We start from the raw sequence: 72,089 nt of genomic DNA on the forward strand, positions 1-72,089 counted from the left end.
CCTGAAACACCAACCACAGCATGACCGCCTACATTGCCCGAACACCGCTGCACTGCCCGAAACCCTGAATCACTAACCCAGCGCGACCCCCTACTCTGCCCGAACACCGCTGCACTGCCCCAATCCCTCAAACACCACCCCAGCATGACCCCTTACACTGCCCAAACACCTCTGCACTGCCCTACACCCTAAAACACCACCCCGCATGACCGTCTACACTGCCCGAACACCACTGCTCTGCCCTAAACCCTGAAACACCACCCCCAGCACAAACCCCAACGCTGCCTGAACACCACTCAACTGCCCTAAACTCTAAAACACCATCCCCAGCATGACCCCATACATTGCCAGAATACCACTTCACTGCCCTAAACCCTAAAACACTACCCCCAGTTCGACACCCTACCCTACTCGAACACCACTGCACTACCCTAAACCCTGAAACACCACCCCAAGCACACACCCCTATACTGCCCTAACACCACTGCACTGCCCTAAACCCTGAAACACCATCCCCAGCACGACCCCCTACACTACCCAAACAGCCCTGCACTACCTGAAACCCTAAAACACTACCCCCAGCATGACCCGCTACACTACACAAACACCACTGCACTACCCTAACCCCTAAAACACTACCCCCTACACTATACAAACACCACTGCACTAACCTAAACCCTAAAATACTACCCCTAGCAGTACCCCTTATAGTACCCTAACACCACTGCAATACACTAAACCCTAAAACACTACCCCCAGCAGTACCCCTACACTACCCAAACACTACTGCACTACCCTAAGCCCTAAAACACTAATTCCAGCACGACCCCCTACACTGCCTAAACACCAATGCACTGCCCTAAACCCTGAAACACCACCCCAGCACAAACCCCTTTCACTGCCCGAACACCACTGCACTACCCTAAACCCTGAAACACCACCCCCAGCATTACGCCCTTAACCCTGAAACACCACCCCCAGCACGACCCCATACACTGCCCGAACACCGCTGCACTGCCCTAAACCCTGAAACACCACCACCAGCACGACCCCCTACACTAACCGAACACAGCTGCACTGCCCTAAACCCTGAAGCACCACCCCCAGCATGACCCGCTACACTGCCCGAACAGTGCAGCACTTCCCTAAACCATGAAGCACCACCCCCAGCACGACCCCCTACACTGACTAAACACCGCTTCACTGCCCTAAACCCTGAAACACCACCCATCAGATTGACCCCCTACACTGAGCAAACACCACTGCACTTCCCGAAACCCTGAAACACCACCCATCAGCACAAACCCCTACACTGCCTGAACACCACTGCACTGCCCTAAACCCTGAAACACCAACCACAGCATGACCCCATACATTGCCCGAACACCGCTGCACTGCCCGAAACCCTGAATCACTAACCCAGCGCGACCCCCTACTCTGCCCGAACACCGCTGCACTGCCCTAATCCCTAAAACAGCACCCCAGCATGACCCCCTACACTGCTCGAACACCTCTGCTCTGCCCCAATCCCTCAAACACCACCCCAGCACGACCCCTTACACTGCCCAAACACCTCTGCACTGCCCTACACCCTAAAACACCACCCCCGCATGACCGTCTACACTGCCCGAACACCACTGCTCTGCCCTAGACCCTGAAACACCACCCCCAGCACAAACCCCAACGCTGCCTGAACACCACTCAACTGCCCTAAACTCTAAAACACCACCCCCAGCATGACCCCATACATTGCCAGAATACCACTTCACTGCCCTAAACCCTAAAACACTACCCCCAGCAGGACCACCTACACTGCCTGAATACCACTGCTCTGTCCTAAACCCTGAAACACCACCCCCAGCACAACCCCACACACTGCCCAAACACCACTGCTCTGCCCTAAACCCTAAAACAGCACCTCAGCACAACCCCCTACACTGCCCGAACACCTTCGCACTAAACCTTAAAACACAAAAACAAACACAACCCCCTACACTGCCCGAACACCACTGCACTGCCCTAAACCATAAAATACCACCCCCAGCATGACCCCTACACTGCACGAACACCACTGCACTGCCCTATTCCCTAAAACACTACCCCCAGCACCACCCCTACACTGCCCGAACACCACTGCACTGCCCTAAACCATTAAACACTACCCCCAGCACCACCGCCTACAGTGCCCGAACACCACTGCACTGCACTAAACCCTAAAACACTACCCTCAGCACAACCCCCTACACTACCCGAACACCACTGCACTGCCCTAAACCCTGAAGCACCGCCCCCAGCACGACCCCCTACACTGACTGAACACCGCTTCACTGCCCTAAACCCTGAAACACCACCCATCAGATTGACCCCCTACACTGAGCAAACACCACTGCACTTCCCTAAACCCTGTAACACCACCCATCAGCACAAACCCCTACACTGCCTGAACACCACTGCACTGCCCTAAACCCTGAAACACCAACCACAGCATGACCCCCTACATTGCCCGAACACCGCTGCACTGCCCAAAACCCTGAATCACTAACCCAGCGCGACCCCCTACTCTGCCCGAACACCGCTGCACTGCCCTAATCCCTAAAACAGCACCCCAGCATGACCCCCTACACTGCTCGAACACCTCTGCTCTGCCCCCAATCCCTCAAACACCACCCCAGCACAACCCCTTACACTGCCCAAACACCTCTGCACTGCCCTAAACCCTAAAACACCACCCCGCATGACCGTCTACACTGCCCAAACACCACTGCTCTGCCCTAAACCCTGAAACACTACCCCCAGCAGGACCACCTAAACTGCCTGAATACCACTGCTCTGTCCTAAACCCTGAAACACCACCCCCAGTACAAACCCCAACACTGCCTGAACACCACTCCACTGCCCTAAACTCTAAAACACTACCCCCAGCATGACCCCATACATTGCCAGAATACCACTTCACTGCCCTAAACCCTAAAACACTACCCCCAGCAGGACCACCTACACTGCCTGAATACCACTGCTCTGTCCTAATCCCTGAAACACCACCCCCAGCACAACCCCACACACTGCCCAAACACCACTGCACTGCCCTAAACCCTAAAACACCACCCCCGCATAACCCTCTACACTGCCCGAACACCACTGCTCTGCCCTAAACCCTAAAACAGCACCCCAGCACAACCCCCTACACTGCCCGAACACCTTCGCACTAAACCTCAAAACACAAAAAAAACACAACCCCCTACACTGCCTGAACACCACTGCACTGCCCTAAACCATAAAATACCACCCCCAGCATGACCCCTACACTGCACGAACACCACTGCACTGCCCTATTCCCTAAAACACTACCCCAGCACCATCCCCTACACTGCCCGAACACCACTGCACTGCCCTAAACCCTAAAACACTACCCCCAGCACCACCCCCTACAGTGCCCGAACACTACTGCACTGCACTGAACCCTAAAACACTACCCCCAGCACAACCCCCTACACTACCCGAACACCACTGCACTGCCCTAAACCCTGAAGCACCACCCCCAGCATGACCCGCTACTCTGCCAGAACAGTGCACCACTTCCCTAAACCCTGAAACACCAACCACAGCATGACCCCCTACATTGCCCGAACACAGCTGCACTGCCTGAAACCCTGAATCACTAACCCAGCGCGACCCCCTACTCTGCCCGAACACCGCTGCACTGCCCTAATCCCTAAAACAGCACCCCAGCATGACCCCCTACACTGCCTGAACACCTCTGCACTGCCCTAATCCCTCAAACACCACCCCCAGCACGACCCCTTACACTGACCAAACACCTCTGCACTGCCCTAAACCCTAAAACACCACCCCCCGCATGACCGTCTACACTGCCCGAACACCACAGCTCTGCCCTAAACCCTGAAACACTACCCCCAGCAGGACCACCTACACTGCCTGAATACCACTGCTCTGTCCTAAACCCTGAAACACCACCCCCAGCACGAACCTCAACGCTGCCTGAACACCACTGCACTGCCCTAAACTCTAAAACACCACCCCCAGCATGACCCCATACACTGTCAGAACACCACTTCACTGCCCTAAACCCTAAAACTCCACCCCCAGCAAAACCCCACACACTGCCCAAACACCACTGCACTGCCCTAAACCCTAAAACACCACCCCCGCATGACCCTCTACACTGCCCGAACACCACTGCTCTGCCCTAAACCCTAAAACACCACCCCAGCACAACCCCCTACACTGCCCGAACACCCCCGCACTAAACCTTAAAACACAAAAACCAGCAAAACCCCCTACACTGCCCGAACACCACTGCACTGCCCTAAACCATAAAATACCACCCCCATCATGACCCCTACACTGCACGAACACAACTGCACTGCACTATTCCCCAAAACACTACCCCAGCACCATCCCCTACACTGCCCGAACACCACTGCACTGCCCTAAACCCTAAAACACTACCCCCAGCACCACCCCCTACACTGCCCGAACACCACTGCACTGCCCTAAACCATTAAACACTACCCCCAGCACCACCGCCTACACTGCCCGAACACCACTGCACTGCACTAGACCCTAAAACACTACCCAGAGCACAACCCCCTACACTACCCGAACACCACTGCACTGCCCAAAACCCTAAAACACTACCCCAGCACGACCTCATACACTACCCAAACACCGCTGCACTGCCCAAAACCCTAAAACACTACCCCTGCATGACCCCCTACAATTCCCAAAGACCACTGTAATATCCTAAATCCTAAAACACTACCCCCAGCATGACCCCTACACTACCCAAAGACCACTGTACTACCCTAAACCCTAAAATACAACCCCCTACAATACACAAACACCACTGCACTACCGTAAACCCTAAAAGACACCCCCAGCACAACTCCCTACACTACTCAAACACTACTGCACTACCCTAAACCCAAAACCCTACCCCAGCATGACCCCCTACACTACCCGAACACCACTGCAATACCTTAACTCTAAAACACTACCTCCAGCACGACTCCCTACACTACCCGAACACCAGTGCACTACCCTAAACCCTACATCTACCCCCAGCACGACCCCCTACACTACCCAAACACCACTACACTACCGTAAACCCTAAAACACTACCCCCAGCACGACACCCTACCCCACTCGAACACCACTGCACTACCCTAAACCCTAAAACACTACCCCAGGCACAACCCACTACACTATCGAAACACAACTGTACTACCCTAAACCCTAAATCTACCCCCAGCACGACCCCCTACACTACCCAACACCACTGCACTACCCTAAACCCTAAAACACTACCCCAACTCAACCCCCTACACTGCCAGAACACTGCTGCTCTGCCTTAAACTCTAAAACACTACCCCTAACAAGACCACCTACACTGTCCGAACACCGCTGCTCTGTTCTCACCCCTAAAACACTACCACCAGCACGACCCCCTACACTCCCCGAACACCACTGCAGTGCCCTAAATTCTAAAACACTATCCCCAGCACAACCCCCTTCACTACCTGAACACCACTGCACTACCCTAAACTCTAAAATACTACCCCCAGTAGTACCCCTTACACTACACAAACACCACTGCACTACCCTAAACCCTAAACCACTACCCCCAGCAGTACCCCATACACTACCCAAACACCACTGCACTACCCTAAAGCACTACTCCCAGCAGTACCCACTACACTACCCAAACACCACGGCACTGCCCTAAACCCTGAAACACCACCCCCAGCACGACCCCCTACACTACCCAAACACCACTGCACTGCAATAAACCCTAAAACACTACCCCAGCACGACCCCCTACACTGACTGAACACCGCTTCACTGCCCTAAACCCTGAAACACCACCCATCAGATTGACCCCCTGCACTGAGCAAACACCACTGCACTTCCCTAAACCCTGAAACACCACCCATCAGCACAAACCCCTACACTGCCTGAACACCACTGCACTGCCCTAAACCCTGAAACACCAACCACAGCATGACCCCCTACATTGCCCGAACACCGCTGCACTGCCCGAAACCCTGAATCACTAACCCAGCGCGACCCCCTACTCTGCCCGAACACCGCTGCACTGCCCTAATCCCTAAAACAGCACCCCAGCATGACCCCCTACACTGCTCGAACACCTCTGCTCTGCCCCAATCCCTCAAACACCACCCCAGCACGACCCCTTACACTGCCCAAACACCTCTGCACTGCCCTACACCCTAAAACACCACCCCCGCATGACCGTCTACACTGCCCGAACACCACTGTTCTGCCCTAAACCCTGAAACACCACCCCCAGCACAAACCCCAACGCTGCCTGAACACCACTCAACTGCCCTAAACTCTAAAACACCACCCCCAGCATGACCCCATACATTGCCAGAATACCACTTCACTGCCCTAAACCCTAAAACACTACCCCCAGCAGGACCACCTACACTGCCTAAATACCACTGCTCTGTCCTAAACCCTGAAACACCACCCCCAGCACAACCCCACACACTGCCCAAACACCACTGCTCTGCCCTAAACCCTAAAACAGCACCTCAGCACAACCCCCTACACTGCCCGAACACCTTCGCACTAAACCTTAAAACACAAAAACAAACACAACCCCCTACACTGCCCGAACACCACTGCACTGCCCTAAACCATAAAATACCACCCCCAGCATGACCCCTACACTGCACGAACACCACTGCACTGCCCTATTCCCTAAAACACTACCCCCAGCACCACCCCCTACACTGCCCGAACACCACTGCACTGCCCTAAACCATTAAACACTACCCCCAGCACCACCGCCTACAGTGCCCGAACACCACTGCACTGCACTAAACCCTAAAACACTACCATCAGCACAACCCCCTACACTACCCGAACACCACTGCACTGCCCTAAACCCTGAAGCACCACCCCCAGCACGACCCCCTACACTGACTGAACACCGCTTCACTGCCCTAAACCCTGAAACACCACCCATCAGATTGACCCCTACACTGAGCAAACACCACTGCACTTCCCTAAACCCTGTAACACCACCCATCAGCACAAACCCCTACACTGCCTGAACACCACTGCACTGCCCTAAACCCTGAAACACCAACCACAGCATGACCCCCTACATTGCCCGAACACCGCTGCACTGCCCGAAACCCTGAATCACTAACCCAGCGCGACCCCCTACTCTGCCCGAACACCGCTGCACTGCCCTAATCCCTAAAACAGCACCCCAGCATGACCCCCTACACTGCTCGAACACCTCTGCTCTGCCCCCAATCCCTCAAACACCACCCCAGCACAACCCCTTACACTGCCCAAACACCTCTGCACTGCCCTAAACCCTAAAACACCACCCCGCATGACCGTCTACACTGCCCGAACACCACTGCTCTGCCCTAAACCCTGAAACACTACCCCCAGCAGGACCACCTACACTGCCTGAATACTACTGCTCTGTCCTAAACCCTGAAACACCACCCCCAATTACAAACCCCAACGCTGCCTGAACACCACTCCACTGCCCTAAACTCTAAAACACCACCCCCAGCATGACCCCATACATTGCCAGAATACCACTTCACTGCCCTAAACCCTAAAACACTACCCCCAGCAGGACCACCTACACTGCCTGAATACCACTGCTCTGTCCTAATCCCTGAAACACCACCCCCAGCACAACCCCACACACTGCCAAAACACCACGGCACTGCCCTAAACCCTAAAACACCACCCCTGCATAACCCTCTACACTGCCCGAACACCACTGCTCTGCCCTAAACCCTAAAACAGCACCCCAGCACAACCCCCTAATCTGCCCGAACACCTTCGCATTAAACCTTAAAACACAAAAAAACACAACCCCCTACACTGCCCGAACACCACTGCACTGCCCTAAACCATAAAATACCACCCCCAGCATGACCCCTACACTGCACGAACACCACTGCACTGCCCTATTCCCTAAAACACTACCCCAGCACCATCCCCTACACTGCCCGAACACCACTGCACTGCCCTAAACCCTAAAACACTACCCCCAGCATCACCCCCTACAGTGCCCGAACACCACTGCACTGCACTAAACCCTAAAACACTACCCCCAGCACAACCCCCTACACTACCCGAACACCACTGCACTGCCCTAAACCCTGAAGCACCACCCCCAGCATGACCCGCTACTCTGCCAGAACAGTGCACCACTTCCCTAAACCCTGAAGCACGACCCCCAGCACGACCCCCTACACTGACTGCACACCGCTGCACTGCCCTAAACCCTGAAACACCAACCACAGCATGACCCCCTACATTGCCGAACACAGCTGCACTGCCTGAAACCCTGAATCACTAACCCAGCGCGACCCCCTACTCTGCCCGAACACCGCTGCACTGCCCTAATCCCTAAAACAGCACCCCAGCATGACCCCCTACACTGCCTGAACACCTCTGCACTGCCCTAATCCCTCAAACACCACCCCCAGCACGACCCCTTACACTGCCCAAACACGTCTGCACTGCCCTAAACCATAAAACACCACCCCCCGCATGAAAGTCTACACTGCCTGAACACCACAGCTCTGCCCTAAACCCTGAAACACTACCCCCAGCAGGACCACCTACACTGCCTGAATACCACTGCTCTGTCCTAAACCCTGAAACACCACCCCCAGCACGAACCTCAACGCTGCCTGAACACCACTGCACTGCCCTAAACTCTAAAACACCACCCCCAGCATGACCCCATACACTGTCAGAACACCACTTCACTGCCCTAAACCCTAAAACTCCACCCCCAGCAAAACCCCACACACTGCCCAAACACCACTGCACTGCCCTAAACCCTAAAACACAACCCCCGCATGACCCTCTCCACTGCCCGAACACCACTGCTCTGCCTTAAACCCTAAAACACCACCCCAGCACAACCCCCTACACTGCCCGAACACCCCCGCACTAAACCTTAAAACACAAAAACCAGCAAAACCTCTACACTGCCCGAACACCACTGCACTGCCCTAAACCATAAAATACCACCCCCATCATGACCCCTACACTGCAACAACACAACTGCACTGCACTATTCCCCAAAACACTACCCCAGCACCATCCCCTACACTGCCCGAACACCACTGCACTGCCCTAAACCCTAAAACACTACCCCCAGCACCACCCCCTACACTGCCCGAACACCACTGCACTGCCCTAAACTATTAAACACTACCCCCAGCACCACCGCCTACACTGCCCGAACACCACTGCACTGCACTAGACCCTAAAACACTACCCCGAGCACAACCCCCTACACTACCCGAACACCACTGCACTGCCCAAAACCCTAAAACACTACCCCAGCACGACCTCTTACACTACCCAAACACCGCTGCACTGCCCAAAACCCTAAAACACTACCCCTGCATGACCTCCTACAATTCCCAAAGACCACTGTAATATCCTAAATCCTAAAACACTACCCCCAGCACGACCCCTACACTACCCAAAGACCACTGCACTACCCTAAACCCTAAAACACAACCCCCTACAATACACAAACACCACTGCACTACCGTAAACCCTAAAAGACACCCCCAGCACAACTCCCTACACTACTCAAACACTACTGCACTACCCTAAACCCAAAACCCTACCCCAGCATGACCCCCTACACTACCCGAACACCACTGCAATACCTTAACTCTAAAACACTACCTCCAGCACGACTCCCTACACTACTCGAACACCAGTGCACTACCCTAAACCCTACATCTACCCCCAGCACGACCCCCTACACTACCCAAACACCACTACACTACCGTAAACCCTAAAACACTACCCCCAGCACGACACCCTACCCTACTCGAACACCACTGCACTACCCTAAACCCTAAAACACTACCCCAGGCACAACCCACTACACTACCTGAACCTCACTGCACTACCCTAAAGCACTACTCCCAGCAGTACCCACTACACTACCCAAACACCACGGCACTGCCCTAAACCCTGAAACACCACCCCAGCACGACCCCCTACACTACCCAAACACCACTGCACTGCAATAAACCCTAAAACACTACCCCAGCACGGCCCCCTACACTGACCGAACACCACGGCACTACCCTAAACCTTAAAACACTACCCTAGCACGACCCCCTACAATACCCAAAGACCACTGCACTACCCTAACACCTAAACACTACCCTCCACACGTTCCCCTACACTACCCAAAGACCACTGCACTACCCTAAACCCTAAAACACGACCCCCTACAGTACACAAATACTGCTGAACTACCCGAAACCCTAAAACACTACCCCCAGCACGACCTGCTACACTACACAAACACCACTGCACTACCCTAATCCCTAAAAGACTACCCCAGCAGTACCCCTTATACTACCCTAACACCACTGCACGACACTAAACCCTAAAACACTACCCCCAGCAGTACCCCTTACACTACCCAAACACCACTGCACTACCCTAAACCCTAAAACACTATTCCAGCATGACCCACCACACTGCCTGAACACCACTGCACTGCCCTAAACCCTGAAACACCACCCCCAGCATGACCCCTACACTGCCTGAACCCCACAGCACTAAACCCTGAAACACCACCCCCACCACGACCCCCTATACTGCCCAAACAAAACACCACCCTCAGCACAACCCCGTACACTGCCGGAACACCACTGCACTGCCCTAAAACCTGAAACACCACCACCAGCACTACCCCCTACACTGCCCGAAACACCACTGCACTGCCCTAAACCCTGAAACACTACCCACAGCACAACACACTACACTGCCCGAACAACAATGCAGTGCCCTAAATCCTAAACCACCATATTCAGCACGACCCCCTACACTGCCTGAACACCAACTACACTGCCCTAAAAACTGAAACACCACCCCAGCACAAACCCCTACACTGCCCTAACAATGTAGTGCCCTAAACCCTAAACCACCACATCCAGCAAGACCCCCTACACTGCCTGAACACCACTACACTACCCTTAACCCTAAAACACCACCCCAGCATGACCCCCTACACTGCGCGAACACCACTGCCCTAAACCCTAAAACACCACCCACAGCACAACCCCTACACTGCCCAATCACCACTGAACTAAACCTTAAAACACCGCTGCTCTGCCCTTAACCCTAAAACACCACCCCCAGCACAACCCCCTACACTGCCCGAAACACCGCTGCACTGCCCTAAAACCTGAAATACCACCCCCAGCATGACCCGCTACACTGCCCGAACGCCGCTGCACTGCCCTAAACCCTGAAACACCACCACCAGCACGACCCCCTACACTAACCGAACACCGCTGCACTGCCCTAAACCCTGAAGCACCACCACCAGCATGACCCCCTACACTGCCCGATCACCGCTGCACTGCCCTAAACCCTGAAACACCAACCCCAGCATGACCCCCTACACTGCCCGAACACCTCTGCACTGCCCTAAACCCTGAAACACCACCCCCGGCATGACCCCTACACTGCCCGAACACCACTGCGCTGCCCTAAACCCTGAAACACCTCCCCCAGCACAAACCCCTACACTGCCCAAACCCTGCAGCACTGCCCTAAAACCTGAAACACCACCCCCAACACGACCCCCTACACTGCCCAAACACCGCTTCACTGCCCTAAACCCTGAAACACCACCCATCAACACGATCCCCTACACTGCGCGAACAACGCTGCACTGCCCTAAACCCTGAAACACCACCACCAGCACCACCCCCTACACTAACCGAATACCGCTGCACTGCCCTAAACCCTGAAGCACCACCCCCAGCATGACCCCCTACACTGCCCGAACACCACTGCACCAAACCCTGAAACACCACACCCAGCATGACCCTCTACACTGCCTGAACACCCACTACACTGCCCTAAACCCTGAAACACCACCCCCAGCACGACCCCCTACACTACCCAAACAGCACTGCACTACCCTAAACCCTAATACACTACTCCGGCACGGCCCCATACAGTGCCCGGACACCACTGCACTACCCTAAACCTTAAAACACTACCCCAGCATGACCCCCTATGTTAGACCTGGCACCTTGGCGTGAGTTTCCCTTCCACTTTTTGCTGATGTGCCTCATTGTGTTTTGTTGGTGTTAGCTGCTCAGGGCACTGTGCCACTGCTAATCAGTGCCACAGTGCAAGTGCTCCCTTTTGTAAAGTGTATACATTGATTGGTGTCCATGATTGGTTTATTTGGTTTACTGTCAGCCCCTAGTAAAGTGCACCAGGAGTGCCAGGGCTGGTAAATACAAATGCTGCTGGTGGGCCTGCAGCACTGGTTGTGCCACCCACAGAAGCGGCCTAGTAAAATGTGTCTAGGGTCTGCCACTGCAGAACCTGCGCGCGGTCGGGTACCGTCGCGCTGACTGCGCAAGTGCACCCACTTGCCAGTCCCTAAACCTTCCCTTAACTACATATTAGTCACCCCTCTGGTAGGCCCCAGGGGCAGGGTGCATTGTAGGCATAAGGTAGGACATGCCCTGATGTGTGTGGCATGTCTTAATAGTGAATTACAGCCATTTTCGTTTTTCACTATTGAAGGCTACCTGCTCTCCATAGGCCAGAATGGGCTGCTGGAGTCACTACACGCTGTGACCCCAGTGGACTCATAGAGCATGGTAGAAAGTCATGTTTAGTATGCCTGAACTCAGAATAATAAAATACTTCTTTTAGTAAAGTTTATTTTAATATCCTGCGTTTGTAAATACTACTTTTAGAAAGTTAGTATTTACTGATCTGGCCATTCAGTCCGCCTCTGCGCTGTGTGTGTGTGTGTTCTGCCTAGCAACAGTAAGGAGCAGGGTTGGGGAAACCCCAGAGACAGGTTGGCTGCCAGGTGGTGGGTAGAGAGATTACACCAGGATGGGTGGGAGGAGTACACCCTGACTCTTGAATAGACCTGTGCTCTGCCAGCACAAAGCCGGCGCCGCCCCCTGTGGAGCGGCTGATGTCTCTGCCCTGCTGCTGAAAGGAAAGCGCAGAGTCACCACAACAAAGTGCTCCAAAACTGGACTGAGCCAGGCCCAGGCCCCCTGGCGCTAAAGAACAAAAGAATTGGTGTATAAAAGTAGGAGCCTGGCTCCTAAGAAATCAGATCCTGTTTACGCAACGACGAACCTCTGCCTGAAGGAGAAGGACCTGGAGAAGCTGAAGGAGGAATACTGTCTCTCTGCCTGAGAGACTGGCCTGCAGTGGGTGCCTGTCTGCTGGAAGGAGAGGAAAAGACTGAAGGAAAAAGACTTTGAATCAACTTGTGCTGAACAATCTCCAAGGGCTTGCTTGTGAACTTGCCCCCTGATCTGCGCCCCAGGAACAGTGGGCGCAACCTACCCCCAGAAGAGGAGAAGTCGCTGGACGCCATCCCGTGACGCTGATCCCCAGAGAACCTGTGTGCCTCTCCCCCTTTCTCTACACCGCGACATCTGCCACCTGGGACTACCACGAGCACCGCAAGGACCTACCTACCTGGTCCAAGCACCGCAAGTACCAGCCCCTCCGAGCCGTAGCTCGCAACGCGGAGAAAGGCACCTGAAGGCCTGCGCACCGAGCCCTGGCGACCCTGCGCCGTCAAGATCACCGCGAGGCCCTGTGCACACTTGTGATCCCCTGAAAAGCTGATCGCGCTGCAACAGCGCTGTGGATTGCCCCGGAGCTGCTTCCCCCTCCTCTGCCCTTGGTCGTGTGGCTGAGACCTTTTTCGGGTGCCCCACGAAGCACCGCCGCCCTCTGACTGCGAGGGACGACACCGCGACGTGGGACACCGCTCCGTCAAAACCCGAGGCCGCTGGGGCCATCCCCGTGCGAACAAAAAGGTATTGGTGGCTTCGCGCGCTAAATCCCGGCCCGTACTAGCCATTGTACGAACCGTGCCAGCATTAGAAGTATTTGTGATTTAGTGCGCTGTTTGTACGGCCCGTGCCTGCCTTGTACGGACCGTACTTACATCTGACGTGTTTTGAGCCGTCCTGCCTTGCCAGTATCCTGGGATTGCACCGTACTGTTGGCCCGTACTGTTTTCACGCACTGTTTGCACCGGACTATTGGCACGTACTACTGAGCCGTACTGCCTTTGCCAATATCCTGGGATTGCATCATACTGCCCGTGTACACACAGGCATCCTGTTTGAATCGTACTGTGTGCATCATAGTACGAGCCGTACCGACCGTACTTACATCTGGAGGAGCTTGTGTTTACTTTGGAACCGTACCTGCCTTTGGCATATGGGTGTCTGGTGCCGTAGTTCACCCCTACTGCTCCCTGTTCGCACCGTATTGACCTGCAAATAGCCTGGGTTCGCACCGTATTGTTGCCTGGTACGGCTGTTGAAGGCTCGGGGTTCGCGCCGTACTGTTTGAGCCGTACTACATTGAAAACCATTGCCGGTGCTCACGCGAGAAGCGTGAGACTCGGCAAGCGTATTCCGGCTCACGCGAGAAGCGTGAGAAACGGCAAGGCACTGCAAAAACCTTGCCCAGAGCATCCCAAAGGCGCTACGAAGTGCGCAGAAGACCTAAAGAACTTGATTTTAATCAGAACTTTGCCATTATTAAGACCTGTGGACTACCTTTGAGCATTTAAAGAGTAACTGGATTATTTCCCCAAGAGAACTGTATTTATGCAACCTGCCTGAAAGAAAACCTTTTATATAAAGAAATATATTTTACTATAAATACAGCCTTGTGTCTTTGTGTGGTGGAGAGGTGATTATTGTGTGGGACAACTTGAACGCTTAACCTTATGCCCTCTGGAAATTTAGCCTGACTGCTCGCGCCACGTTACCTAGAGGGTGAGCAGGGGTTATTTTTAAAGAGGTGATCCTTTGCCCTGACTTAGAGGAAAGGGTCCCTGCTTGTCGCAAGTGCATACCTGCGCCAACCAGAGACCCCGGATTCTAACATTGGTGGCAGCGGTGCGGATTTACGGATTTGCGTTCTTGGTGTCTGCGCAGTGATTACTAGCCATTGCACAGGGGACAGTCCAGTAGCTTGAGCCACGGAACCTTTTAATTTTAATTTCACTTGCTAAGAAGATCCCTTGTGTTTGAAACCATGCCGGGTTCAAACAGCATTGAGAAATCGCTCTCTGAAACCTCTGAAAGGCCAGAATTGGAATGGGATGAGTCCCAACTGGGAAAATACACAAGAGATCAACTCCAACATTTCTGCAAGAAATTCAAAGTTCCACGCAAAGGATGCACAAACAAGGTGCACTTCCAGACGGCACTGAGAGCCTGGGTGGAATCAAGGAAGGGAGCTGGGAATGTTGTACCGGAAGTTGACCTAGTGGAGCCAGCAGAGAGCATCCACAGTGCTGGCAGAGGTCTGTCACCAGAGGAGTTGGCAGACAGACAGGCCGCAAGAGATCATGAGGTTACTTTGGCCAAGTTGAAATTGGATGGCCAAATGGAGCTAGAGAGCAAGAAGATGGCTCTTGAAGAAAGAAAGCTACCGATGGAACACGACGCCAGAATGAGGGAACTGGCGATAAAAGAGAAGAGTTTGGAAAACACTCCCTCTGGTGGCAGCGCAACGCCGGTGCAGGTAGAGTCAAGGGTGTACATCCCAAAAGATGTAGTTAAAGAGTTCTACAGGAATGATGACATAGGGCAATGGTTCCGGGCCTATGAAGTAGCCATGTCCTCCCACCGGGTCCCTGAGAAAGACTGGGGAGCAGGGTTGTGGGGGCGGTTCCTCAGTGAGGGGCGGGACACACTTTTAGATTTGCCCTTAGACATGCAGAATTCTTACCCCCACATGAAAGAAGCTTTAATGACCAGATATGGGCTAACTCCTGAAATGTATAGACAGAGGTTCAGGGGGTGTACCAAGATTGCGGGGGGTACGTATGTGGAGTATGTGACCTTTTTCTGCAGAGCACTGGATGGCTGGGTGAAGGGTAGTAAAGTAGATGATTACCAAGGTCTCTTTGATTTAATTGCATGGGAGCACTTGTCGCTTAATTGTTTTCCTGAGCTACGCCAACACCTGATAGATAGCAAGCTGACTAACCCTAGGAAGCTTGCTGAGGAGGCGGACCGCTGGCTCAGCACCAGGGTCCACAAGGGTCCCGTGGGAGACTCCGCCAAGGGTGGGCAGGGTCCCCAGCAGAAGAATGGGGGGGACAAGGGAAAACAGAAAGGGTTCCAAAAAGGCCCCCAAAGTAATCCCCAAGGGAACCAGCAGAAGGGTTCTCAGCCTCCCCCGACCCCGAAGCAGACAGGGGCCCCAACAGGTAAACCTGTTCCCAAGGGGCCCCCTCAATGTTATAAATGTGGTGAACTAGGTCACTTTGCCAGTGATCCCAAGTGTCGCCAATATGTGAAACCCGCACCCACTGGTGCTCCACCCAGGCAAGTGGCTACAGTAGCCTTTGGGGAGGAGGTAGAAGTCCAAGGTGGGTGGGACCCCGTCCAGATGACCTTAGTCTCACTAGGAGACAGTGAGATGGTCCCCCAAGCCAACTTGCCCTCTAACACTAAGAAATATGGGCAAGTGGTGACCGTCAATGGGAAGAAGGTAGAGGCTCTTAGAGACACAGGAGCCAGCGTGACTGCAGTACGGCAGCACCTGGTATCTCAAGAGCAGGTCGTACCCCATGCCTATTGTCGGGTTGTCAATGCTGACAACACGGAGAGTCATTGTCCAATGGCTCAAGTTCCCTTTGAGTGGGGGGGGTCTCTGGTACTCTGCAAGTCGCTGTGAGAACTGCCATGCCTGTAGACTGTCTCCTAGGGAATGACTTGGAGAGCTCCCCTTGGGAAAAGGTGGAGAAGACAGCCCATCTGCGGATGGTGGGCTTACCTGATTGGGCGTGCGTGACCACCCGGTCAATGGCAGCCAGTAGGGGTGTTGAAGGGACCCTGGAGCCTGAGGGAGAGGCCCAGGAACCGGCCTTAGAGAGAGGGCAAGGGAGGCACGGGAAACCGGCTCCTGAAGTTCCCACGGCCCAGGAGGAAGCAGACCTTGAGGGGGATGCCCTGGAGCCTACCGGGGAACAGATAGCCGAACTGGGGGACCTGCCTGAGCTGACCCATTGGCAGCAAGAAGGAGGCCCCTCCAGGGAGGAATTCTGCAGGGAGCAGAAAGAGTGCCCCTCTCTAGAGGGTATGCGGCAGCAGGCTGCAGCCCAGGCCAATGGTGATCAGTCCGGAACTCACTTGATCTACTGGGAGAACGACCTCCTATACTCAGAGCCTAAGGTTGCTGAACCTGGGTCAGCCCGTGCGCTGGTGGTACCCCAGAAGTTCAGAACCTTCCTACTGGGGCTGGCTCACGACATGCCATTAGCAGGGCATTTGGGGCAGGACAAGACCTTTGAAAGGCTTGTCACCCACTTCTATTGGCCCCAAATGCGCAGGAGTTCTGATACTCACTGCAGGACATGCCAGACTTGCCAGGCAAGTGGCAAGAGTGGAAGGAAGCTGAAAGCTCCACTCCAACCTTTCCCTGTAGTCAGTACCCCATTCCAGCGAGTGGGGATTGACATTGTGGGGCCACTGGACCCCAAGACAGCCATGGGCAACAGGTTTATCCTGGTCTTGGTGGACCATGCCACCCGGTACCCTGAAGCCATCCCTCTGAGGACAGTGACGGCCCCCGTGGTGGGACGAGCACTGATGGGAATTTTCTCACGAGTAGGATTCCCTCTAGAGGTGGTGTCCGATAGGGGGACCAATTTCATATCGAAATATATGAAATCCCTTTGGCAAGAGTGTGGTGTGACATACAAGTTCACCACCCCTTACCATCCACAAGGAAACGGGTTGGTTGAGCGGTTCAACCGAACCCTAAAGGGCATGATCATGGGCCTTGAAGGACCAATGAGGCGTAAGTGGGACGTCCTCTTACCATGCCTTCTCTTTGCGTACCGTGAGGTGCCACAGAAGTCTCTGGGGTTCAGTCCCTTTGAGCTTCTGTATGGTCACCCTGTACTTGGACCTCTGAGTCTGGTCAAGGAAGGCTGGGAGAAATCTCCCAGGAAACCTCCCCAGAATGTATTTAGTTACATGCTGGCCTTCAGGAACCAGACTAGGCGTTTCAGGCAACTTGCTGAGGCAAACCTGGAAGCCAGCCAGGAGGAAATGAAGCGGTGGTACGACCAGAATGCCACTCTGGTTGAGCTTCAACCTGGTCAAAAGGTATGGGTCCTTGCCCCTGTGGAGCCTTGTGCACTCCAGGACAAGTGGACAGGACCCTTTGAGATTGTGGAGCGCAAGAGTTCTGTCACCTACTTGGTGAACTTGCAGTCTCCTAGGAACCCCTTAAGGGTCCTACATGTCAATCGCCTCAAGCCCCACTTGGAGAGGTCCGAAGTGGGCATGCTCTTGGCCACCGATGAAGGGACGGAGGAGGAGTCAGAACCTCTTCCTGACCTCTTGGTAGCCTCAGAGCAGGACGGGTCAGTGGATGGAGTTAACCTCTCACCCACCCTGACCCCTGAGCAACAGGATGACTGCCGCCAGCTGCTGGGGCAGTTTCCTGACCTGTTCTCCCTGGTTCCTGGTATCACAGATTGGTGCGTCCATGATGTGGATACAGGAGACAGCTTACCTGTGAAGCACAAGGCTTACAGGGTAACTGACAGGGTCAGAGCCTGCATCAAAGAGGAGGTCTCAAAGATGCTTGCTCTTGGGGTGGTTGAGTCCTCCAGCAGTCCTTGGGCCAGCCCAGTGGTCTTGGTCCCAAAGGCTGCAGCGCCGGGTGCCACACCCGAACTCCGGTTCTGTGTGGACTACAGAGGACTCAATTCAGTCACGAAGACTGACGCGCACCCCATCCCCAGAGCTGATGAGCTCATTGATCGGTTAGGGGCTGCCCGGTACCTCAGCACGTTTGATCTAACGTCTGGGTACTGGCAGATCGCCTTAACTGATGGGGCCAAAGAGAGGTCTGCATTCTCCACACCAGATGGGCATTTCCAGTTCCGTGTCATGCCATTTGGGATGAAGAATGCCCCTGCCACCTTCCAGAGGTTGGTCAACCAGGTGTTGGCTGGACTGACCGAGTTCAGCGCAGCATATCTGGATGACATCGCAGTGTTCAGCGGCACATGGGAAGAACACCTGCAACATCTCTGGGAAGTGTTGATGGCACTGCGCAAGGCAGGCCTCACGATCAAGGCAAGCAAGTGTCAGATCGGGCAGGGGTCCGTGGTGTACTTGGGACACCAGGTGGGGAGCGGCCAGGGGCGCCCCTACAACCCAAGATAGAAACCATCCTGGCTTGGGAGCCCCCAAAGACCCAGACGGAGGTGAGGGCCTTTTTAGGACTCACTGGGTACTACAGGAGGTTTGTCAAGGGGTATGGCAGCATTGTTGCCCCCTTGACAGAGCTGACTTCGAAGAAGCAGCCCAGAAAAGTGATATGGACTGACACCTGTCAGAAGGCCTTTGACACCCTGAAAACTGCCATGTGCACGGCGCCCGTGCTCTTGGCTCCTGACTTCTCCAAGGAATTCCTAGTGCAGACAGACGCATCAGAGCATGGTGTAGGGGCTGTTCTCTCACAGATGACTGAGGAGGGCTGGGACCAACCTGTAGCCTTTATCAGTAGAAGGTTACTTCCACGGGAACAAAGGTGGAGTGCGATAGAGCGAGAAGCGTTTGCTGTGGTCTGGGCGCTGAAGAAGCTAAGACCCTACTTGTTTGGGTCTCACTTCCGGGTTCAGACCGACCACAGGCCCCTCAGATGGTTGATGCAAATGAGGGGTGAAAACCCAAAACTGTTGAGGTGGTCCATCTCCCTACAGGGTATGGACTTTACGGTGGAACATCGCCCTGGCACAGATCACGCCAATGCTGACGGTCTGTCCAGGTTTTTCCGCCTTAGTGAAGAGGAACTCCCTGGGGTAGGGTAGTTCCCCCCACATTTCAGCTGGAGGGGACACGTGTTAGACCTGGCACCTTGGCGTGAGTTTCCCTTCCACTTTTTGCTGATGTGCCTCATTGTGTTTTGTTGGTGTTAGCTGCTCAGGGCACTGTGCCACTGCTAATCAGTGCCACAGTGCAAGTGCTCCCTTTTGTAAAGTGTATACATTGATTGGTGTCCATGATTGGTTTATTTGGTTTACTGTCAGCCCCTAGTAAAGTGCACCAGGAGTGCCAGGGCTGGTAAATACAAATGCTGCTGGTGGGCCTGCAGCACTGGTTGTGCCACCCACAGAAGCGGCCTAGTAAAATGTGTCTAGGGTCTGCCACTGCAGAACCTGCGCGCGGTCGGGTACCGTCGCGCTGACTGCGCAAGTGCACCCACTTGCCAGTCCCTAAACCTTCCCTTAACTACATATTAGTCACCCCTCTGGTAGGCCCCAGGGGCAGGGTGCATTGTAGGCATAAGGTAGGACATGCCCTGATGTGTGTGGCATGTCTTAATAGTGAATTACAGCCATTTTCGTTTTTCACTATTGAAGGCTACCTGCTCTCCATAGGCCAGAATGGGCTGCTGGAGTCACTACACGCTGTGACCCCAGTGGACTCATAGAGCATGGTAGAAAGTCATGTTTAGTATGCCTGAACTCAGAATAATAAAATACTTCTTTTAGTAAAGTTTATTTTAATATCCTGCGTTTGTAAATACTACTTTTAGAAAGTTAGTATTTACTGATCTGGCCATTCAGTCCGCCTCTGCGCTGTGTGTGTGTGTGTTCTGCCTAGCAACAGTAAGGAGCAGGGTTGGGGAAACCCCAGAGACAGGTTGGCTGCCAGGTGGTGGGTAGAGAGATTACACCAGGATGGGTGGGAGGAGTACACCCTGACTCTTGAATAGACCTGTGCTCTGCCAGCACAAAGCCGGCGCCGCCCCCTGTGGAGCGGCTGATGTCTCTGCCCTGCTGCTGAAAGGAAAGCGCAGAGTCACCACAACAAAGTGCTCCAAAACTGGACTGAGCCAGGCCCAGGCCCCCTGGCGCTAAAGAACAAAAGAATTGGTGTATAAAAGTAGGAGCCTGGCTCCTAAGAAATCAGATCCTGTTTACGCAACGACGAACCTCTGCCTGAAGGAGAAGGACCTGGAGAAGCTGAAGGAGGAATACTGTCTCTCTGCCTGAGAGACTGGCCTGCAGTGGGTGCCTGTCTGCTGGAAGGAGAGGAAAAGACTGAAGGAAAAAGACTTTGAATCAACTTGTGCTGAACAATCTCCAAGGGCTTGCTTGTGAACTTGCCCCCTGATCTGCGCCCCAGGAACAGTGGGCGCAACCTACCCCCAGAAGAGGAGAAGTCGCTGGGCGCCATCCCGTGACGCTGATCCCCAGAGAACCTGTGTGCCTCTCCCCCTTTCTCTACACCGCGACATCTGCCACCTGGGACTACCACGAGCACCGCAAGGACCTACCTACCTGGTCCAAGCACCGCAAGTACCAGCCCCTCCGAGCCGTAGCTCGCAACGCGGAGAAAGGCACCTGAAGGCCTGCGCACCGAGCCCTGGCGACCCTGCGCCGTCAAGATCACCGCGAGGCCCTGTGCACACTTGTGATCCCCTGAAAAGCTGATCGCGCTGCAACAGCGCTGTGGATTGCCCCGGAGCTGCTTCCCCCTCCTCTGCCCTTGGTCGTGTGGCTGAGACCTTTTTCGGGTGCCCCACGAAGCACCGCCGCCCTCTGACTGCGAGGGACGACACCGCGACGTGGGACACCGCTCCGTCAAAACCCGAGGCCGCTGGGGCCATCCCCGTGCGAACAAAAAGGTATTGGTGGCTTCGCGCGCTAAATCCCGGCCCGTACTAGCCATTGTACGAACCGTGCCAGCATTAGAAGTATTTGTGATTTAGTGCGCTGTTTGTACGGCCCGTGCCTGCCTTGTACGGACCGTACTTACATCTGACGTGTTTTGAGCCGTCCTGCCTTGCCAGTATCCTGGGATTGCACCGTACTGTTGGCCCGTACTGTTTTCACGCACTGTTTGCACCGGACTATTGGCACGTACTACTGAGCCGTACTGCCTTTGCCAATATCCTGGGATTGCATCATACTGCCCGTGTACACACAGGCATCCTGTTTGAATCGTACTGTGTGCATCATAGTACGAGCCGTACCGACCGTACTTACATCTGGAGGAGCTTGTGTTTACTTTGGAACCGTACCTGCCTTTGGCATATGGGTGTCTGGTGCCGTAGTTCACCCCTACTGCTCCCTGTTCGCACCGTATTGACCTGCAAATAGCCTGGGTTCGCACCGTATTGTTGCCTGGTACGGCTGTTGAAGGCTCGGGGTTCGCGCCGTACTGTTTGAGCCGTACTACATTGAAAACCATTGCCGGTGCTCACGCGAGAAGCGTGAGACTCGGCAAGCGTATTCCGGCTCACGCGAGAAGCGTGAGAAACGGCAAGGCACTGCAAAAACCTTGCCCAGAGCATCCCAAAGGCGCTACGAAGTGCGCAGAAGACCTAAAGAACTTGATTTTAATCAGAACTTTGCCATTATTAAGACCTGTGGACTACCTTTGAGCATTTAAAGAGTAACTGGATTATTTCCCCAAGAGAACTGTATTTATGCAACCTGCCTGAAAGAAAACCTTTTATATAAAGAAATATATTTTACTATAAATACAGCCTTGTGTCTTTGTGTGGTGGGGAGGTGATTATTGTGTGGGACAACTTGAACGCTTAACCTTATGCCCTCTGGAAATTTAGCCTGACTGCTCGCGCCACGTTACCTAGAGGGTGAGCAGGGGTTATTTTTAAAGAGGTGATCCTTTGCCCTGACTTAGAGGAAAGGGTCCCTGCTTGTCGCAAGTGCATACCTGCGCCAACCAGAGACCCCGGATTCTAACATTGGTGGCAGCGGTGCGGATTTACGGATTTGCGTTCTTGGTGTCTGCGCAGTGATTACTAGCCATTGCACAGGGGACAGTCCAGTAGCTTGAGCCACGGAACCTTTTAATTTTAATTTCACTTGCTAAGAAGATCCCTTGTGTTTGAAACCATGCCGGGTTCAAACAGCATTGAGAAATCGCTCTCTGAAACCTCTGAAAGGCCAGAATTGGAATGGGATGAGTCCCAACTGGGAAAATACACAAGAGATCAACTCCAACATTTCTGCAAGAAATTCAAAGTTCCACGCAAAGGATGCACAAACAAGGTGCACTTCCAGACGGCACTGAGAGCCTGGGTGGAATCAAGGAAGGGAGCTGGGAATGTTGTACCGGAAGTTGACCTAGTGGAGCCAGCAGAGAGCATCCACAGTGCTGGCAGAGGTCTGTCACCAGAGGAGTTGGCAGACAGACAGGCCGCAAGAGATCATGAGGTTACTTTGGCCAAGTTGAAATTGGATGGCCAAATGGAGCTAGAGAGCAAGAAGATGGCTCTTGAAGAAAGAAAGCTACAGATGGAACACGACGCCAGAATGAGGGAACTGGCGATAAAAGAGAAGAGTTTGGAAAACACTCCCTCTGGTGGCAGCGCAACGCCGGTGCAGGTAGAGTCAAGGGTGTACATCCCAAAAGATGTAGTTAAAGAGTTCTACAGGAATGATGACATAGGGCAATGGTTCCGGGCCTATGAAGTAGCCATGTCCTCCCACCGGGTCCCTGAGAAAGACTGGGGAGCAGGGTTGTGGGGGCGGTTCCTCAGTGAGGGGCGGGACACACTTTTAGATTTGCCCTTAGACATGCAGAATTCTTACCCCCACATGAAAGAAGCTTTAATGACCAGATATGGGCTAACTCCTGAAATGTATAGACAGAGGTTCAGGGGGTGTACCAAGATTGCGGGGGGTACGTATGTGGAGTATGTGACCTTTTTCTGCAGAGCACTGGATGGCTGGGTGAAGGGTAGTAAAGTAGATGATTACCAAGGTCTCTTTGATTTAATTGCATGGGAGCACTTGTCGCTTAATTGTTTTCCTGAGCTACGCCAACACCTGATAGATAGCAAGCTGACTAACCCTAGGAAGCTTGCTGAGGAGGCGGACCGCTGGCTCAGCACCAGGGTCCACAAGGGTCCCGTGGGAGACTCCGCCAAGGGTGGGCAGGGTCCCCAGCAGAAGAATGGGGGGGACAAGGGAAAACAGAAAGGGTTCCAAAAAGGCCCCCAAAGTAATCCCCAAGGGAACCAGCAGAAGGGTTCTCAGCCTCCCCCGACCCCGAAGCAGACAGGGGCCCCAACAGGTAAACCTGTTCCCAAGGGGCCCCCTCAATGTTATAAATGTGGTGAACTAGGTCACTTTGCCAGTGATCCCAAGTGTCGCCAATATGTGAAACCCGCACCCACTGGTGCTCCACCCAGGCAAGTGGCTACAGTAGCCTTTGGGGAGGAGGTAGAAGTCCAAGGTGGGTGGGACCCCGTCCAGATGACCTTAGTCTCACTAGGAGACAGTGAGATGGTCCCCCAAGCCAACTTGCCCTCTAACACTAAGAAATATGGGCAAGTGGTGACCGTCAATGGGAAGAAGGTAGAGGCTCTTAGAGACACAGGAGCCAGCGTGACTGCAGTACGGCAGCACCTGGTATCTCAAGAGCAGGTCGTACCCCATGCCTATTGTCGGGTTGTCAATGCTGACAACACGGAGAGTCATTGTCCAATGGCTCAAGTTCCCTTTGAGTGGGGGGGGTCTCTGGTACTCTGCAAGTCGCTGTGAGAACTGCCATGCCTGTAGACTGTCTCCTAGGGAATGACTTGGAGAGCTCCCCTTGGGAAAAGGTGGAGAAGACAGCCCATCTGCGGATGGTGGGCTTACCTGATTGGGCGTGCGTGACCACCCGGTCAATGGCAGCCAGTAGGGGTGTTGAAGGGACCCTGGAGCCTGAGGGAGAGGCCCAGGAACCGGCCTTAGAGAGAGGGCAAGGGAGGCACGGGAAACCGGCTCCTGAAGTTCCCACGGCCCAGGAGGAAGCAGACCTTGAGGGGGATGCCCTGGAGCCTACCGGGGAACAGATAGCCGAACTGGGGGACCTGCCTGAGCTGACCCATTGGCAGCAAGAAGGAGGCCCCTCCAGGGAGGAATTCTGCAGGGAGCAGAAAGAGTGCCCCTCTCTAGAGGGTATGCGGCAGCAGGCTGCAGCCCAGGCCAATGGTGATCAGTCCGGAACTCACTTGATCTACTGGGAGAACGACCTCCTATACTCAGAGCCTAAGGTTGCTGAACCTGGGTCAGCCCGTGCGCTGGTGGTACCCCAGAAGTTCAGAACCTTCCTACTGGGGCTGGCTCACGACATGCCATTAGCAGGGCATTTGGGGCAGGACAAGACCTTTGAAAGGCTTGTCACCCACTTCTATTGGCCCCAAATGCGCAGGAGTTCTGATACTCACTGCAGGACATGCCAGACTTGCCAGGCAAGTGGCAAGAGTGGAAGGAAGCTGAAAGCTCCACTCCAACCTTTCCCTGTAGTCAGTACCCCATTCCAGCGAGTGGGGATTGACATTGTGGGGCCACTGGACCCCAAGACAGCCATGGGCAACAGGTTTATCCTGGTCTTGGTGGACCATGCCACCCGGTACCCTGAAGCCATCCCTCTGAGGACAGTGACGGCCCCCGTGGTGGGACGAGCACTGATGGGAATTTTCTCACGAGTAGGATTCCCTCTAGAGGTGGTGTCCGATAGGGGGACCAATTTCATATCGAAATATATGAAATCCCTTTGGCAAGAGTGTGGTGTGACATACAAGTTCACCACCCCTTACCATCCACAAGGAAACGGGTTGGTTGAGCGGTTCAACCGAACCCTAAAGGGCATGATCATGGGCCTTGAAGGACCAATGAGGCGTAAGTGGGACGTCCTCTTACCATGCCTTCTCTTTGCGTACCGTGAGGTGCCACAGAAGTCTCTGGGGTTCAGTCCCTTTGAGCTTCTGTATGGTCACCCTGTACTTGGACCTCTGAGTCTGGTCAAGGAAGGCTGGGAGAAATCTCCCAGGAAACCTCCCCAGAATGTATTTAGTTACATGCTGGCCTTCAGGAACCAGACTAGGCGTTTCAGGCTACTTGCTGAGGCAAACCTGGAAGCCAGCCAGGAGGAAATGAAGCGGTGGTACGACCAGAATGCCACTCTGGTTGAGCTTCAACCTGGTCAAAAGGTATGGGTCCTTGCCCCTGTGGAGCCTTGTGCACTCCAGGACAAGTGGACAGGACCCTTTGAGATTGTGGAGCGCAAGAGTTCTGTCACCTACTTGGTGAACTTGCAGTCTCCTAGGAACCCCTTAAGGGTCCTACATGTCAATCGCCTCAAGCCCCACTTGGAGAGGTCCGAAGTGGGCATGCTCTTGGCCACCGATGATGGGACGGAGGAGGAGTCAGAACCTCTTCCTGACCTCTTGGTAGCCTCAGAGCAGGACGGGTCAGTGGATGGAGTTAACCTCTCACCCACCCTGACCCCTGAGCAACAGGATGACTGCCGCCAGCTGCTGGGGCAGTTTCCTGACCTGTTCTCCCTGGTTCCTGGTATCACAGATTGGTGCGTCCATGATGTGGATACAGGAGACAGCTTACCTGTGAAGCACAAGGCTTACAGGGTAACTGACAGGGTCAGAGCCTGCATCAAAGAGGAGGTCTCAAAGATGCTTGCTCTTGGGGTGGTTGAGTCCTCCAGCAGTCCTTGGGCCAGCCCAGTGGTCTTGGTCCCAAAGGCTGCAGCGCCGGGTGCCACACCCGAACTCCGGTTCTGTGTGGACTACAGAGGACTCAATTCAGTCACGAAGACTGACGCGCACCCCATCCCCAGAGCTGATGAGCTCATTGATCGGTTAGGGGCTGCCCGGTACCTCAGCACGTTTGATCTAACGTCTGGGTACTGGCAGATCGCCTTAACTGATGGGGCCAAAGAGAGGTCTGCATTCTCCACACCAGATGGGCATTTCCAGTTCCGTGTCATGCCATTTGGGATGAAGAATGCCCCTGCCACCTTCCAGAGGTTGGTCAACCAGGTGTTGGCTGGACTGACCGAGTTCAGCGCAGCATATCTGGATGACATCGCAGTGTTCAGCGGCACATGGGAAGAACACCTGCAACATCTCTGGGAAGTGTTGATGGCACTGCGCAAGGCAGGCCTCACGATCAAGGCAAGCAAGTGTCAGATCGGGCAGGGGTCCGTGGTGTACTTGGGACACCAGGTGGGGAGCGGCCAGGGGCGCCCCTACAACCCAAGATAGAAACCATCCTGGCTTGGGAGCCCCCAAAGACCCAGACGGAGGTGAGGGCCTTTTTAGGACTCACTGGGTACTACAGGAGGTTTGTCAAGGGGTATGGCAGCATTGTTGCCCCCTTGACAGAGCTGACTTCGAAGAAGCAGCCCAGAAAAGTGATATGGACTGACACCTGTCAGAAGGCCTTTGACACCCTGAAAACTGCCATGTGCACGGCGCCCGTGCTCTTGGCTCCTGACTTCTCCAAGGAATTCCTAGTGCAGACAGACGCATCAGAGCATGGTGTAGGGGCTGTTCTCTCACAGATGACTGAGGAGGGCTGGGACCAACCTGTAGCCTTTATCAGTAGAAGGTTACTTCCACGGGAACAAAGGTGGAGTGCGATAGAGCGAGAAGCGTTTGCTGTGGTCTGGGCGCTGAAGAAGCTAAGACCCTACTTGTTTGGGTCTCACTTCCGGGTTCAGACCGACCACAGGCCCCTCAGATGGTTGATGCAAATGAGTGGTGAAAACCCAAAACTGTTGAGGTGGTCCATCTCCCTACAGGGTATGGACTTTACGGTGGAACATCGCCCTGGCACAGATCACGCCAATGCTGACGGTCTGTCCAGGTTTTTCCGCCTTAGTGAAGAGGAACTCCCTGGGGTAGGGTAGTTCCCCCCACATTTCAGCTGGAGGGGACACGTGTTAGACCTGGCACCTTGGCGTGAGTTTCCCTTCCACTTTTTGCTGATGTGCCTCATTGTGTTTTGTTGGTGTTAGCTGCTCAGGGCACTGTGCCACTGCTAATCAGTGCCACAGTGCAAGTGCTCCCTTTTGTAAAGTGTATACATTGATTGGTGTCCATGATTGGTTTATTTGGTTTACTGTCAGCCCCTAGTAAAGTGCACCAGGAGTGCCAGGGCTGGTAAATACAAATGCTGCTGGTGGGCCGGCAGCACTGGTTGTGCCACCCACAGAAGCGGCCTAGTAAAATGTGTCTAGGGTCTGCCACTGCAGAACCTGCGCGCGGTCTGGTACCGTCGCGCTGACTGCGCAAGTGCACCCACTTGCCAGTCCCTAAACCTTCCCTTAACTACATATTAGTCACCCCTCTGGTAGGCCCCAGGGGCAGGGTGCATTGTAGGCATAAGGTAGGACATGCCCTGATGTGTGTGGCATGTCTTAATAGTGAATTACAGCCATTTTCGTTTTTCACTATTGAAGGCTACCTGCTCTCCATAGGCCAGAATGGGCTGCTGGAGTCACTACACGCTGTGACCCCAGTGGACTCATAGAGCATGGTAGAAAGTCATGTTTAGTATGCCTGAACTCAGAATAATAAAATACTTCTTTTAGTAAAGTTTATTTTAATATCCTGCGTTTGTAAATACTACTTTTAGAAAGTTAGTATTTACTGATCTGGCCATTCAGTCCGCCTCTGCGCTGTGTGTGTGTGTGTGTTCTGCCTAGCAACAGTAAGGAGCAGGGTTGGGGAAACCCCAGAGACAGGTTGGCTGCCAGGTGGTGGGTAGAGAGATTACACCAGGATGGGTGGGAGGAGTACACCCTGACTCTTGAATAGACCTGTGCTCTGCCAGCACAAAGCCGGCGCCGCCCCCTGTGGAGCGGCTGATGTCTCTGCCCTGCTGCTGAAAGGAAAGCGCAGAGTCACCACAACAAAGTGCTCCAAAACTGGACTGAGCCAGGCCCAGGCCCCCTGGCGCTAAAGAACAAAATAATTGGTGTATAAAAGTAGGAGCCTGGCTCCTAAGAAATCAGATCCTGTTTACGCAACGACGAACCTCTGCCTGAAGGAGAAGGACCTGGAGAAGCTGAAGGAGGAATACTGTCTCTCTGCCTGAGAGACTGGCCTGCAGTGGGTGCCTGTCTGCTGGAAGGAGAGGAAAAGACTGAAGGAAAAAGACTTTGAATCAACTTGTGCTGAACAATCTCCAAGGGCTTGCTTGTGAACTTGCCCCCTGATCTGCGCCCCAGGAACAGTGGGCGCAACCTACCCCCAGAAGAGGAGAAGTCGCTGGACGCCATCCCGTGACGCTGATTCCCAGAGAACCTGTGTGCCTCTCCCCCTTTCTCTACACCGCGACATCTGCCACCTGGGACTACCACGAGCACCGCAAGGACCTACCTACCTGGTCCAAGCACCGCAAGTACCAGCCCCTCCGAGCCGTAGCTCGCAACGCGGAGAAAGGCACCTGAAGGCCTGCGCACCGAGCCCTGGCGACCCTGCGCCGTCAAGATCACCGCGAGGCCCTGTGCACACTTGTGATCCCCTGAAAAGCTGATCGCGCTGCAACAGAGCTGTGGATTGCCCCGGAGCTGCTTCCCCCTCCTCTGCCCTTGGTCGTGTGGCTGAGACCTTTTTCGGGTGCCCCACGAAGCACCGCCGCCCTCTGACTGCGAGGGACGACACCGCGACGTGGGACACCGCTCCGTCGAAACCCGAGGCCGCTGGGGCCATCCCCGTGCGAACAAAAAGGTATTGGTGGCTTCGCGCGCTAAATCCCGGCCCGTACTAGCCTTTGTACGAACCGTGCCAGCATTAGAAGTATTTGTGATTTAGTGCGCTGTTTGTACGGCCCGTGCCTGCCTTGTACGGACCGTACTTACATCTGACGTGTTTTGAGCCGTCCTGCCTTGCCAGTATCCTGGGATTGCACCGTACTGTTGGCCCGTACTGTTTTCACGCACTGTTTGCACCGGACTATTGGCACGTACTACTGAGCCGTACTGCCTTTGCCAATATCCTGGGATTGCATCATACTGCCCGTGTACACACAGGCATCCTGTTTGAATCGTACTGTGTGCATCATAGTACGAGCCGTACCGACCGTACTTACATCTGGAGGAGCTTGTGTTTACTTTGGAACCGTACCTGCCTTTGGCATATGGGTGTCTGGTGCCGTAGTTCACCCCTACTGCTCCCTGTTCGCACCGTATTGACCTGCAAATAGCCTGGGTTCGCACCGTATTGTTGCCTGGTACGGCTGTTGAAGGCTCGGGGTTCGCGCCGTACTGTTTGAGCCGTACTACATTGAAAACCATTGCCGGTGCTCACGCGAGAAGCGTGAGACTCGGCAAGCGTATTCCGGCTCACGCGAGAAGCGTGAGAAACGGCAAGGCACTGCAAAAACCTTGCCCAGAGCATCCCAAAGGCGCTACGAAGTGCGCAGAAGACCTAAAGAACTTGATTTTAATCAGAACTTTGCCATTATTAAGACCTGTGGACTACCTTTGAGCATTTAAAGAGTAACTGGATTATTTCCCCAAGAGAACTGTATTTATGCAACCTGCCTGAAAGAAAACCTTTTATATAAAGAAATGTATTTTACTATAAATACAGCCTTGTGTCTTTGTGTGGTGGGGAGGTGATTATTGTGTGGGACAACTTGAACGCTTAACCTTATGCCCTCTGGAAATTTAGCCTGACTGCTCGCGCCACGTTACCTAGAGGGTGAGCAGGGGTTATTTTTAAAGAGGTGATCCTTTGCCCTGACTTAGAGGAAAGGGTCCCTGCTTGTCGCAAGTGCATACCTGCGCCAACCAGAGACCCCGGATTCTAACACCCTACAATACCCAAAGACCACTGTACTACCCTAAACCCGTTAAACACTAACCTCCACACGACCCCCTACACTACCCAAATACCACTGCACAACCCTAAACCCTAAAACACGACCCCCTACAGTACACAAACACTGCTGCACTACCCGAAACCCTAAAACACTACCCCAGCATGACCCGCTACACTACACAAACACCACTGCACTACCCTAACCCCTAAAACACTACCCCCTACACTACACAAATACCACTGCACTAACCTACACCCTAAAAGACTACCCCCAGCAGTACCCCCTACACTACCAAAACACCACTGCACTACCCTAAACCCTAAAACACTAATTCCAGCACGACCCCCTACACTGCCCAAACACCAATGCACTGCCCTAAACCCTGAAATACCACCCCAGCACAAACCCCTTTCACTGCCCGAACACCACTGCACTACCCTAACCCCTGAAACACCACCCCCAGCATAACACCCTAAACAGCCCGAACCCCACAGCACTAAACCCTGAAACACAACCCCCAGCACGACCTCCTACACTGCCCGAACAAAACACCACCCCCAGCACGACCCCCTACACTGCCGGAACACCACTGCACTGCCTAAACCCTAAAACAAAACCACCAGCACAACCCCCTACACTGCCCGAACACCACTGCACTGCCCTAAACCCTGAAACACTACCCCCAGCACAACCCCCTACACTGCCCAAACACTACTGCACTGCCCCAAACCCTGGAACACCAACTCCAGCATGACCCCCTACACTGCCTGAACACCACTGTACCAAACCCTGAAACACCACACCCAGCACGACCCCCTACACTGCCTGAACACCCACTACACTGCCCTAAACCCTAAAACACCACCCCCAGCACGAATCACTACACTGCCCGAACACCACCGCACTGCCCTAAACTGAAACACCACCCCCAACAAAGACCCCTACACAGCCCGAACACCACTGCTCAGCCCAAAACCCTAAAACTCCACCCCCAGCAAAACCCCCTCTGTTGTAAATTGAAACAACAATGTGATTAAGCATTTACTAAAGACATTAGTTCCTCTGTTATAGATTGTGTTTTTTCTGTTATGTTGACCGAAGCTTGGACTCCATTTTGTATTGTCATGCCTCCACGTGTTCCCCACGAGAAGAGTCCAACATCTGTGTTAGTTGCTCTCGTAATCTGCCCAGTAACAGTCTATAAATAGCTCCTTTGTCCATCTGGCGCATGCCCAGACTTGACCACATCTGTTATCAGTTAGCCTTGCTTGACCATGTTTTCGCGGGCTCAAGGAGTGCGTTAGCTCTGCCCACATATTGATTCAGTATCGAAAATGACCATAAATGGTAATGTTCTTCGTCTTCATGTTGTATCCACCCACTTATGAGCCCCTCTACTGTGTATAAAAGGGGACCATGTACGAATGTTCTTTGTGCTACTCTATGCAATACTGAAGAGTGTTGTGTGGATTGTAGGACCACCCTTAAGGGTTAATAAATGCTGTCTTTGTACTTTGCAGTTTCCGTGCCAACTTCCTTGTAGATTCCATTACAGGAGAGCGAACCCTTGTGTCCTGCGGGCCTAGCTGGGGCCTGTACTCATCAATTGGCGCCCGTCACGTGGGGCTCATCGGCGACTCGGATGCTCGAAGGATTGGTCGCGACGAAGGTGAGGAATTGGGCCGGGGACGTGATCACTGCCAGCGGCGCCTTAGCCCTGGCATCCCAAGGTTTTTCTTCCTTCCCTTCCGAGCTGACCGTCTGGGTGGCGCCGGTCCCCGACTGAGACCTCTTCTGTCGGTCTTGCCGTGAAAGCCGTTTGGGCGATTGTGGAGCTTGGCAGTTGGAATCTGGACTCTTGATTGGTAAGAACCGTTGTACGGTACTTGCTCCGAGTTTTTGAAGCCTGATCTGGCTATTTGAGTTTGATTTGTGATGACTAGTCATATTTTGGATTTGTCTTTGTGAATATATATGCGTTGCAACACATATAGGCAGGTAATGTGGAGAGATTTCTCCAGAACTGTGTAACTTTGAACGGCGCAACGATTAAGTGCCATTTTTTATGATATTGCATATTTTGCATTATTTCTGAGCATGCCTGCTTTCAGCGCACTCCGTAAGTGGTGCTGCTGTTTCGGAAACCGGTTGAACCTCGAGGAATCTGCTCCAGCTCCCCCAGAGGGGACTCCTAATAGGGATATGTACGTGAAGCATGGTCTTTCTTCCATAATGTACAGCACAGTATGGAGGAAATATACAAAAAAAGATCCTGAGTTGCGATGGCCTTTGTATGGATCGTTTGATATACGTAAGATTGAGTATGTGGAACAGTGTATGTGTAAGCGGCGTGCTCGTCAGGATATGTTTGAGTGTGTACGGTTGTGGGTGAAGGAGGTGCGTGAGCGAGAGAAGCGTGAGAAAGCGCTGTTTGATAAGGAACAACGGAAGAATGATCATGTGCGAGCACAGGAAGCGAAGCGTCGGGAGGACAGAGAGCAGACGGACAGGCAAGAGAAGGAGCGTAGGCTACAAGTTTCGGGTCAATACGTTGTTCGGCAGCCACTTTATCCTGTCCTTAATAATCTCGATGATGATTTTTCTTTACTAGATCGCCCTCCGCCCCCTTATGTCGGCGCATCTGCTCCGAGGCCGCAAGATTCTGTCCCGGGTCCGGGTAAGGTGGATACGCGGTCCATGTTATCGGCCGAGCATATGGCTGAGCTTCGGAAACTTTCCCTCCGTGCACTTAAGGGCAAGATGTCTAGGGAGGAGTTGCTCCATACTTGGGGGTCGTGGCAAGATAGAGAAAGGGTGTATTTTCTGGCTCATTTCGCTGAGGAAGTGATTGCTGCTTTCCGAAAATATTCTAGTGTCTTTGAGCCTGACGATGTGACATCGGATGCTAAAGCATTGCATGATGGTGTTTTTTCTCCCCCTAAGGCTCCTGAGGCGGCTCGGCGGCTGTTCGCCTTGCGGGACGAGGTGCTGGCCCTTAGAGAGAAAGCACGCCAACAAACGGAGGAGGAGAAGCAGTCGGATTCGTGCACAGCAGAGGGCCACTCATCCACCTCCCAGTCAGATAAGGATGACATAGTGCATGTTAAACCAATGCGAGAGGCAGCGCCTTTGTATGTTCCTCCTAAAGGAGCAGGGACTAGCTCGGACATTACCTCCGCCGATGCTAAGGGATATTTCGTGTATAATTGGGTTTACACTCCGTGGCATAGGGCTGATGTTATGGCATTGAAGAATGCGCTGCCCGACCCCCGCAAGAATCCAGCGGCCTTCTATGAAGAAGTCGAGGGGGCCTTGAATTCTTGCGTTATGACTTTAGCAGATATAGACCTGTTCTTTGGCCTTATTCTACCACCGGATATGTGGCGATCTGTCCGAAAGGTAGATGATATAGTTGCCTTTAAGGCCCGGTGGTCTGACCTTGAGGATGAGGATAGGGAGCGGAAGCCCGCGCAGAAACCGCCGCAGAGTATTTTAGATCTCCCTGCTGCTATTGTGACTAAATTGAAGACAATTATCCCCCCTAAAAAGATTGACTGGAATATGTTAGCTGCATGTAAACAGAAAGTTGACGAGTCGGTTGCGGACTTTTTTACGCGCTTTGAGGAGACGTTTCATGATTTTAGTGGCCAGTCGCTTACCGACGATACGGGACGCCACCTTTTTGTGGATAAATATGTAGCTAATCTGCTGCCGGCAGTTGCGGCCCGTCTAAAAGCGAGTGAAAGTTCTTGGTCCTCCGCTACGCCGACGGCCCTCCTGACTATCGCCCAGTATTATGAGCGTTAGGAGCAAGAAGCAAAGGGCCAGGAGGAAAAGAAATCGAAAGATTTGAAAACAAAGGTGATGTTGGCGCAAGTCTATGGCCCGCCTCGACGAGGTAGTAATAGAGGTAGGGGAGGATCTTATGGTCCTCCCACGGGCCGGTCTGATTTGAATAGGAATCAATGTGCGTATTGTAAGCAATCGGGTCATTGGGCTAGGGACTGCCCGGTGTTGCATGCATCGCGCCAGGGGCATACCTACGGTGGCCCGCGAGGTAGAGGGGGTTTCTCGAACTTCCGAGGGAATTCTAACGAACAGGCTCGTCTTGAGTCTGCTGGGCAGCACCGAGATAGATCAAATGTTTTCGATCGTCAGCATCAGTATCAAGCGTCAGGAGTTGACCGGTCGGGGTACCATGACTCTCAGCATGCATAGGATTGCGTTGGATGGGGGTTAGAATCAGTTGAGGTGCCGGTCGATCAGAAGGGCCCTTATGTATCGGCTGAGGTTCTGGGCTCTACTGATCAGTTCCTAGTGGATACTGGAGCGACACGTAGTGCGCTATCTAAGCAATTGGTTCCGGGGGCTCCCCCATCCGGCTTAATGGTCACATCGGTAGGGTTTGATGGTACACTCTCCCGAAGCCCTCTTTCACAGCCCCTCATGTTTAAGGTTGATTCTTTTTCTGCACCCTGTCCGTTTCTGCTTGCCCCGTACACACCGGACAATATTATGGGTCTTGATATGTTAAAGCACTTTAGGGCTACTATCCGCTGCTCCCCTGCTGGTGTGCGAGTAATATTGAATGACAATTACCCTCGATCTGAACGGATGTGTGCGATGTCAGAGGAGGCGCTGTTAGCTACCCTCCCTCATGCTTTGTGGGCAACTTCGGATACTGATGTGGGACAAATGGTGATTCCGCCGGTCCACATTAGCGTCCAGGAGGGGGCGGTGTTACCACGCCTCCCACAGTACCGTATTTCCCAGGAGGGTGAGGAGGCTCTCATACAGATAGTGCAGGATTTGATAACGGTTGGGGTAGTCGAGGAAGTGCCCTACAACATTTGTAACAGTCCGATTCTTCCCATACTGAAAAAGGATACGGATGCCAGAGTTTATCGGTTTATAATTGATTTAAGAGAAGTGAACAAGATCGTGATACCTCAATACCCAGTGGTTTCCGATATCACGACGTTGCTTACTTTGGTCCTGCCTACGGCGACTATGTTCTCAGTGATCGATTTGAAGAATGCCTTCTTTTCCATTCCCATTCACCCTGATAGCCGATATCTTTTTGGGTTTACACTGAATAATAGATCTTATCGTTTCTGTAGGATTCCCCAGGGCTATACAGAAAGCCCTAGCATTTACAGTCAGGCTTTGAAACGACAATTGGATTCCTTTGTCCTGCTCGAGGGTGTCGCCCTCATTCAATATGTTGATGACATCTTACTGGCGGCTGACACCCTGGAGTTATGTGAAAAAAGTACGTTATCCTTACTTTCCTTTCTAGCGTCCCGCAATCATAAGGTATCTAGGAAGAAGTTGCAATTCTGTAGACCAAAGGTGACTTATCTGGGTCACCTTTTGTCTAAGGAGGGACGTGCACTCACACCGGATCGTATCCAAGTAATTTTGGATACACCGAGACCATCCACACAGAAGGATGTGCGTGCATTTCTGGGCCTTGTTTCTTTTTGTAGACAGTGGATATTGGGGTTCTCACACATAGCTAAGCCATTGTTAGCTCTCTTGACAAAGGACACGCCTATCCCAATCCCTTGGTCAGATGAGTGTGATACTGCTTTTCAGCAACTACGACAGGCCCTTTGTTCAGCACCAGTGTTAGGGACCCCTGATTATGCAAAACCCTTTTCGTTGTATGTGCATGAGAAAGATGGATGTGCATTGTCAGTTTTAGTGCAGATGCACGGCGACAAGCAGCGCCCCTGTGCATATTTTTCGGCTGTACTTGATCCTGTCGCTCGAGCATTACCAGGGTGTTTTCGCTCGGTTGCGGCGACAGCTGTGTCAATACGCCAAAGCGAGGGAATTGTGTTATCTCATAAGCTGTTGGTATTAGTCCCCCATGCTGTTGATGCCCTGCTTAATCAAACAAAGACGCAGCATTTGACCAGTGCCCGTTTAACGGGATATGAGTTGACGCTTTTGGCTCCTCATATTACGTTGAAAAGGTGCGTAACGCTAAACCCGGCAACATTGTTGCCATACCCCGAAACTCAGCCTGAGGCGCGGAAAGCGCATGATTGTATTCTTGTGACTGAGGAACAAACAAAGGGTCGTATTGATCTCCAGGATACGCCCTTTCCAGATGTAGATGGAGAACTGTGGGTGGATGGATCCTGTCTGAAGCTACCAGATGGTACGGCTTCAGCAGCATATGCAATTACCACATTACAAACGATAGTGGAAACAGCACGCATACCACAGAAATCAGCTCAAGCAGCGGAACTGATAGCATTAACACGAGCATGTGAGCTCAGTACAGGATTATGTGTGAATGTTTATACAGATAGCCGCTATGCCTTCGGAGTAGCGCATGACTTTGGCCTACTCTGGAAGGAGAGAGGGTTTTTAACGTCACATGGAGTACAGATAATGCATGGAGAGTTAGTTCATAATCTTTTAACTGCATTGACGTACCCAAAGAAAATTGCCATTGTTAAGTGTAGCGCCCATAGGAAAGTGGTTGATAAAGTTGGAGAAGGGAATGCGTTAGCGGATCGAGTAGCACGGGAGACTGCGATGCAGCCCGGTACTACTGCCATGTATGTAGTAAAGTCACAGGTGGAGAGATGGCATGATGCGAAGGAGGAAGTGCGAGAAATGCAAAGGACCGCTTCTGACAAAGAGCGGGAACAATGGGCTAGCGAGGGAGAACTGGATGACGAGGGTTGCTGGAGAAATAAGCAGATGGATAGATGGAAATTACCCACGGCCTTTGTACAACCTATGGTTCAGATGGCACATGGGCTAGCACATGTTGGGGCTTCCGCAATTGTGAAATTGCTTACCCAAGTCTGGGAGCATCCAGAGATTGCTAGCACGGCAAAGAGGGTGGTGCAGACCTGTATGATCTGTCTGAGGTATAACCCAGGAAAGGGTTCTCGAACTCCAGCAGGAGGATTTGTGACACCCACTGCACCCTTTGAGGTTCTGCAGATGGATTACATCCAGCTTGAGCGCTGTAATAATCTGAAGTATGTTCTAGTAGTGGTCTGCGCTTTCAGCAAATGGGTTGAAGCGTACCCTACGAAAGACAATACTGCAATGACTACTGCGAAGCTGCTGCTGAAGGAGTTTTTCCCCCGATATGGCGTTTGTAGACTTCTGTGGAGTGATAATGGCCCTCACTTTGTAGCGGATGTTATAAAGTATGTCTTGAAGGGCCTAGGCATCACTCAGAAGTTCCACGCCGTGTTTCACCCTCAGTCTGCAGGCCTAGTTGAGAAGTATAATGGTACACTGAAGCTTAAGATCGCCAAAATTCAAGCTTCGACGTCTTTGACTTGGCCAGACGCTCTGCCACTGGCGTTATTGTCAATCAGATCAGTACCGCACTCTCGGACTTGCCTTACGCCGTACGAGATTGTTTTTGGACGCCCAATGAATATTTGGGGTCCACCAAGACCTAAGGCTGTGTATGATGTACCTTGTGTAATGATGAGCGATTATATGGCACAGTTAACGGATAACTTGGTTTCTATCCATCAACAGGTCCGAGAGGCGCTCCCTGATCGGTCTACCGGCGAAGGACATGGTCTCCGGCCTGGGGACCATGTCATGGTGAAAGTCTTCGACAGAACGAACAGCTTGGAACCGAGATGGGTGGGCCCTGAACAGGTCCTCCTCGCAACGAGGACGGCTGTGCGAGTCTCCAACCGAAAGAATTGGATCCACTCTCTGCACTGTAGGAAGGTGCCGCCCGGATTGGTGGAACCTGCCGTGCTGACCGATCAACGAGACATTTTGGCTGCAGAGACAGGTCGTGCTGCGGAGCCAAACGCCACTGAGGAGCTCTTTCCGGACCACGCGACTTCTGGAGGAAGGCGATATCATCTTCGACCACGGAAGTGAGTTTTCCAGTACCGGGACATACTGTCAGAACGGCCCTTGGGTTAGTGAAACGGAGAGCCGATGAGGCAAGGGGGGGGGATCAGCCCTGCATTAGTGTAGCGACACCCGTCTTGGCCCGCTGGTGAAGAAATCAACCGCTGCAGAAGGGGAAGAGTTCTGACAGACTTTTTAGTTTCAGGAAGATATTGGATTTTATTTTCTTTTTACGTTGATATGGAGAAAAAGAAAATCCTTTGCGCATTAGGGTTCATGTTGACAGTAGCCATTGTTGGGATAACCACATGGTTCGTGGAGGATGTAACTCCCGCTCGGAAGATTCTTGTGCTGACAACTCCGGTGCCTTAGGAGCACTATTTTTATACATTACCGTATCAAGAGTTGAAGCATCGACAATCTTACTTGAATAACACTTTCATCCAGATGCTGCATCATACCCACGTTGCTACGAATGCTACGAACTGTTGGATATGTGGGATGATGCCAGCTCATCAGAAGAAAGGAGGAACGCCATTTATACCACTTCCTTTCTCTCATAATGGCTCTTGTAGAGCATGGTATACTTTGCTTTTTGCCACTCGGAAACCGACAGTGGGACGATTGCTTTTTAGACTTAATAAAGAATGCCATCAAGACAAGAATGGGTATCCACAAGCGAATGGGACAATTTGGGAGTGGGAAGAGTACCGACCAGACAATGAATCCATTCCCTACATCTTTACGAACACAAGAGACACTGTGGGAAGAGATACATTTGTAATTCAAGTAGCACAAGCTCAAGTGGACCTGTGTGTCCAGAGTGTGGGTTTCATCCCTGTTGGTGTCAGTGATTGCATTACTGTTTTGAACATTGATGGGTTGAACAACAGTACCTTTTTAGCCTCCCATAATACGTACTTTGTGTGTGGAAATAAAGGTTATTACCGTCTGCCGGCTGGGTGGTCTGGGGTATGCTATGTATCATTTCTATTACCTCCAGTATTCTTAGCCCCCGCATCTTATCATAAGGATTTGAAATTATTAAATAATGTGACTGTAAATAGGTATAAACGTACTTTATCAATTGATGATATAGATCAGACTGACACCAGTCTGCAACAGTATATTGATTTTAACTTAGGACTGTTTTTCTTTGTTGGAGCTGCCCTGAACAGTAGGAAGATCCGAAGATTAACAAGAGTGGTAGAAGCTGTGACAAATCAGACTGCTGCTGCTCTTGGGAATCTTACGGAGGAACTGCAGATCACAAGAATTGTTGCATTGCAGAATCGTATGGTATTAGACGTTATGCTAGCTGACAGAGGAGGAGCATGTAAAATTATTGGAAGTAGCTGCTGTGTGTTTATCCCTGATCATACGCCATCAGTTTATAATGCCATCAATAAACTGCATAAAATTGCAGCTGAGATCCATACAGAAAACGGCACTTGGTCTTTTTCTGGATGGTTTTGGGCGTTAATTACTGCCTGGGGATGGAAGGTTCTAACTGGTCTCTGTATTATTGTAGCGGTTCTGTTCTCATGCTGTATTTGTATCCAATGTGGTCCCTTACTCTGCTCATTATGTGTATCATTCTGTATCCCTGATAAGAAAGCTATTGCTGATGTTGCCCACCAAAAACGTTTAGCTAAAGAAGTTGAAGAAATGATGACAATTGATATATATGATGATTATCCTAACAAGCCGGATGTCTTCAGTAAATGCTGAAAGGGTCGTCTGTTGTAAATTGAAACAACGATGTGATTAAGCATTTACTAAAGACATTAGTTCCTCTGTTATAGATTGTGTTTTTTCTGTTATGTTGACCGAAGCTTGGACTCCATTTTGTATTGTCATGCCTCCACGTGTTCCCCACGAGAAGAGTCCAACCTCTGTGTTAGTTGCTCTCGTAATCTGCCCAGTAACAGTCTATAAATAGCTCCTTTGTCCATCTGGCGCATGCCCAGACTTGACCACATCTGTTATCAGTTAGCCTTGCTTGACCATGTTTTCGCGGGCTCAAGGAGTGCGTTAGCTCCGCCCACATATTGATTCAGTATCGAAAATGACCATAAATGGTAATGTTCTTCGTCTTCATGTTGTATCCACCCACTTATGAGCCCCTCTACTGTGTATAAAAGGGGACCATGTACGAATGTTCTTTGTGCTACTCTATGCAATACTGAAGAGTGTTGTGTGGATTGTAGGACCACCCTTAAGGGTTAATAAATGCTGTCTTTGTACTTTGCAGTTTCCGTGCCAACTTCCTTGTAGATTCCATTACAGGAGAGCGAACCCTTGTGTCCTGCGGGCCTAGCTGGGGCCTGTACTCATCACCTGTACTGCCCGAACACCCATGAACTGCCCTAAACCCTAAAACACCACATCCAGCACTACCCCCTACACTGCCCAAACACCACTACACTGCCCTAAACCCTAAAACACCACCCCAGCACGACCCCCAACACAGCCCGAACACCACTGCCTTAAACCCTAAAACACCACCCCCTGCACAACCCCTACACTGCTCAAACACCACTGCACTAAACGCTAAAACACCAGCCCGAGCACGACCCCCTACACTGCCCAAACACCACTGCACTGCCCTAAACCCTAAAATACCCACCCCCAGCATGACCTCCTACACGGCACAAGCACCACTGCACTGCCCTAAACCCTAAAACATTACTCCCAGCACCACCCCCTACAGTGCCCGATCACCACTGCACTGACCTAAACCCTAAAACACTATCCCCAGCACAACACCCTACACTACCCGAACACCACTGCACTGCCCTAAACCCTAAAACACTATCCCCAGCACGACCCCTACACTACCCGAATACTACTGCACTACCGTAAACCCTAAAACACGACCCCCTACACTACCCGAACACAACTGCACTACCCTAAACTCTGAAACACTACCTCCAGCACGACACCCTCCACTACCCAAACACCACTGCACTACCCTAAACCCTAATTCTATCCCCTGCACTACCCCTACACTACCCAAACATGACTGCACTACCTAAACCCTAAAACGCTACCACCAGCACGACCCCCTACACTACCTGAACACCACTGCACTACCCTAAACCCTAAAACACTACCCCAAGCATGACCCACTACACTACCCAAACACCACTGCACTGCCCTAAACCCTAAAATACCCACCCCCAGCATGACCTCCTACACGGCACAAGCACCACTGCACTGCCTTAAACCCTAAAACATTACTCCCAGCACCACCCCCTACAGTGCCCGATCACCACTGCACTGACCTAAACCCTAAAACACTATCCCCAGCACAACACCCTACACTACCCGAACACCACTGCACTGCCCTAAACCCTAAAACACTATCCCCAGCATGACCCCTACACTACCCGAATACTACTGCACTACCGTAAACCCTAAAACACGACCCCCTACACTACCCGAACACAACTGCACTACCCTAAACTCTGAAACACTACCTCCAGCACGACACCCTCCACTACCCAAACACCACTGCACTACCCTAAACCCTAATTCTATCCCCTGCACTACCCCTACACTACCCAAACATGACTGCACTACCTAAACCCTAAAACGCTACCACCAGCACGACCCCCTACACTACCTGAACACCACTGCACTACCCTAAACCCTAAAACACTACCCCAAGCATGACCCACTACACTACCCAAACCCCACTGCACTACCCTAAACTGTAAATCTATCCCCAGTACGACCCTGTACACTACTCAATCACCACTGCACGACCATAAACCCTAAAACATTGCCCCAGCACAACCCCCTACACTGCCCAAACACCGCTGCACTGCCATAAACTCTAAAACACTACCCCCAGCAAGACACCCTACACTGCCCGAACAGTGCTGCTCTGCCCTAAACCCTTAAACACTATCCCCAGCACAACCCCTTATACTGCCCGAACACCACTGCTCTGCCCTAAACCATGAAACACCACCCCCAGCACGACCCCCTATACTGCCCAAACACCGCTGCTTTGCCCTTAACCCTGAAACACCACCCCCAGCACGACCCCCTATACTGCCCAAACACCGCTGCTTTGCCCTTAATCCTGAAACGCCACCCCCAGCACGACCCCCTACACTGCCCGAACAACGCTGCACTGCCCTAAACCCTGAAACACCAGCACGACCCCCTACACCAACCGAACACTGCAGCAATGTTCTAAACCCTGAAGCACCACCCCCAGCACCACCCCTACACTGTACGAACACCACTGCATTTCCCTAAACCCTGAAACATCACCCCCAGCACGACCCCCTACACTGCCTGAACACCGCTCCACTTCCCTAAACACTGAAACAACACCCATCAGCACGAACCCCTACACTGCCAGAACACCGCTGCACTGCCCGAAACCCAGAAACACCCACCTCAGCATGACCCCCTACACTGCCCGAACACCGCTGCACTGCCCTAAACCCTGAATCACCCTCCCAGCGTGACAACCTACTCTGCCCGAACACCGCTGCACTGCCCTAATCCCTGTAATACCACCCCCAGCATGACCTCCTACACTGCCCGTACACCACAGCACTAAACCTTGAAACACAACCCCCAGCATGACCCCTTACACTGCCCGAAACACCGCTGCACTGCCCTAAAACCTGAAATACCACCCCCAGCATGACCCCCTACACTGCCCGAACGCCGCTTAGGGTTTAGTGCTGTGGGGTTCGGGCAGTTTAGGGTGTCATGCTGGGTGTGGTGTAAGCCCTGAAACACCATCCCAAGCACACACCCCTATACTGCCCGAACATCACTGCACTGCCCTAAACCCTGAAACACCATCCCCAGCATCACCCCCTACACTACCCAAACAGCACTGCACTACCCTAAACCCTAAAACATTACCCCAGCACGGTCCCATACACTGCCCGAACACCACTGCACTACCCTAAACCTTAAAACACTACCCCAGCACAACCCCCTACAATACCCAAAGACCACTGCACTACCCTAAACCCAAAAAACACTAACCTTCACACGCCCCGTATACTACCCCAATACCACTGCACTACCCTAAACCCTAAAACACGACCCCCTGCAGTACACAAACACTGCTGCACTTCCCGGAACCCTAAATCACTACCCCCAGCATGACCCACTACACTACACAGACACCACTGCACTACCCTAACCCCTAAAACACTACCCCCTATACTATACAAATACCACTGCACTAACCTAAACCCTAAAAGACTACCCCTAACAGTACCCCTTATAGTACCCTAACACCACTGCAATACACTAAACCCTAAAGCACTACCCCCAGCAGTACCCCCTACACTACCCAAACACCACTGCACTACCCTAAACCCTAAAACACTAATTCCAGCACGACCCCCTACACTGCCCAAACACCAATGCACTGCCCTAAACCCTGAAACACCACCCCAGCACAAACCCCTTTCACTGCCCGAACACCACTGCACTACCCTAAACCCTGAAACACCACCCCCAGCATGACACCCTAAACTGCCTGAACCCCACAGCACTGAACCCTGAAACACCACCCCCAGCACGACCCCCTACACTGCCCGAACAAACCACCACCCCCAGCACGACCCCCTACACTGCCGGAACACCACTGCACTGCCTAAACCCTAAAACAAAACCACCAGCACCACCCCCTACACTGCCCGAACACCACTGCACTGCCCTCAACCCTGAAACACTACCCCCAGCACAATCCCCTACACTGCCCAAACAAACCACCACCCCCAGCACGACCCCCTACACTGCCGGAACACCACTGCACTGCCTAAACCCTAAAACAAAACCACCAGCACCACCCCCTACACTGCCCGAACACCACTGCACTGCCCCAAACCCTGGAACACCAACTCCAGCATGACCTCCTACACTGCCTGAACACCACTGCACCAAACCCTGAAACACCACACCCAGCATGACCCTCTACACTGCCTGAACACCCACTACACTGCCCTAAACCCTGAAACACCACCCCCAGCACGACCCCCTACACTACCCAAACAGCACTGCACTACCCTAAACCCTAATACACTACCCCGGCACGGCCCCATACAGTGCCCGAACACCACTGCACTACCCTAAACCTTAAAACACTACCCCAGGATGACCCCCTACAATACCCAAAGACTACTGTACTACCCTAAACCCGTTAAACACTAACCTCCACACGACCCCCTACACTACCCAAATACCACTGCACAACCCTAAACCCTAAAACACAACCCCCTACAGTACACAAACACTGCTGCACTACCCGAAACCCTAAAACACTACCCCCAGCATGACCCACTACACTACACAAACACCACTGCACTACCCTAACCCCTAAAACACTACCCCCTACACTACACAAATACCACTGCACTAATCTAAACCCTAAAAGACTACCCCCAGCAGTACCCCTTATAGTACCCTAACACCACTGCAATACACTAAACCCTAAAACACTACCCCAGCAGTACCCCCTACACTACCAAAACACCACTGCACTACCCTAAACCCTAAAACACTAATTACAGCACGACCCCCTACACTGCCCAAACACCAATGCACTGCCCTAAACCCTGAAATACCACCCCAGCACAAACCCCTTTCACTGCCCGAACACCACTGCACTACCCTAACCCCTGAAACACCACCCCCAGCATAACACCCTAAACAGCCCGAACCCCACAGCACTAAACCCTGAAACACAACCCCCAGCACGACCCCCTACACTGCCCGAACAAAACACCACCCCCAGCACGACCCCCTACACTGCCGGAACACCACTGCACTGCCTAAACCCTGAAACAAAACCACCAGCACAACCCCCTACACTGCCCGAACACCACTGCACTGCCCTAAACCCTGAAACACTACCCCCAGCACAACCCCCTACACTGCCCAAACACTACTGCACTGCCCCAAACCCTGGAACACCAACTCCAGCATGACCCCCTACACTGCCTGAACACCACTGTACCAAACCCTGAAACACCACACCCAGCACGACCCCCTACACTGCCTGAACACCCACTACACTGCCCTAAACCCTGAAACACCACCCCCAGCACGAATCACTACACTGCCCGAACACCACCGCACTGCCCTAAACTGAAACACCACCCCCAACAAGACCCCTACACAGCCCGAACACCACTGCTCAGCCCAAAACCCTAAAACTCCAACCCCAGCACAACCCCCTGTACTGCCCGAACACCCATGAACTGCCCTAAACCCTAAAACACCACATCCAGCACTACCCCCTACACTGCCCAAACACCACTACACTGCCCTAAACCCTAAAACACCACCCCAGCACGACCCCCTACACAGCCCGAACACCACTGGCTTAAACCCTAAAACACCACCCCCAGCACAACCCCTACACTGCTCAAACACCTCTGCACTAAACCCTAAAACACCAGCCCTAGCACGACCCCTTACACTGCTCAAACACCACTGCACTGCCCTAAACCCTAAAATACCACCTCCAGCATGACCTCCTACACTGCACAAGCACCACTGCACTGCCCTAAACCCTAAAACATTACTCCCAGCACCACCCCCTACAGTGCCCGATCACCACTGCACTGACCTAAACCCTAAAACACTATCCCCAGCACAACACCCTACACTACCCGAACACCACTGCACTGCCCTAAACCCTAAAACAGTATCCCCAGCACGACCCCTACACTACCCGAATACTACTGCACTACCGTAAACCCTAAAACACGACCCCCTACACTACCCGAACACAGCTGCACTACCCTAAACTCTAAAACACTACCTCCAGCACGACACCCTCCACTACCCAAACACCACTGCACTACCCTAAACCCTAATTCTATCCCCTGCACTACCCCTACACTACCCAAACATGACTGCACTACCTAATCCCTAAAACGCTACCACCAGTACGACCCCCTACACTACCGGAACACCACTGCACTACCCTAAACCCTAAAACACTACCCCAAGCATGACCCACTACACTACCCATACCCCACTGCACTACCCTAAACTGTAAATCTATCCCCAGCACGACCCTGTACACTACTCAATCACCACTGCACGACCATAAACCCTAAAACACTGCCCCAGCACAACCCCCTACACTGCCCAAACACCGCTGCACTGCCATAAACTCTAAAACACTACCCCCAGCAAGACACCCTACACTGCCCGAACAGCGCTGCTCTGCCCTAAACCCTTAAACACTATCCCCAGCACAACCCCTTACACTGCCCGAACACCACTGCTCTGCCCTAAACCATGAAACACCACCCCCAGCACGACCCCCTATACTGCCCAAACACCGCTGCTTTGCCCTTAACCCTGAAACACCACCCCCAGCACGACCCCCTATACTGCCCAAACACCGCTGCTTTGCCCTTAACCCTGAAACACCACCCCCAGCACGACCCCCTACACTGCCCGAACAACACTGCACTGCCCTAAACCCTGAAACACCAGCACGACCCCCTACACTAACCGAACACCGCAGCAATGTTCTAAACCCTGAAGCACCACGCCCAGCACCACCCCCTACACTGCACAAACACCACTGCACTGCCCTAAACCCTGAAGCATCACCCCCAGCACGACCCCCTACACTGCCTGAACACCGCTCCACTGCCCTAAACACTGAAACAACACCCATCAGCACGAACCCCTACACTGCCCGAACACCGCTGCACTGCCCGAAACCCAGAAACACCAACCCCAGCATGACCCCCTACACTGCCCGAACACCGCTGCACTGCCCTAAACCCTGAATCACCATCCCAGCGTGACAACCTACTCTGCCCGAACACCGCTGCACTGCCCTAATCCCTGTAATACCACCCCCGGCATGACCCCCAACACTGCCGGAACACCACTGCACTGCTCTAAACCCTGAAACACCACTACCAGCACGGCCCCTACACTGCCCAAACACCACTTCACTGCCCTAAACCCTGAAACACTACCCCCAGCAAGACCACCTACACTGCCTGAAGACCACTTCTCTGCCCTAAACACTGAAACACCACCCCCCGCACGAACCCCTACGCTGCCTGAACACCACTGCACTGCCCTAAACTCTAAAACACCACCCCCAGCATGACCCCATACACTGCCCGAACACCACTTCACTGCCCTAAACCCTAAAACTCCACCCCAGCACAACCCCACACACTGCCCAAACACCATTGCACTGCCCTAAACACTAAAACACCATCCCCCGCATGACCCTCTACACTGCACGAAGACCACTGCTCTGCCCTAAACCCTTGCCCTAAACCCTAAAGCACCACCCCCAGTATGACCCCCTACACTGCCCGAACACGACTGCCCTAAACCCTAAAACATTACCACCAGCGAGACCCCTACACTGCCCGAACACCTCCGCACTAAACCTTAAAATACAACCACCAGCACAACCCCCTACACTGCCCGAACACCACTGCACTGCGCTAAACCCTAAAATACCACCCCCAGCATGACCTCTACACTGCACGAACACCACTGCACTGCCCTAAACCCTAAAACACTGCCCCAGCACCACCCCCTACACTGCCCGAACACCACTTTACTGCCCTAAACCCTTAAACACTACACCCAGAACCACCCCCTACACTGCCCGAACACCACTGCACTGCCCTAAACCATTAAACACTACCCTCAGCACCAATGCCTACACTGCCCGAACACCACTGCACTTTACTAAACCCTAAAACACTACCCCCATCACGACACCTACACTACCCGAACACCACTGCTCTGCCCTAAACCCTAAAACACTACCCCAGCACGACCCCATACACTACCCAAACACCACTGCACTGCCCTAAACCCTAAAACACTACCCCCTGCATGACCCCCTACAATACCCAAAAACCACTGAAATATCCTAAATCCTAAAACACTACCCCTAGCACTACCACTACACTACCCAAAGACCACTGCACTGCCCTAAACCCTAAAACACAGCCCCCTACAATAGACAAACACCACTGCACTACCGTAAACATTAAAAAGACATCCCCAGCACCACTCCCTACACTACCCAAACACTACTGCACTACCCTAAACCCTAAAACCCAACCCCAGCATGACCCCCTACACTACCCGAACACCACTGCAATACCTTAACTCTAAAACACTACCCCCAGCATGACTCCTTACAGCCCCCGAACACCAGTGCACTACCCTAAACCCTAATTCTACCCCCAGCATGACCCCCTACACTACCCAAACACCACTACACTACCGTACACTCTAAAACACTACCCCCAGCACGACACCCTACCCTACTCCAATGCCACTGCACTACCCTAAACCCTAAAACACTACCCCAGGCTCAACCCACTACACTATCGAAACACAACTGCACTACCCTAAACCCTAAATCTACCCCCAGCACGACCCCCTACACCACCCAACACCACTGCACTACCCTAAACCCTAAAACACTACCCCAGGCTCAACCCACTACACTATCGAAACACAACTGCACTACCCTAAACCCTAAATCTACCCCAGCACGACTCCCTATACTACCCAAAGAGCACTGCACTACCCTAAACCCTAAAACACTACCCCCAACACAGCCCCCTACACTGCCGAAACACCGCTGCTCTGCCTTAAACTTTAAAACACTACCCCTAACACGACCCCCTACACTGTCCGAACACCGCTGCTCTGTCCTTACCCCTAAAACACTATCACCAGCACGTCCCCCTACACTTCCCAAACACCACTGCAGTGCCCTAAATTCTGAAACACTATCCCCAGCACGACCCCTATACTACCTGAACCCCACTGCACTACCCTAAACCCTAAAATACCACCCCCAGCAGTACCCCTTACACTACACAAACACCACTGTACTACCCTAAACCCTAAAACACTACCCCCAGCAGTACCCCCTACACTACCCGAACACCACTTCACTGCCCTAAACCCTGAAGCACCACCCCAGCATGACCCGCTACACTGCCCAAACACCACTGCACTGCCATAAACCCTAAAACACTACCCCAGCATGGCCCCCTACACTGCCCAAACACCACGGAACTACCCTAAACCTTAAAACACTACCCCAGCACGACCCCCTACAATACCCAAAGACCACTGCACTAACCTAACCCCTAAAACACTACCCTACCCTAAACCCTAAAACACGACCTCCTACAGTACACAAATATTGCTGCACTACTCGAAACCCTAATACACTACCCCCAGCACGATCGCTACACTACACAAACACCACTGCACTACCCTAAACCCTAAAACACTACCCCTTACACTACACAAATACCACTGCACTAACCTAAACCCTAAAACACTACATGCAGCAGTAACCCCTACACTACCCAAACACCACTGCACTACCCTAATCCCTAAAAGACTACCCCAGCAGTACCCCTTATACTCCCTAACACCACTGCACTACACTAAACTCTAAAACACTACCCCCAGAAGTACCCCCTATGCTACCCAAACACCACTGCACTATCCTAAACCCTAAAACACTACTTCCAGCACGACCCCTACACTGCCCGCACACCACTGCACTGCCCTAAACCCTGAAACATCACCCCCAGCATGACCCCTTCACTGCCTGAACCCCACAGCACTAAACCCTGAAACACCACCACCAGCACGACCCTCTACACTGCCCGAACAAAACACCACCCCCAGCACAACCCCCTACACTGCCGGAACACTACTGCACTGCCCTAAGCCCTGAAACACCACCACCAGCACTACCCCCTACACTGCCCGAACACCACTGCACTGTCCTAAACCCTGAAACACTACCCCCCGCACAACTCCCTACACTGCCCGAACACTACTGCACTGCCCTAAACCCTGGAACACCAACTCCAGCATGACCCCCTACACTGCCTGAACACCACTGTACTAAACCCTGAAACACCACACCCAGCACGACCCCCTACACTACCTGAACACCCACTACACTGCCCTTAACCCTGAAATACCACCCCCAGCACAAACCCCTATATTGCCCGAACACCACTGCACTGCCCTAAACTCTGAAACACCACCCCCAGCAAAACCCACTACACTGCCCGAACACCACTGCACAGCCCAAACCCCTAAAACTCCACCCGCAGCACAACCCCTTGTACTACCTGAACACCAATGCAGTGCCCAAAACCCTAAACCACCACATCCATCAAGACCCCCTACATTGCCCGAACACCACTACACTGCCCTAAACCCTAAAACACCACCCCACCACGACCCCCTATACTGCCCGAACACCACTGCACTGCCCTAAACCCTAAAACACTACCCCAGCACCACCCTCTACACTGCCCGAACAGCACTGCACTGCCCTAAACCCTAAAACACCACACCCATCACGACCCCCTACACTACCCGAACACCACTGCACTGCACTAAACCCTAAAACACTAGCCCTGCATGACCCCCTACACTACCCAAAGACCACTGCACTACCCTAAACCCTAAAACACGACCCCCTACACTACCCGAACACAACTTCACTACCCTAAACCCTAAATCTACCCCCAGCACTACCCCCTACACTACCCAAACATGACTGCACTACCAAAACCCTAAAACACTACAACCAGCACGACCCCATACACTACCCGAACACCACTGCACTACCCTAAACCCTAAACACTACCCTAAGCATGGCCCACTACACTACCCAAACACCACTGCACTACCCTAAACTATAAATCTATCCCCAGCACAACCCCCTACACTACTCAAACACTACTGCACAACTCTAAACCCTAAAACACTACCTCCAGTATGCCCCCCGACACTGACCGAACACCGCTGCACTGCCTTAAACTCTAAAACACTACCCCAAGCAAGACACCCTACACTGCCCGAACACAGCTGCTCTGCCCTAAACCCTAAAACACTAACCCAGCACGAACACCACTGCTCTGCACTAAACTCTGAAACACCACTCCTAGCACGACCCCCACACTGCCCGAACACCACTGCACTGCCCTAAACCATGAAACAACACCCCCAGCACGACCCCTACACTGCCCGAACACTGCTGCTCTGCCCTTAACCCTGAAACACCACCCCCAGCACGACCCCCTACACTGCCCAAACACCACTGCACTGCCCTAAAACCTGAAACACCACCCCCAGCATGACCCCCTACACTGCCCGAACACCGATGCAATGCCCTAAACCCTGAAACACCACCACCAGCACGACCCCCTACACTAACCTAACACAGCTGCACTTCCCTAAACCCTGAAGCACCACCCCCAGCACGACCCCCTACACTGACTGAACACCGCTGCACTACCCTAAACCCTGAAACACCACCCATCAGCTTGACCCCCTACACTGCGCAAACACCACTGCACTTCCCTAAACCCTGAAACACCACCCATCAGCACAAACCCCTACACTGCCTGAACACCGCTAAACTGCCCTAAATCCTGAAACACCAACCAAAGCATGACCCCTACATTGCCGGAACACCGCTGCACTGCCCGAAACCCTGAATCATTAACCCAGCGCGACCCCCTACTCTGCCCGAACACCGCAGCACTGCCCTAATCCCTAAAACAGCAACCCCAGCATGACCCCTTACACTGCCCAAACACCACTGCACTGCCCTAAACCCTAAAACACCACCCCCCGCATGAGCCTCTACACTGCCCGAACACCACTGCTCTGCCCTAAACCCTGCAACACTACCCCCAGCAGGACCACCTACACTGCCTGAATACCACTGCTCTGTCCTAAACCCTGAAACACCACCCCCAGCACGAACCCCAACGCTTCCTGAACACCACTGCACTGCCCTAAACTCTAAAACACCACCCCCAGCATGACCCCTTACACTGCCAGAACACCACTTTACTGCCCTAAACCCTAAAACTCCACCCCCAGCACAACCCCACACACTGCCCAAACACCACTGCACTGCCCTAAACCCTAAAACACCACCCCCGCATTACCCTCTACACTGCCCGAACACCACTGCTCTGCCCTAAACCCTAAAACACCACCCCAGCACTACCCCCTACACTGCCCGAACACCTCCGCACTAAACCTTAAAACACAAAAACCAGCACAACCCCCTACACTGCCCGAACACCACTGCTCAGCCCAAAACCCTGAAACACTACCCCCAGCAGGACCACATACACTGCCTGAATACAACTGCTCTGTCCTAAACCCTGAAACACCACCCCAGCACGAACCCCAATGCTGCCTGAACACCACTGCACTGCCCTAAACTCTAAAACACCACCCCCAGCATGACCCCATACACTGCCAGAACACCACTTCACTGCCCTAAACACTAAAACTCTACTCCCAGCACAACCCCACACACTGCCCAAACACCACTGCACTGCCCTAAACCCTAAAACACCACCCCCGCATGACCCTCTACACTGCCCGAACACCGCTGCACTGCCCTAAACCCTGAAACACCAACCGCAGCATGACCCCCTACATTGCCAGAACACCACTGCAGTGCCCGAAACCCTGAATCACTAACCCAGCGCGACCCACTACTCTGCCCGAACACGGCAGCACTGCCCTAATCCCTAAAACAGCACCCCAGCATGACCCCCTACACTGCCCGAACACCTCTGCACTGCCCTAATCCCTCAAACACCACCCCCCGCACGACCCCTTACACTGCCTGAATACCACTGCTCTGTCCTAAAGCCTGAAACACCACCCCAGCACGAACCCCAACGCTGCCTGAACACCACTGCACTGCCCTAAACTCTAAAACACCATCCCCAGCATGACCCCATACACTGACAGAACACCACTTCACTGCCCTAAACCCTAAAACTCCACCCCCAGCACAACCCCACACACTGCCCACACACCACTGCACTGCCCTAAACCCTAAAACATCACCCCCGCATGACCCTCTACATTGCCCGAACACCACTGCTCTGCCCTAAACCCTAAAACACCACCCCAGCTCAACCCCCTACAGTGCCCGAACACCTCCGCACTAAAACTTAAAACACAAAAACCAGCACAACCCCCTACACTGCCCGAACACCACTGCACTGCCCTAAACCCTAAAACACTACCCGCAGCATGACCCCTACACTGCCCGAACACCACTGCACTGCCCTAAACCATTAAATACTACTCCCAGCACCACCGACTACACTGCCCAAACACCACTGCACTGCACTAAACCCTAAAACACTACCCCCAGCAGAACCCCCTACACTACCCGAACACCACTTCACTGCCCTAAACCCTGAAGCACCACCCCAGCATGACCCGCTACACTGCCTGAACAGTGCAGGACTCCCCTAAACCCTGAAGCACCACCCCCAGCACGACCCCCTACACTGACTGAACACCGCTGCACTGCCCTAAACCCAGAAACACCACCCATTAGCTTGACCCCCTACACTGCGCAAACACCACTGCACTTCCCTAAACCCTGAAACACCACCCATCAGCACAAACCCCTACACTGCCTGAACACCGCTGTACCGCCCTAAACCCTGAAACACCAACCACAGCATGATCCCCATACATTGCCCGAACACCGTTGCACTGCCCGAAACCCTGAATCACTAACCCAGCGTGACCCCCTACTCTGCCCGAACACTGCTGTACTGCCCTAATCCCTAAAACACCACCCCAGCACGACCCCTTATACTGCCCAAACACCACTGCACTGCCCTAAACCCTAAAACACCACCCCCGCATGACCCTCTACACTGCCCGAACACCACTGCTCTGCCCTAAACCCTGAAACACTAACCCCAGCAGGAACACCTACACTGCCTGAATACCACTGCTCTGTCCTAAACCCTGAAACACCACCCCCAGCACGAACCCCAATGCTGCCTGAACACCACTGCACTGCCCTAAACCCTAAAACACCACCCCCGCATTACCCTCTACACTGCCCAAACACCACTGCTCTGCCCTAAACCCTAAACCACCACCCCAGCACAACCCCCTACACTGCCCGAACACCTCCGCACTAAACCTTAAAAAACAAAAACCAGCACAACCCCCTACACTGCACGAACACCACTGCACTGCCCTATTCCCTAACACACTACCCCAGCACTATCCCCTACATTGCCCGAACACCACTGCACTGCCCTAAACCCTAAAACACTAGCCCCAGCACCACCCCCTACACTGCCCAAACACCATTGCACTGCCCTAAACCATTAAACACTACACCAGAACCACCACCTACACTGCCCGAACACCACTGCACTGCACTAAACCCTAAAACACTACCCCCAGCACAACCCCCTACACTACCGAACACCACTTCACTGCCCTAAACCCTGAAGCACCACCCCCAGCATGACCCACTACACTGCCCGAACAGTGCAGCACTTCCCTAAACCCTGAAGCACAAACCCCAGCACGACCCCCTCCACTGACTGAAAACAGCTGCACTGCCCTAAACCCTGAAACACCACCCATCAGCTTGACCCCCTACACTGCGCAAACACCACTGCACTTCCCTAAACCCTGAAACACCACCCATCAGCACAAACCCCTACACTGCCTGAACACCGCTGCACTGCCCTAAACCCTGAAACACTAACCACAGCATGACCCCCTACATTGCCCGAACACCGCTGCACTGCCCGAAACCCTGAATCACTAACCCAGCGCGACCCCCTACTCTGCCCGAATACCGCTGCACTGCCCTAATCCCTAAAACACCACCCCCAGCACGACCCCTTACACTGCCCAAACACCACTGCACTGCCCTAAACCCTAAAACACCACCCCCCGCATTACCCTCTACACTGCCCGAACACCACTGCTCTGCCCTAAACTCTAAAACACCACCCCCAGCATGACCCCATACACTGACAGAACACCACTTCACTGCCCTAAACCCTAAAACTCCACCCCCAGCACAACCCCACACACTGCCCACACACCACTGCACTGCCCTAAACCCTAAAACACCACCCCCGCATGACCCTCTACACTGCCCGAACACCACTGCTCTGCCCTAAACCCTAAAACACCACCCCAGCACAACCCCCTACACTGCCCGAACACCTCCGCACTAAAACTTAAAACACAAAAACCAGCACAACCCCCTACACTGCCCGAACACCACTGCACTGCCCTAAACCCTAAAACACTACCCCCAGCATGACCCCTACACTGCCCGAACACCACTGCACTGCCCTAAACCATTAAACACTACCCCCAGCACCACCGCCTACACTGCCCAAACACCACTGCACTGCACTAAACCCAAAAACACTACCCCCAGCACAACCCCCTACACTACCCGAACACCACTTCACTGCCCTAAACCCTAAAGCACCACCCCAGCATGACCCGCTACACTGCCCGAACAGTGCAGCACTTCCCTAAACCCTGAAGCACCACCCCCAGCACGACCCCCTACACTGACTGAACACCGCTGCACTGCCCTAAACCCAGAATCACCACCCATTAGCTTGACCCCCTACACTGCGCAAACACCACTGCACTTCCCTAAACCCTGAAACACCACCCATCAGCACAAACCCCTACACTGCCTGAACACCGCTGTACTGCCCTAAACCCTGAAACACCAACCACAGCATGATCCCCATACATTGCCCGAACACCGTTGCACTGCCCGAAACCCTGAATCACTAACCCAGCGCGACCCCCTACTCTGCCCGAACACCGCTGTACTGCCCTAATCCCTAAAACACCACCCCCAGCACAACCCCTTATACTGCCCAAACACCACTGCACTGCCCTAAACCCTAAAACACCACCCCGCATGACCCTCTACACTGCCCAAACAACACTGCTCTGCCCTAAACCCTGAAACACTACCCCCAGCAGGAACACCTACACTGCCTGAATACAACTGCTCTGTCCTAAACCCTGAAACACCACCCCCAGCACGAACCCCAACGCTGCCTGAACACCACTGCACTGCCCTAAACTCTAAAACACCACCCCCAGCATGACCCCATACACTGCCAGAACACCACTTCACTGCCCTAAACCCTAAAACTCCACCCCAGCACAACACCACACACTGCCCAAACACCACTGCACTGCCCTAAACCCTAAAACACCACCCCCACATTACCCTCTACACTGCCCGAACACCACTGCTCTGCCCTAAACCCTAAAACACCACCCCAGCACAACCCCCCACACTGCCCGAACACCTCCGCACTAAACCTTAAAACACAAAAACCAGCACAACCCCCTACACTGCCCGACCACCACTGCACTGCCCTAAACCATAAAATACCACCCCCAGCATGACCCCTACACTGCACGAACACCACTGCACTGCCCTATTCCGTAAAACACTACCCCAGCACTATCCCCTACATTGCCCGAACACCACTGCACTGCCCTAAACCCTAAAACACTAGCCCCAGCACCACCCCCTACACTGCCCAAACACCATTGCACTGCCCTAAACCATTAAACACTACACCAGCACCACCGCCTACACTGCCCGAACACCACTGCACTGCACTAAACCCTAAAACACTACCCCCAGCACAACTGAGGTTCTGTAGCGATCCGAACCCGTGAATTCGGTATCGTAGTACCGACACGATTTTGGTACCAATGAACCGCAAATGATCCATTATATACATGACAGTGTTTTCGCTGCGCAACTAGCATGAATTCACTGGAAAATAGGGCATTCTGTCATAAAAGTCATGGCATCCATTTTAGTTACGGCATCCATTTTGTTTCTTGCCCTCACATAGTCAATGAACGGACGATGACCTCGGCAGAGTCACCTTGTTAAGGACACGTAAGCTCGAGCCCCGAGAAAGGCTGACGCTGCATGACTAGGCAGAATCAAGCTACCTCCCTTGCGGAGGCCACTCCTGCTATACTGGTTCTCGTGTCCGATGTCCTGACTGAAAGGCCGAAGACGGTAGCCATGCCCGTTTATGATCCATAAACACCTCTTATCCTACATTTCAATCCTTTGCACCTGGCTCTGCCCCTTACCTTCTGGGCTTTTACAATGGGGAGGGTACGATTTTTATGATGGGGAGGATCGGGCAAAGAATGGAAAACTGTCGAGAGGACCTGATCGAATACCGAAAACCTACGACTAATTATTGTTTGATGTCAAATTTACTGTTTGTTTGGGATACCGGGTTAGGCATGAGAAATATTCGTGTAATGTAGCCTAAAGACATTTTTCGTGTATTTAAAGAGTAACCCACTTAATGCAATTTGAACAGTCTCGTAGATTCTGCCTCCGTGTGGTTCCTATGATTTCTGTGTCCCTGCAGTAAATAAACCTTGGTCTTTGACGCCGCCATCGAGAAGCCCGTGTCTCTGTTTATTTGTGCACCGGGACAGGAGGAACTCAGGGGTCTTCGGGTGTTGTTTCCCTGACACCTCTGGACTCTTAAAAGTCCAGAACCTCAAATTGGCGCCCAACGTGGGGCGACGTCATCTGGTACCGGTCCAAAGCCTGAAAAGTTCGAGAAGTTTCGTGTGAAGATTCCGGAGGGAGGTACCCCGCTTCATCAATCCCTGCATGTCGTAAAAGTGGCCCGACGATCTCTTCCACGAGGGTTCCCGTTCCCAGACAGCTACAGAGGACCGCTGCCCTGACTGTCGCCCTGTCTTGGACCCGAGGTGCAGACCTTAGTACGGCGAGACGTAGACGGGTTCTCCTTGGTGACGTCTTCCACATTTCAGTTAAGTATTAAGTGGGCTACGCTCAGTTTGGTTGTTCCTTGTTGCTTTGGTTTAATTCGTAGATTATCATTGGTTGTTCTTGTTTAGATAATCTTTGTTTTGGTATTGGTTCATTTTGGTAGGCCTAAGTTCTCTGCGCATTTTGGTTGGAATTTGTCTTTGTTGTCATGACTACCAGTAGTAACTGTTTTTTGTCCTGGTTACGTTGCAACGGGGATTCCCGGTTGGAGGATTCGTGTTCGGTCCCTCCGATTGGAACTCCTACATATGAGCTCTATTGTAAACATGGTGTTGGTCCTATTGCGTATAATGAAGTATGGGTCCGTTATACCAAAAAAGATGGTGTCCTTAGTTGGCCGCCGCATGGTAGTTTCGAAACGGAAATACTAGACAATCTAGAAATGAAGTTGTTCAAGAAAAAAGCCCGGCCGGCAATGTTTGATTCTTTTCGCGTATGGCGCAAAGAAGCCAAACAGAGAGAAATTAGGAAAACAAAGAAAGAACAGAAAGAGAAAGGGTTGACTTTAATGGAGTCTGCTAGGCAGCTGCATGTCAACGAAACTGAGAAAGCAATGGAGATGGCGAATAGAAAATATAATTTGGCAATTGATAAATGTTACCCTGTATTGCCATCATGTCCTATTAAGTCGATGGAGGATCATGAAAAGGATCCTCTGTTGTCTTACCTGTTGAATTCACCCCCACCGTATGCACAGGGTATTACAGTACCACAGTTGCTACCTGTTGTACAGCCAGCTGCTGGTCAGCCTGGAATAGTTGCTCCACTTCCTTTGATTCCAGCCCCTATCCTTCCCGTGGTTAATATTCCTTCGGCACCCCCTCTTCCTGGGGCGCCCGTTCTGCCTTTGCCTGTCGTTTCACACACTGCTTTACCTGCTACTCCTACCCTTACTATTTCATCTGCTTCAGCTGTTCTGTCTCCGAACCCTGTGAACATTCTGACTCCGCTTTCCGTTCGTCGGAAAATAACCGACTCTGTAACTAATATCTTAACTCCTCTCTACAGGTCTTTAATTGAGACCCCCGTTTCTGACTCTATACAGAGACGTAGCCAGCTTCCTGGTCCCCAGGAACGAGACACGTTAGATTCGACAGCTCTTAGGTGGATGTCGAAAGCTGCGAAGTATGATGTACGAAGAGTGTTAGATACCTTTATGCAATGGAATGAACCAACCCAACGTTATGTTTTTGACGTGATGTGTTCTCTTGTGCGTGAAGAATGGGAAGATGATGATTTAGACTCCGTCCCCTCTGACCTGATAAATATTCAACAGAAATTTGCCGCAGGAATGGTAATAGGTCCAGAAGTAAGGGGAGCGATAGAACTGATTTTAGCTTATAGGGATGAGTCCCCTCTTCGAGCGACAAGAGACCCTGATGGTTCACCGAGTACTACTAGGAAAAAACGAGGTCAATATCCGATGAGGGAAGTTCCACCGATATGGCGTGATGCAGTTCAAGCTGATGCGGCTCGTAATATTGCAGCTGCTCCGGCACATTTCCAGAGAGTGTGGATACACATCCCTTGGAAACGGGCCGAAGTATAAGCCGTAAAACAAGCGTTACCGGACCCGCGTAAAAATCCTGCTGGTTATTACAAAGAGTTAATGCAGACAGTTCAAGCGTGTGTCATGAATTTAGCAGACATTGAAATGCTATTTGGTAATGTGGTACCACAGCCTATATGGGCCAAAATTCGGCAAGAGAACCACCCAGTCGCCTTAGGAGGTGATTGGGCAGCTATCATAGCGGCAGATGCGCAACAAGTTGGCGGTGCTAAACCTGAACCTCTGATTGCTGCCTTACCTGGCAGAATAATTACTCTAATGAAAACGCTGATGCCAGCGTTACGAGTCAATTGGGATAAATTATCGGCATGCAAGCAAAAGAAGGACGAAAGCGTCTCTGACTTCTTCACTAGATTTGAAGAGACCTTCGTAGACCACAGTGGGCAAGATATGAGTACTGAGGGAGGCCAGAGATTGTTTGTCGACAAATTCGTGTTTAATTTACTACCTGAGCTGAGTAACAAGTTAAAGGATTCTGAAGTGCATGGGCAGTGTCGACAACAGCACAGATACTTGCATCTGCTCAGTATTAGGGGAACAGAGAGAAAGAAGAGAAGGAAAAGTCAGAAAAGAAAACAAAAGATTTAAAGACTAAAGTTCTTCTGCAACAGGCGTATCCGCCTCGTTCGAATCAGTCAGATTTACGGCAGCGACCCCAGTTTCAGCCACAACCACAATTCCAGCAAGGGACGGCCCAAGGATTTAATTATAGTTTTCCGCGACAACAGTTAGCATGGAATCAGTGTGCTTATTGTAAAAAGGAGGGTCATTATAAGAATGAATGCCCAGTACTGCACCCACAAACTAGTGGTGTCCCAGCTCAGAGAGGTAATGTTGGGTTTATGCAAGCTCCTAGAGGTAGAGGACGTGGTACGATGACACCACAGGCTGATCACCAATCGAATTATTTCGATCAGCGAAATGCACAATCTGCGCAAACAAGTAGATCTCCACAGTACCATGTTGAAGATTACTATGATCATAATGAGGAGATTCAAAGAAGCGAGCACTAGGACAGCCGCAGGCAAAGAGAGGGAGTAGTGTCAGTTCCAGTTGATCAGAGTGGACCTTATGTCGCAGTAGTTACCTCAGGCGTGGTCGAACCGTTTCTGTTGGATACTGGTGTGGCAAAAAGTTCAATTATGCATGCGAAACTCCCTGGCGCACCTTTGTCTGGCTTAACAAACACTTCGGTAGGATTCTCAGGCGCCCCTGTTCACAATCCTGTTTCTAGTCCTTTGTCAATATCTGTTGGGCCATGCGAACTAGAAGCACCCCTTATCTTAACAACCGGTTGTAATGAAAATCTGCTTGGTTTAGATCTGTTGAAACGCCTGCACGCGACACTGTACTGTTCTCCTTCAGGAGTACAGCTCACATTAGGCAAAAGAGTCATCTCTCCAATGTATATGTCGATGGATAAGCTCCCACCGGATCTGCGTTCTCTTCCTGATACTCTTTGGGCGACTGGTCCTAATGATGTAGGCCTCTTGGAAATTCCCCCTTATGTGGTAAGTCTGAAAGCTAATGTTAAATTCCCACGAATCCCACAGTATCGGATTTCAAATGAAGGGGAACAAGCACTCTTATTGATTGTGAAAGACTTGATACAGAAAGATGTGATTGAGGAAACTAGAGGGAACGTCTGCAATAGTCCTGTTCTGCCGATTTTGAAACGTACCGACCCTTCCAAACCTCCAATTTACAGATTTGTGATTGACCTCAGAGAAGTTAACAAAATAGTGATTCCACAGTTTCCTGTAGTCCCAGATATCACCGCATTACTGACGTTGATTCCTGCCTCAGCTTCATGGTTTACAGTGATCGACTTGAAAAATGCCTTTTTCAGCATTCCCATAGCCGAGGAAAGTAGAGACATTTTTGGTTTCTCCTTAGGAGGTCGCAGCTTCAGGTTCAAACGCGCTCCACAAGGTTATTGTGAGAGCCCTTCAATTTACAGCCAAGCATTGAAGAGTCAATTAGATGCCCTTGTACTACCTCATGGTGTTGCTCTGATCCAATACGTAGACGATCTTTTACTGGCTGCTGATGACAAGGAAACTTGCAAAGCAGCTACAATTTCTTTAATACGTCATTTGTCAGACTTACATCACAAGGTGTCACCTTCTAAACTGCAATATTGTTGCCAAGAAGTGACCTACTTAGGTCATCTTTTGTCAAAGGAGGGAAGAAGGTTGACCCCAGAGAGAATCAAAGCAATTTCACAGATGACTGTACCAAGCACACAGAGAGAAGTGTGTGCGTTTTTGGGTTTTACGTCATACTGTAGGCAATGGATCCCAAATTTTTCTCTCATGGCGAAACCATTGGTAGCCCTGACTGGAAAAGGTGTTCCAAGCCCTTTGCCATGGTCTGATGAATGTCAGCAGAGCTTCTCTGACTTACGTGATGCGCTGTGTTCAGCTCCTGTGTTGGGTACTCCTGACTACAGTAAGCCATTTACTTTATATGTCCATGAAAGAGAAGGTTGTGCATTGAGTGTATTAACGCAACAATTTGGTGACAAACAGCGGCCTTGTGCATATTTCTCATCCACATTAGATCCGGTAGCCAGAGCGTTGCCAAGTTGTTTGAGAGCTACAGCAGCAGCTGCAGTGTCTATTCGACAGTCTGCTGGACTAGTCATGAACAACATGTTAGTAGTCATGGTTCCACATGCTGTGGATACACTCATGAATCGAACGAAAACTCAGCACCTCACCAGTGCTAGATTATCAGGCTATGAGCTGACGCTTTTGGCAAGTCATATTCAGATCAAGCGATGCAACATATTGAATCCAGCAACACTGTTACCGACTACTCAGGAGTCGAGTGATTCAGAGCCCCATGATTGTTGTTTCAGAACTGAGGAAGAAACAAAAGGTAGGATTGATTTAAAAGACACTCCGTTACTAGATCCAGACGGCACTTTATATGTCGATGGATCTTGTTATAAGCTACAGAATGGTGATGTGACGGCCGCGTATGCAGTTACGACTTTGAGTACGATTGTTGAGACTGCAAGAATAAGTCAGAATTCTGCCCAAGCTGCAGAATTAATTGCACTAACAAGAGCGTGTGTTTTAGCTGAGGGAAAGAGAGTGAATGTGTTTACTGATAGCCAATACGCCTTCGGCGTTGCCCACAATTTTGGGCGTCTCTGGAAAGAAAGAGGTTTTCTCACGTCCCATGGGACTAAGATCCAACATGGGCAGTTAGTCAGCGATCTATTGGAATCCCTGACTCTACCGAATGAAGTTGCAATTGTGAAGTGCAGTGCACATCGGAAGATTACGGATGATGTTGGCCGTGGAAATGCGTTTGCTGATGAGGTCGCCAAAGAGACGGCCAAGAACATGACGAGCCGAATGTATGTTGCAACGTCTGCAAGATGGATTGCTGAATCAGGGATGTGTGAGAATACGATTGAAAGTGTGAAGGCAATCCAGAATGAAGCAACTGAAAATGAGAAGAATGAATGAAAGGAGAAAACGGGTAAAATGGATTCAAGTGGATGTTGGGTCGATTTGTCTGAGCAGCAGCGTTGGATGTTACCTGATGCGTATGTACTTGCAGTAGTTACGATGGCGCATGGAGTGGCGCACATCAGTTCGAAAGGGATCTGTAAAATGTTAGCTCCAGTATGGAAGAACGATGGAATTACAAAGTGTGCAGAAAGAGTGGTGAAAAATTGTATGGTATGCCTGATGCATAATCCTGGCAAGGGAACCCCAACCCCAACTGGCCATTTTGCTCCCCCTTCTTGTCCCTTTGAAGTGATTCAGTTGGACTATATCCACATGGATAGATGTAACAATCTCAAATACGTCCTAGTGGTAGTCTGTGCCTTCTCAAGATGGATTGAGGCATATCCGTTAAAGGACAACACTGCTATGTCCACTGCCAAAATCCTCCTAAAAGAATACTTCCCCAGGTATGGTATGCCGCGGATTGTTTGGTCGGACAATGGAAGTGAGTTTGTAGGGAAAGTTATGAAGAGTGTGTGTGCGGGTCTGGGTATTTCCCAAAAATACCACAGTGCGAATCACCCACAATCAGCGGGTTTGGTTGAAGGGTACAATGGCACCCTGAAGCTGAAACTTGCGAAAATTCAAGCTTCCACTGGTCTCTCTTGGCCAGACGCACTGCCTTTAGCTTTACTGTCCACCAGAGCGACCGTACACTCTCGAGTAGGGCTTAGCCCATATGAGATTGTGTTCGGCCGCCCTGCTAATGTTTGGGGAGTCCCTAGGCCAAAGGAATTCAAACAGATTGAATACCCAATGTTGATTGATTACCTTCATGATCTGACTGCTAAATTGAGCCTTATTCATCAACAGGTATTCGAATCCTTGCCTAAACTGCCGGAGAGTCCAGGCCACACGTTGAAACCAGGCGACCAAGTGGTAGTTCGGAACTTTGAACGTACTCGGAACCTCCAGCCAAGATTCGTGGGTCCGTTCCAAGTCCTCCTCACAACAAGAACTGCAGTACGCCTAGCTGGAAGGAAAAACTGGGTGCACGCCAGCCATACGAAGCGTGTCCCTCTTCCACTCCCCTATGATAACTGGGTTAGACAGGGAATTGGTGCATCCGAGACAGAACCTGTTCCTAGGCACATCCCTTTCAGCGATGCAGAGTACATAACGGACCACCCACGAACGGGAACACAGAACTTTGACACCCCAGCAGGAACCACTCCTTTGAATCCTGAACCGAGTACTGTACAAAGTGAACATTTGTCACCTGTGGAGTCGAACATTTCCGCACCTGTAGACCAGCTATTTCAAGACCAGACAAGACCCGGAAAGTGCAGATATAATCTACGTTCTCATGTTATGAACTAATGACATTACATAATTACCATTCTGTATGAAAACTGTTTTGATCTTACTGCATTCCATTCAGTCAGGAAGTTTGCTCAAAATTTTTATCTTTTTGTTTTTTTTATTATTTCTCTCACCTTGCCATCTGGGTTACCGTAGGGTCGTAACGTGTGCCTTGTTTTAATTTGCAGGGAATCAGACACTAGGTCGGTTTCTTCTGTTTGTCTTGGGAACCCCCAGGATAAACAGAGGCAAGTTTTTAACAGGTACAAACCATCCGTTGCGAACGGTTGTAGAAGATGGAGCTTCCTGAATTACGACGGGTTAATGTCATAAATGTGCACAAGACAAAGCTATATGACATATTGTATAGCAAATGTTTTCTAATGCAATGTACTCTGACACTTCTAATTGTTTTAATAACTTTGGCAGGCGGAATTATTTTTGGTATTCAGTTGATCTTTACACCTGTTGCATCTACAGTATCTCCCCATGCTCCTGTTTCTCCGACTGTTGTTTCTCTTCATTCTTTCCATCTTTTTCCTGCCCACGAACAAGCTTGACGCTCTGAGTTTATAAATAACACTTTCATTCAACTCTTGCACCAACATCAACTAGTGGTTAATACAACAAACTGCTGGGTGTGTGGTTTGATACCACATACCATGGACAAGGGCATCCCCTATTTGGTTCTGCCTTTTAGTTATAATGGATCATTCTAGGCATTTCAGACCATGTTCGCTTATGCCCTAGAGACCTATCCTCCACGACCTCCGCGTTCCACCCGGTATAACTCTGCTAACAGAGCCTTGGTAAAAGGAATCACCGACATGGTGAGAGATGTCAATAATACTCCGTTCATTCCCAAAGATGAATTGCGAGTTTACATGGGTTGGAATGTTACGGAATATGGCATTACTCTGGGTGAGAACAAACGTAAGAGCTCAACTCCGATCTGGGTCGTACCCCACCAAGATCAAGTCTGTTTGCAAGGAAATGGGAGGAATCCGAAAGCTCGACTAGGGAAGAGTGACTGTATCGAAACATATGTTTTTCCGTCACAGTCTTCCCCGGCATTCTTAGCTGCTAAGGGTACCTATTTTGTTTGTCAAGACAGAGCATACACATGGCTGCCTGCTGACTTCTCAGGTTCATGTTACATCGCTCAACTGTTACCTCCGACATATACTGCTGCACCGAACTATCACAAAACTAGAGTTGTGAGAGGTGTTTTCAGTAAAGAAGATACTGCTGGCCAAGAAGCAGGAGACTTTTTCAAGGGTTTCCTCCCATTCTGGGGGCCTATGGCCAACAGTAGAAACTTACGTCAACTAACACGGGTAGTTGAATCCACTATCACTGAAACGGCGGGTGCTCTTAGTAACCTGACAGCTGAGCTTCAAGCGGATCGCCTCATGACGTTACAGAACCGTATGGTCCTTGACGTGTTACTTGCAGATCGAGGTGGAGTATGTAAGATGATCCAATCAAGTTGCTGCGTTTTTATTCCAGATAATGCACCAACGGTGTACAAGGCCATCTCTAAGTTACATAAGATTTCTGACTCTATTCATGTAGAGGAAGGTGACTGGTCATTAATGGGATGGTTCTGGAGCCTGTTGTCTGCGTGGGGATGGAAGGTTCTGATAGTCACTGGTGTTGCATTAGTATTTTTATTTTCGTGCTGTCTCATTGTTCAGTGTGGTGCTGCCTTATGTAATCTCTGCATTTCTACATGCGTAAGAAGACCACCTGTTTTTAGAGATACGCCACGGGATAGAGTAATGCTCTAACAACATATCAGTGACCTGATGAACATAGAGATGGACTCTGACATAGAGTGAGTTATTGCCTATGTAAGGGCAAAAGGACGGTCTGAGGTTCTGTAGCGATCCGAACCCGTGAATTCGGTATCGTAGTTCCGACACGATTTTGGTACCAATGAACCGCAAATGATCCATTATATACATGACAGTGTTTTCGCTGCGCAACTAGCATGAATTCACTGGAAAATAGGGCATTCTGTCATAAAAGTCATGGCATCCATTTTAGTTACGGCATCCATTTTGTTTCTTGCCCTCACATAGTCAATGAACGGACGATGACCTCGGCAGAGTCACCTTGTTAAGGACACGTAAGCTTGAGCCCCGAGAAAGGCTGACGCTGCATGACTAGGCAGAATCAAGCTACCTCCCTTGCCTGTGGCCACTCCTGCTATACTGGTTCTCGTGTCCGATGTCCTGACTGAAAGGCCGAAGACGGTAGCCATGCCCGTTTATGATCCATAAACACCTCTTATCCTACATTTCAATCCTTTGCACCTGGCTCTGCCCCTTACCTTCTGGGCTTTTACAATGGGGGAGGTTACGATTTTTATGATGGGGAGGATCGGGCAAAGAATGGAAAACTGTCGAGAGGACCTGATCGAATACCGAAAACCTACGACTAATTATTGTTTGATGTCAAATTTACTGTTTGTTTGGGATACCGGGTTAGGCATGAGAAATATTCGTGTAATGTAGCCTAAAGACATTTTTCGTGTATTTAAAGAGTAACCCACTTAATGCAATTTGAACAGTCTCGTAGATTCTGCCTCCGTGTGGTTCCTATGATTTCTGTGTCCCTGCAGTAAATAAACCTTGGTCTTTGACGCCGCCATCGAGAAGCCCGTGTCTCTGTTTATTTGTGCACCGGGACAGGAGGAACTCAGGGGTCTTCGGGTGTTGTTTCCCTGACACCTCTGGACTCTTAAAAGTCCAGAACCTCACAACCCCCTACACTACCGTACACCACTTCACTGCCGTAAACCCTGAAGCACAAACCCCAGCACGACCCCCTCCACTGACTGAACACAGCTGCACTGCCCTAAACCCTGAAACACCACCCATCAGCTTGACCCCCTACACAGCGCAAACACCACTGCACTTCCCTAAACCCTGAAACACCACCCATCAGCACAAACCCCTACACTGCCTGAACACCGCTGCACTGCCCTAAACCCTGAAACAACAACCACAGCATGACCCCCTACATTGCCCGAACACCGCTGCACTGCCCGAAACCCTGAATCACTAACCCAGCGCGACCCCCTACTCTGCCCGAATACCGCTGCACTGCCCTAATCCCTAAAACACCACCCCCAGCACGACCCCTTACACTGCCCAAACACCACTGCACTGCCCTAAACCCTAAAACACCATCCCGCATGACCCTCTACACTGCCCGAACATCACTGCTCTGCCCTAAACCCTGAAACACTACCCCCAGCAGGACCACCTACACTGCCTGAATACCACTGCTCTGTCCTAAACCCTGAAACACCACCCCCAGCACGAACCCCAACGCTGCCTGAACACCACTGCACTGCCCTAAACCCTAAAACACCACCCCCCGCATGACCCTCTACACTGCCCGAACACCACTGCTCTGCCCTAAACCCTAAAACACCACCCCAGCACAACCCCCTACACTGCCCGAACACCTCCGCACTAAACCTTAAAACACAAAAACCAGCACAACCCCCTACACTGCCCGAACACCACTGCACTGCCCTAAACCATAAAATACCACCCCCAGCATGACCCCTACACTGCACGAACACCACTGCACTGCCCTATTCCCTAAAACACTACCCCAGCACCATCCCCTACACTGCCCGAACACCACTGCACTGCACTGCCCTAAACCCTAAAACACTACCCCCAGCACCACCCCCTACACTGCCCGAACACCACTGCACTGCACTAAACCCTAAAACACTACCCCCAGCACAACCCCCTACACTACCCGAACACCACTGCACTGTCCAAAACCCTAAAACACTACCCCTGCATGACCCCCTACAATTCCCAAAGACCACTGTAATATCCTAAATCATAAAAAACACTACCCCCAGCACGACCCCTACACTACCCAAAGACCACTGCACTACCCTAAACCATAAAACACAACCACCTACAATACACAAACACCACTGCACTACCGTAAACCCTAAAAGACACCCCCAGCACCACTCCCTACACTACCCAAACACTACTGCACTACCCTAAACCCTAAAACCCTACCCCAGCATGACCCCCTACACTACCCGAACATCACTGCAATACCTTAACTCTAAAACACTACCCCCAGCATGACTCCCTACACTACCCGAACACCAGTGCACTACCCTAAACCCTACCTCTACCCCCAGCACGACCCCCTACACTACCCAAACACCACTACACTACCGTAAACCCTAAAACACAACCCCCAGCATGACACCCTACCCTACTCGAACACCACTGCACTACCCTAAACCCTAAAACACTACCCCAGGCAGAACCCACAACACTATCGAAACACAACTGTACTACCCTAAACCCTAAATCTACTCCCAGCACGACCCCCTACACTACCCAAACACCACTGCACTACCCTAAACCCTAAAACACTACCCCCAACTCAACCCCCTACACTGCCAGAACACCGCTGCTCTGCCTTAAACTCTAAAACACTACCCCTAAAATGACCACCTACACTGTCCGAACACCGCTGCTCTGTTCTTACCCCTAAAACACTACCACCAGCACGACCCCTTACACTTCCTGAACACCACTGCACTGCACTAAACCCTAAAACACTACCCCCAGCACAACCCCCTACACTACCCGAACACACCTGCACTGTCCAAAACCCTAAACCACTACCCCTGCATGACCCCCTACAATTCCCAAATACCACTGTAATATCCTAAATCCTAAAACACTACCCCCAGCACGACCCCTACACTACCCAAAGACCACTGCACTACCCTAAACCATAAAACACAACCCCCTACAATACACAAACACCACTGCACTACCGTAAACCCTACAAGACACCCCCAGCACCACTCCCTACACTACCCACACACTACTGCACTACCCTAAACCCTAAAACCCTACCCCAGCATGACCCCCTACGCTACCCGAACATCACTGCAATACCTTAACTCTAAAACACTACCCCCAGCATGACTCCCTACACTACCCGAACACCAGTGCACTACCCTAAACCCTACCTCTACCCCCAGCACGAACCCCTACACTACCCAAACACCACTACACTAAAGGTAAACCCTAAAACACTACCCCCAGCATGACACCCTCACCTACTCGAACACCACTGCACTACCCTAAACCCTAAAACACTACCCCAGGCACAACCCACTACACTATCGAAACACAACTGTACTACCCTAAACCCTAAATCTACTCCCAGCATGACCCCCTACACTACCCAAACACCACTGCACTACCCTAAACCCTAAAACACTCCCCCCAACTCAACCCCCTACACTGCCAGAACACCGCTGCTCTGCCTTACCCTCTAAAACACTACCCCTAACACGACCACCTACACTGTCCAAACACCGCTGCTCTGTTCTTACCCCTAAAACACTACCACCAGCACGACCCCCTACACTTCCCAAACACCACTGCAGTGCCCTAAATTCTAAAACACTATCCCCAGCACGACCCCCTTCACTACCTGAACACCACTGCACTTCCCTAAACCCTAAAATACTACCCCCAGCAGTACCCCTTACACTACACAAAAACCACTGCACTACCCTAAACCCTAAACCACTACCCCCAGCAGTACCCCCTACACTACCCAAACCCCTCTGCACTACCCTAAAGCACTACTCCCAGTAGTACCCACTACACTACCCAAACACCACGGCACTGCCCTAAACCCTGAAACACCACCCTCAGCACAGCCCCCTACACTGCCCGAACACCTCCGTACTAAACCTTAAAACACAAAAACCAGCACAACCCCCTACACTGCCCGAACACCACTGCACTGCCCTAAACCATAAAATACCACCCCCAGCATGACCCCTACACTGCACGAACACCACTGCACTGCCCTATTCCCTAAAACACTACCCCAGCACCATCCCCTACACTGCCCGAACACCACTGCACTGCACTGCACTGCCCTAAACCCTAAAACACTACCCCCAGCACCACCCCCTACACTGCCCGAACACCACTGCACTGCCCTAAACCATTAAACACTACCCCCAGCACCACCGCCTACAGTGCCCGAACACCACTGCACTGCAGTAAACCCTAAAACACTACCCCAGCACAACCCCCTACACTACCCGAACACCACTGCACTGCCCTAAACCATTAAACACTACCCCCAGCACCACCGCCTACAGTGCCCGAACACCACTGCACTGCAGTAAACCCTAAAACACTGCCCCCAGCACAACCCCCTACACTACCCGAACACCACTGCACTGTCCAAAACCCTAAAACACTACCCCTGCATGACCCCCTACAATTCCCAAAGACCACTGTAATATCCTAAATCCTAAAACACTACCCCCAGCACGACCCCTACACTACCCAAAGACCACTGCACTACCCTAAACCATAAAACACAACCACCTACAATACACAAACACCACTGCACTACCGTAAACCCTAAAAGACACCCCCAGCACCACTCCCTACACTACCCAAACACTACTGCACTACCCTAAACCCTAAGACCCTACCCCAGCATGACCCCCTACACTACCCGAACATCACTGCAATACCTTAACTCTAAAACACTACCCCCAGCATGACTCCCTACACTACCCGAACACCAGTGCACTACCTAAACCCTACCTCTACCCCCAGCACGACCCCCTACACTACCCAAACACCACTACACTACCGTGAACCCTAAAACACTACCCCCAGCATGACACCCTACCCTACTCGAACACCACTGCACTACCCTAAACCCTAAAACACTACCCCAGGCACAACCCACTACACTATCGAAACACAACTGTACTACCCTAAACCCTAAATCTACTCCCAGCACGACCCCCTACACTACCCAAACACCACTGCACTACCCTAAACCGTAAAACACTACCCCCAACTCAACCCCCTACACTGCCAGAACACCGCTGCTCTGCCTTAAACTCTAAAACACTACCCCTAAAATGACAACCTACACTGTCCGAACACCGCTGCTCTGTTCTTACCCCTAAAACACTACCACCAGCACGACCCCCTACACTTCCTGAACACCACTGCACTGCACTAAACCCTAAAACACTACCCCCAGCACAACCCCCTACACTACCCGAACACCACTGCACTGTCCAAAACCCTAAAACACTACCCCTGCATGACCCCCTACAATTCCCAAAGACCACTGTAATATCCTAAATCCTAAAACACTACCCCCAGCACGACCCCTACACTACCCAAAGACCACTGCACTACCCTAAACCATAAAACACAACCCCCTACAATACACAAACACCACTGCACTACTGTAAACCCTAAAAGACACCCCCAGCACCACTCCCTACACTACCCAAACACTACT

Source organism: Triturus cristatus, chromosome 4_2, assembly GCF_964204655.1.
Source record: "Triturus cristatus chromosome 4_2, aTriCri1.1, whole genome shotgun sequence".
Classification (NCBI taxonomy): domain Eukaryota; kingdom Metazoa; phylum Chordata; class Amphibia; order Caudata; family Salamandridae; genus Triturus; species Triturus cristatus.